Source organism: Pinus tabuliformis, chromosome X (assembly GCF_031772625.1).
Source record: "Pinus tabuliformis cultivar Carrire ecotype Pingquan chromosome X, CPIR1, whole genome shotgun sequence".
NCBI lineage: Eukaryota > Viridiplantae > Streptophyta > Pinopsida > Pinales > Pinaceae > Pinus > Pinus tabuliformis.
This window is the reverse complement of record NC_142308.1, coordinates 181,907,553-181,975,719: the sequence shown is the minus strand read 5'-3', so window position 1 is coordinate 181,975,719 and position 68,167 is coordinate 181,907,553. Positions and strand designations below refer to the sequence as shown.

General features: G+C 35.6%; 1 protein-coding gene across 1 annotated transcript; it reads right to left on the bottom strand.

Moving 5' to 3' along the window:
• Nucleotides 1-14,861: 14,861 nt before the first annotated feature.
• On the bottom strand, nucleotides 14,862-27,209 carry LOC149139046 (formin-like protein 8). The gene is made up of 5 exons (XM_089450567.1): nucleotides 27,158-27,209; nucleotides 15,967-16,202; nucleotides 15,660-15,857; nucleotides 15,287-15,394; nucleotides 14,862-15,179 (listed from the first exon to the last, which is right to left on the bottom strand). The coding sequence occupies exons 1-5, from the start codon at nucleotides 27,207-27,209 to the stop codon at nucleotides 14,862-14,864; spliced, it is 912 nt and encodes a 303-aa protein (XP_089306693.1).
• Between the last annotated feature and the right edge of the window lie 40,958 nt (nucleotides 27,210-68,167).

Sequence of the window (68,167 nt, the reverse complement as noted above, 5' to 3'; positions counted from 1 at the left end):
AAGCGCCATCGTCCATTATCCCCAGTTTCAAGTCGTTCCACACGAAATCAACAGTCTTCTAAAGAGATTCTTAATAGTGTAAAGAATAGCCACCCAAGTTATACACAATAAAAATTCAAAGGAAGAACCCTGAAATTGATGTGAAATCACGACAATCAGGATCTTCGAAATCTTCAAGACAGGTAGCCAAGCAAATTGGATCAGAAATAGAAAGTCGATCACCTTGTATTCAGATAAGAGCTAAAGGAGGTTATCTTATGTAAATAGATATAATGAGTGAACGTAGCAGAGATGTGGTGGCAGATCACAAACATTAGTGTTTACACCAGATTAAGGTTTTGGTTCAAAACAGTGTGGGTTGATATCCAAGCAGCAGTGAGGAGGTTAGGCTGTGGGATGATGATGAGATCAGCGAAGCGCTTCATTTGGAAAAAAAGGGGGCTAAGCATCATTTGAAACTGAGAGCAAACTCAAAACAGAGCAGCATCAAGATACTAGGAGCAGCAGCGTATGGAGGGAGGCTGAGGTCGATTCATATACCACTATAACGGAAGCATCAACTGCGCCAAATTCTAAAACGCATATGACAGAGGGCATAGATTTTAAAACATATATAACACTGCTTGGTGCAGGCTTCAGGTAACTAGGTAGAATATAGGCAGGAAACTGACACTAGGAGTTACACAAAAGCTAATTTCGGGAGCTGGATAGGATACCATGTCATGCCAGGCAATAACTCCACCAAATCAATTCATTTATTTCATTTAGGTTTGTGTTTATTATATACATGAGGAAGAGACTATTCATTTCATCTCCCGGTGATTAGTCATATTCTCCATTATTTATTTACATCAATTTCAGTTATTCACCCAATCCTGATGATAAGGTGTCAATAGTGGGGTATCACAAGATGGGTGAATATCTATATCGATTTTAGCTTTTCATGAGTAATGGTCTGTTACTTTATTTTTTTTTAAATTGTGGATTTTAGTATTTTGATTGGTATTATATTTTTTTAACGGCTTAAATTTTTTGTTAAGAGAAAAATTGTTTAATATTTTTTTTGGAGGTAATTATTTATGAATGATGAAGATTTTCTAGTAATTGGGAATAACTCTCAAAATGAAATGTTATGTGTCAGAAGTTCAAAAGTTAAAATTCAATTATTCACTTGTATCTATTGAAAATGTGGTATGTTTAGGCCCCCTAAGGGTTATATGGCGAGCATGAGGCCAACCTCCTCTAATCACTAAAAAACAAAACAAAAAAAAACTATTTATAAATGAGGTTAGAAAACCTATTTATTAAATGAGTAATTTACAATATTGTTGACACCTAATCATCAGGATTGGGTGAATATAATGTAAATAAATAATAAGTAATATGAACAGTCATCGGGAGATGATGTGAGCAGTCTCTCCCTCATGTATATAATGAAGACCACCTGAAGGAATATGATATACAAATCAATGTTTCTTTGAGGAGATGCTGCCTAGCTTGACATGGTATCAGAGCCAGCTCCCAAAATAGTTGTAACTCCCTTCTGCCTACTGCGCTCTCTGTCCACTGCCCTTGTGTACTCTGTCTACCATAATTAATTCTAAAGCCTCTGACCTAACAGCCTCAGATCTGAAAACCTTCTGAATCACTGCATGCCTTGAGGGGTGGCTTTCCATCCTTAATGTCCCTCACCGCTTCGTCCAGCTTACTGTCACCGAGGTATTCGCTAAAGGAATTCTTGATATTTCCCTGTGTGAAACAAATCTCAGTCTTTCAAAGTTGAGGCTTGAGCGTTTTTTGAAACCTTAGCTACGCTATGGTAGTAGCCATGGTTTCACTTATGTGGGTGGAGAGCTTAGCCTCATTGCCTTCGAACTCAGAGTCCAACTACAGCCAAGTCTGCTTCAGCGATTCTGGTCACCGGCATAGAAATTGGAACGACGAACGCTATGCATCTGAAGGAATGAGGAACTATCTGGTGGTTATGTGATATGGTTGAATGTTTTTTTTAATAAATTAAAAAAAAAATTGCATTTGCGCTGCTATCCAAGTGTGAAGTCTGATGAACATTGCCTAAATATTCAACGTTGTCTTGGTGTTGTATGTTGAAAGCTACATATATATTGAACACTGCCCCACATTGTGTATGTATTGAAGTTTTTAGCATTATATTCAAGCTGGTCTCATTACAATATATTAACGCTGCTTATACACTGCCTGATTTGGTACGCTGACAAGATTTCTTCTAGTTTGAACTCTTGATACGCTGCTGGTATCTTGAACTGTTTTAGTATGCTACCTATATAATGACTATTTTGGTACGTTGACAAGATTTCTTCTAGTTTTGGTACGCTGCCTGATTTTGTGCATGTTTTAAAATCGCAGCTGTGTGTTAAATTTTTTTGAAAGGCTGCATTGGTTGATCAATGTAAAAAAAAAAGAAAAAGAAACCCATATATATTTTGAGTAGTGCGTATTACCAAAAAAAAAAGAAGGCTGATATATATCTCTAGGGTATTGACATTTGCTGTCAATTTGAGTTTGTTGTCCAGTCATATCAGAACTATATCTTTTCCCATTAAGAGTAAAAGTTTTGCAGCAGAAGTTTTTTTGTTACAGTAAGCATTCAATCATATCCATTGCGGGAATAGTTCTCACTGGCAAAGAGAACTATCCTGAGTGGTCCCGAATGATAAAACACATGGTCATTTTCAATGAATTATGGAAAGGAGTGTGTGTTGGAGACAAAGACAAAGATCCTGAACAACCTACCTTAGACAAAGAGCTTGTCATTTGGGAAAACAAGAACATCAAAGCTTATGCATTAACCACAACATCTGTAAATGGATAGGTGAGTCGCCATATTTCGCCATTTTCAGTAGTGTCTGAAGCCTTCTAAAAGCTGAATGAAATCTATGACTCACATTCTGCACTTGAAGTTGTTCAACTCATGATTAAACTCTTCACTCTTGAACTGCAAAATAATGATCCTCTTGCTCTTGCATCTGAAGTAAAGTCTATAATGCATGATATCAAATCCACTAAGGTTGAATTGTATATTCCTCTTATCACTCTTCTCAAGGCACTTTATCCTACTTACTCCAATTATCTTGAGTCATTGCAAGCAAATGGAAATTTCAAAGATATCACCTTTGACTCTCTTGTGAAAACGTTTGTTGAAAGAGAGAAAGCTTTTGGAAAGAAGACAGCCCCTGAATCTTCTAAAGAGGCTATGTGCCTTGCTCATAAAGAAAAGCATCTTGCTCAAGATTCTTCAAGAGGAAGAGGTGGTCAAAGAGGAAGAGGGAGATATTTCAGAGGTAGCGGGTAGACATTCTCAAGGAGAAAAGGCAGATCTACATTGCATATGCTACAAAAGAAATGGATCACATGATGCCTCTACATGCAAGTTACCATGGGACAAAATTGATTAGCAAAGAAACCAACAGAAAGGTAAAACTGATGATACAGACAAAGGTAAAGCACCTTAATCTACTCACTATGTTGTGGCACAATGTAATATTGGAGTAAATGAAGATTTATTTAATGCCTTACTTGCTTATGGGAAAAATGATTGGTTGCTTGATTCAGGAGCAACCTACCACATGACTCATATAAAAGATTTTTTTGAAGAATTCACTGACAATGTTGATGGAGCAGTATACTTTGCAGACCAAACAGAAATCAAGCCATCAGTTCTTGGCACAATCAGGCTTAAACTTCCTTGTCTTCCAGACTTTCTTCTGTATCATGTTCTATATCTCCCACAGCTCAAGCGAAACTTACTGTCCTTGCTCCACATCCACCAGCAAGGTCACTCCATTCATATGATTGATGGCAAGATTGAGGTAAGAAAAACATCTGACCACTCACTTTTCATGAAGGGAATACAAGAAGAAAGGCTTCTCAGGCTGCAAGGTACCTCTGCTCGTGCACAACATTTCTCATACAATTCTCATCGTGAAGAAGGTACACTTCCATCAAGTTTATTATGGCATGCTAGACTTGGACATTTGAACTATGACAGCCTCCACTTGTTGAAGAAAAATGGTGTTGCTGGTTTGCCTACAATTCCTAGGAAGCTTAAGCAATGTGATGCTTGCATTCTAGGAAAGCATAGAAAACAGTCTTTTCATGATTCACATTCAAGAGCACATAGAAAACTTGAACTCATTCATTCAGGTTTATGTGGTCCAATGCATGTTCCTTCTACAAATGGAAACAAATATATGATGAAATTTAATGATGACTAAACCAGAATGTGTTGGGTTTATTTATTGAGGAACAAATATGATGCTTTTCAAACATTCAAGAACTTTCATAAATGGATTGAAAATGATGCACAATCTCATATTGGTTCTATTCGAATTGATAATGGAAAAGAATACACGTCTAATGAATTTGAAAACTATCTTCGCCAACATGGGATCAAACATCAAACAACTGTGCCTTATAATCCCCAACAGAATGGTGTAGCTGAAAGAATGAATAGAACAATCTTAAATATGGTATGATCCATGGTCTTCTTCAAAAATGTAAAGATAATGTTTTGGGCTGATGCCGTTCTACGTGCTGCATATATAAAGAATAGATGTCCATCTAATGCTATTAGAAAAAAGACTCCATATGAAATGTGGTATGGACATGTTCCTTCGGTAAAGCATCTCACGGTCTTTGGTTCCACCTATTATGCCTTGATACCAAAGGTACATAGAAAAAAACTTGGTTCTAGAAGTCGTAAACGTATTTTCCAAGGGTATTCAAACACCTCCAAAGCATATCGTCTCTATGATGAAGTAAATAAAAGGTTTGTTGTATCTAGAGATGTATTTTTTCTTGAATCATCCAAAACTGACAATGTTGTTGAGCGGCAACTTGATCGCTTGGATAGATTTGCAAAAGTAAAATAATTTCAAGAATTTGATAATTAGATTCCACATCTTGAAGGGGGGATTCCTATACTAGATCAAAATGTGGAATATTCTTCTGAACAACACTCTCCCCTGCATGAAACTCCAACAACGGATGATGCTTTAAGTGATGTGATTAATAGAATTGGGAGACTCAACCTTGATTCAGTCCCATCTCAATCAGCGGAGCAGCCTAGACTATCTGAGAAAGGTCCCCCAAAGTGGCTGACAAAGACACTTGAAAATGTTCATCCTGATGAGGTTGGAAAGACAGGAACTAGAAATGCAAACTGGCAAAATGGAGGTGATGTAGATGACTCTAATTCACCTGTTGATATGGATGTTTCTTATGATTGTGAGTTAAACTTGTCTATAGATTTTGAACCAACTTCCTTCAAAGAAGCTGCTTCTCACGATGAATGGAAAGAAGCGATGCAAAAGGAGTATGATGCCCTCATAAAGAATGGCACTTGGAAGCTGGTTGATCCCGCATTAGTAACCAAACCAATTGGCTGCAAGTGGGTATACAAGAACAAGTGTAAAGTTGATGGCTCACTTGACAAGCACAAAGCTAGGCTTGTGGCAAAAGGTTTTGCATGAAAGGAAGGGGTTTATTATGAGGAGACTTTTTCCCCCACAACAAAATGGGCTACCATCCAGACACTCTTTGCCCTAGCAGCTCAGAACGGTTGGAAGGTCCATCAAATGGATGTAAAAACTACTTTCTTGAATGGAGATCTAAAAGAGAATGTTTTTATGTCCCAGCCTTAAGGAATTGTTGTGAAAGGACATGAACATAAAGTATGCAAACTTCTGAAGTCCTTGTATGGCCTCAAACAAGCACTGCAAGCCTGGTATGAAAAACTAACTGAGCATCTTCTGAAACTCAATTTCAAACATTATGTTCTTGATGATGCAACTTTATTTGTCAAGAAAGTTGGCAAAAAAGTTGTATATCTTGTGGTATATGTATATGATCTTTCGATGACAAGGAACAATGAAAGCTACATTGCATCCATAAAGAAGGAATTGGGGAAAAGTTTTGAAATGACTGATTTGGGCTTTGTTCATTACTATCCTGGTATTGAAGTAACCCAACATCTGAAGTCCATATTTCTTTCTCAAAAGAAATACATTAGAGATCTGTTGAACATGTTTACCATGACAGAATGCAATCCTCTTACTACCTCAATGGAACAAAACTTAAAGCTCACATCTATTGAAGGAAAAGAATTTGAGGATGCAACAAAGTATAGACAGCTTGTAGGAAGTCTCAACTACCTAACTACTACCAGACTAGACATTTCATTTGCTGTTGGAATCCTCTCCAGGTTTATGCAAAAGTATTGTGAGGGACATTGGTCTGCTGCAAAAAGAGTTCTAAGGTACTTGAAGGGAAGTCAACACTTTGGAATCAAGTATACACAGGTGGACGACTTTAACTTGATTGGATACTCTGATTCAGACTTCGATGGAGAAAAAGACACTGGGGTATCTACTTCAGGATATGCTATGAGTCTTGGATAAGGAGCTGTCTCCTGAAGATCATGCAAACAATCAGTTCCAGCAGATTCCACAACAAAAGCAGAATACGTGGCAGCAGCTGAAGCAACAAAAGAAATTGTGTGGCTCAGGAAAATTCTTGAAGATTTGCAAGTAAAACAAGTAGAATCAACTCCACTCAGGATTGAAAATACCTCTACAATAATGTTGGCCAAGAACCCAAAGTTCCATGATCGAATGAAGCACATCAATACCAAATATCATCTAATTCGACATCATGTTGAGGCCAAAACTATTCATCTCCGTCATTGTCCCACTAATGAGCAAATTGTTGACATCTTCACCAAAGCACTTGGAAGAGAAAAACTTTAACGATTCAGAATGATGCTTGGACTCACCAACATCCCTTCAGATTAAGGGGGGAATGTTGACAGCTAATCATCAGGATTGGGTGAATATAATGTAGAAAGATAATAAGTAATATGAACAGTCATCAGGAGATGAAGTGAACAGTCTCTCCCTCATGTATATAATAAAGACCACCTAAGGGAATATGATATATGAATCAATTTTCCTTTGAAGAGTTACTGCCTGGCCTGACAAATATTATAATATTTATATATTAAAAAATATATATATAATAATTAATATAATGAATAAAGAAAATTATAAAAAAAAGGTATAAAATGTGAGTGGAGATGGGTAGATTAATAAAACAATGTGTGAGAAAAACAATAATAATAAAAAGTTGTATAAAAAAAAATAGTAAGAAAAAATTAATAAAATTTTCCATTAAAAATAACTTTATTGAATTGTTTCTTCAAATTGTAGATAAAGAAACTTGAGGGAAATGTAATAAGAGTTATCTTTACTTTCTTGATTTTGGTTAAGATTTAAATTCTTTAATATTATTTTGTAACTTTGTAAATATATTTAAAAATTAGAATAGGGGAGGGAGAAAGAAGAATATCTCTCTAAGAAATTATAGTGTACTAATGTGTATTTTTACAAATAATTTTTTATCATTCAAAAACACACTTAATTTGTAAAAATATTTTGATGAGCTAACAAATTTTTCATTTACTATTAAGTGAAATATAATACAAAAATGCAAAGGCATTTGTAATAGGCAATCCTTGTAGAAAAAAATCACCATGGTGATAACATGCAAGGTTAATCCCTTACAAATACTTTATCTTGGAATTTGATTGCATTGATATCTAGAACTATTGGAAAGATGTTTTTTTCGAAAATATTCTTATATTGAATTTGATTATAATATAAATAATCTCTGAACTATTTTGATGAGTTAATAAATTTTTCATTTACTATTAAGTGAAATTTAATATAAAAATGCAAAGGCATTTGTAATAGGTAAGTGAAATTTAATATAAAAATGCAAAGGCATTTGTAATAGGTAATCCTTAGTAGAGAAGAAAAAATCGCCATCACGTTTATGGTGATAAATTGAAGGTTAATCCGTGATAAATTGAAGGTTAATCCCTTACAAATACTATGGCCTGGAATTTGATTGCATTGATAACTAGAACTATTGGAAAGATGGTTTGTTCGAAAATATTCTGATATTGAATTTGATTATAACTTAATTATATTAATAGCTGGACAAATATATAATAAGAAGTTTGAAAACCATCTATTTCACATAAAAATAAAATTGAAATATCTAAATATTAAAAAAAAATATAAATAAATATTTAAAACAAAAAATTAAAATTAAAATAAAATATATTAATTATAAAACTATTAAGATAAATTAATTATAAAAATCTGATACTAAAAATAGAAATTTCATATTGTAAATGGAATGGAGTTTAAATAGAGTTTTTTTTTTTTTTAATCTTAAAGAAAACTATTAATACAACTATTAGCTATACGGATATTACTTTAACATAAATGGTATTAGTTATACCAAATTATTATAAAATTTTTGTATTCAAGATTTTGTGATCTATAATGAAGATTTTGGCCAACGCGTTTTGAACCAATAAGTGTGGTTCATCATGAGGACCAGATGAAGAGGTAGACCATGGCAAAGACAGGTTCATCATGAGGACCAGATGAAGATGTAGACCATGGCAAAGACTTAAATAGAGAGCAACGTAGAGAAACCAACAAGTGTGGTTCATGATGAGGACCAGATGAAGAGGCAGACCATGGCAAAGACTTAAATAGAGAGCAATGTAGAGAAACCAACAAGTGTGGTTCATCTCAAGGACCAGATAAAGAGGCAGACCATGGCAATGACTTAAATAGAGAGCAATGTAGAGAAACCAACAAGTGTGGTTCATCATGAGGACCACATGAAGAGGCCATGGCAAACACTTAAATAGAGAGCAATGTACAAAAACCGACAAGTTTGGTTCATCATGAGGACTAGATGAAGAGGCAAACCATGACAAAGACTTAAATAGAGAGCAATGTAGAGACATAACTTCAAGTAACGGTTATAGTTGAACAATAATATTTAAATTATGATATTGATTTATTAATATATTAAAAACAAATATTGTTCAGTAATGGCTATATTAAACGACTAGTTTTTGAAAAAAATATTTAAATAATGATATTATTTCATTAATTTATTAAAAATATTAATAGGTAATGCCTATATTAAACAACAACTAGTTTTTGAAAAATAATATTTAAATTAATTTATCAAAACCAAATATTACTAGTTTTCAAAAAATAATATTTAAATAACGATATCAGTTTATTAATTTATTAAAATTATTAATATGTAATGGCTATATTGAACAACTAGTTTCTGAAAAATAATATTTAAATTAATTTATTAAAATCAAATAATACTAGTTTTTGAAAAAATATATTTAAATTGTGATATTAATTTATTACTTTATTAAAAACAAATATTAATAAGTAACTGCTATATTAAACAATTAGTTTTTGAGAAATAATATTTAAAATAATTTATTAAAAAAAATTCAACTTTAAAGGAGGGGAGTCAAAAATCTAATCTAGACAAGGTCATTTGATAAAAAATTAATGGAAATAAAATAAACTAAAATTAAAAATAATTAATCGAAGAATAAATAAAGTAAAACAATAATATACACAAGTCATATATATATATATATGTGTGTGTGTGTGTATCTATATATGTATCTATATATATATATATATATATATATATATATATATATATATATATATATATCCAAAAAGTAATCAATAAATAGAACGGGGTCAAAAATAAAATATGGGGCTCAAGCCCATTAAACAAATAACAAAAATACTAAAAAGAGTTAAGAACGAATAGGATGATAAAATAAATAAAAACACGAAGGATCAAGAAAGTAAACTCTAATAAAGAATAAATCAACAGAAAATACTATAAAAAGGACGCCAATACCTACATAGATAAACAAACAAACAAAATAAATCCAAAAAAGAAGCCTAGAAAATTAGGAGGACAGAATAGGGACCAACTTCTGCTAATATTGCAACCATTAGCTCTATTCAAATTATTGGGTCTTTTTTCAATTTCTAGGGCCTCCCTCAATTTAGAGTTTATTTTCTTGATCCTTCGTGTTTTTATGTATTTTATCATCCTACTCATTCTTAACTCTTTTTAATATTTTTGTTATTTGTTTAGCAGGCCTGAGCCCCATATTTTATTGTTGGCCCTATTTTATTTATTGATTACTTTTCTTTGGATATATATATATTTGACTTATGTATATTTTTGTTTTATTTTATTTATTCTTCCATTAATTATTTTTAATTTAGTTTATTTTATTTCCATTAATTATCTATGAAATGATCTTTTATAGATTAGGGTCTTGACTCGTTAATTTTTTACTCCCCTGCTTTAAAGTTTTTTTTATAATAAATTAATTTGTTGTATATTTGTTTTTAATAAAGTAGTAAACTAATATGATAATTTAAATATTTTTTTCAAAAGCTAGTAATATTTGGTTTTAATAAATTAATTTAAATATTATTTTTCAAAAAATAGCCGTTTAATATAGTCGTTACATATTAATATTTTTGGTAAATTAATAAACTAATATCATTATTTAAATATTAATTTTCGAAAACTAGTAATATTTGGTTTTAAAAATTAATTTAAATATTATTTTTCAAATAGTATAACCGTTGCCTATTAATATTTTTAATAAATTAATGAAATAATATGATTATTTAAATATTTTTTTCAAAAACTGGTCGTTACTGAATAATATTTGTTTTTAATATATTAATAAATTAATATCATAATTTAAATATTATTGTTCAAATATAGCCATTACTTGAAATTATTTCTCTACATTGCTCTCTATTTAAGCCTTTGCCATGGTCTGCCTCTTCATTTGTCCTGATGAACCACATTTGTTGGTTTAAAATGCATGTCCAAAAAAATATCTTATGTGATTTCTACCGAAAAACTTTGCTTAATTCACTATAAAATTATTAAAGATTTAATAAAAATATATGAATGTTTTTTGTTTCATTCTATGCATTCACTACTACATATAAGGGGGTTTTAAGACAATATTTAATACAATTTCTAAGTAAATTGTCCTAACTCGAGACAAAAAGTAAATTGGAAATTGTCTTAAATATTGTCTTTAAGCGGGCGTCTCAAATTATTGTCTTAAAAAATTGTCTCTATAAAGAAAATATACAACGCAAGTATTATTGTCTCTTAAGAGACGATTAATTTTTTTTTCTAAGAGATAGTAATACTTGTGTTCTATATTTTCTTTATAGAGACAATTTTTTAAGACAATAATTTGAGACGCCCGCTTAAAGACAATATTTAGGACAATTTCCAATTTCCTTTTTGTCTCAAGTTAAGAGAATTTACTTTCAATAGACAATAGCTATGATTAAAGATATGTTATCTTTATAGAGACAATATGTCTTAAATCCCAATTATTGTCCTTATAGAGACAATATGTCTTTAATCCTAGTTATTATCTCTCTAGAGACCATAAAAAAATCTCTTTAGAAACAAAATGTAGAATATGAATCTTTTTGTTTCTTCAATGATTAATTCATGTTAGGGCATGATGGAATCGAACCACCAACATCCTTACAAAGTAGTTTCTCTTCCATTGAGCTATAACCCTTTAAAGAAATGTGTTGAATGAATTCAACTCAAAGAAAACTATTTGGGTTGAATAAATCCATTCAAATACAAGATCAAAACTACATCCTAGTCCTTTTTAAGAATCAAACATCAACAAATCTGGTGGAAGAGTCTAAAACGAAAATGTCATCAAAGGTGATTACTCTTCTTCTAAGTGGTGAAGATCACCGCCTTCAAAATTTAATGTTCTAAGGTTTCTCACATTTGATAGTCAAATGTATGGTAGATAGATATCAGGTCTCAAATTCAGCGCAAACCAATGACTTAATTTTTGCAGGTTGGTGTTTTAGACATGTCAAACCTTATCCAAATTGTATGAACTGACATGGATACGCAATATCTAAGCTTGACCATCAAGTTTCCATTGTTATTTTTGTTCTAAAGTTTTTAAAATGAATTTTCCAATACCTATGCATATTTCAGACAGGTACAGATACAGGTACAGGAGGCAGGGGGAGTGGGTTGTCTTAAACCCTAAGTGAAACTGTGATCTTAATTATGCTCAAGGGTTAGGCATATCCACAAAAGAACAAGTATGAAGCACTGGCCTTGTATCAAGGTTTGCTTATCTTTGAAGTAAATATTTTCTTATCACATGTTTTTTTCTTTGTCTTGGTAAATGATTCAGCAATTGCTTTCTTTAGGCCTCGCAAGGGGCTAAGATAGAAGTGCCCCTTATCACCGTTGATCTTCCTCACTATGGTTGAAGGTTTGAGTAGGACTTTATTGGAGGAAAAGAGAACAAACTCATTCAACAGTATTAAGATTAGAGGTTACTTATATTTATCATGAAAATACATATTTCCAGCTCCCTCTAATTGATCAACGGTCCTCAGTCTACCATGCAAAAAAAGTCAAGAGAAAGAATCATACAAGCTTTTAAGAATACAAAGATCAAAATATTTACACTGAAATGAAGAAAAAATCCAGATTGCCAACTCCCTCTAGTTGATCAACTAACACCAATCTACTATGCAAAAAAGGTCAGGTGAAAGAATCATACAAGCCTTTAAGGGAAGCACTAAAGAGGGGAATTGTGGAAATTGAAGCTACTTGCGCAGTAATAATCAATGGCTAGTGAAAAATGCATATACGTTTGTTTGGATGAAGATTTAAAAATGTGCACAAAAATTGAATTACACACCATTATTTCATGTGAGGCCATATATAATTCAAAAACCATTGTAGCTTTCAATGAAGGTGATTTGCTACTATGGAAAGAATGGGTGTCATTCCAACTCTTACCACTTACTTTGCACTCATACCTGGGCTCCACAAGGAACACATCTGTGTTGACTGCAATGATGAACATGCCTCTGAGCTATTTAACAAAGTAGGGAAACCATGGAGGAGTTTTTAGAATTAGTGACTCTAGCAACCATGATCTCCCAAGGAATGGAGGTTACCAAGGAAATTGATGTAATGAAAACTCTGCCAGAAGGGACATAATGCATGTAGAATGCTCCAAAACATAGGGATGGACAATGGAAGTAAGCCCATAAGAACGATACAGATTACTGCAATCAAGTATAACACTAAGTAACCTGAACAAGTCATATAATTATTTGAATTTTATTATTATAATGAATCCATTTAAATTATTATTGAAATCTAAGAAGATCACTAATACTATCATATGTCTATGACATGGATGGAATGATGAATCTATCGATAGAGGACAAATGGTGAGAATTTACCTTAGTTGCAAAATTGGGAAGAGAATCTTGAAGGCCTAAACTCTTCTTGATAGCATCACATGGGAAGGGTTTAATATCCTGAGGGACCCAGTTTACAAATAAGGGAATTGAAGTGTTGTGGAGGATTGTGAAATTGGGACATGATTGATATTACTAGAAAAGTACACTGAGACAATGTTATTCTAAGGGGACATGAATATAATAACATAACCCTGAAGATGATGCATGCATTAATGCTTCAAGTGTACTAGGAGGAACTAGTTCCCATTCACAAGATGGCCATATACCAAGCATGCAACATAGTAACGATGGTAAAGCCAAAATAGAAAAGTGGTAAGTAAGTTGCAACAATAGTTCATACAAACTCTTGGGAAGACGGGATACAATCATTCAACCATCGAGGTAGTCATTTCATGAAAAAATTGAGGTTGGGTATGCTGGAGAACCAAAAGATGGCCTGGCTGGAGAACCTTGAACCACTGCAGCCGAAGCCAAGACTGTGTCAGAGCTAAGGGATGTTGGGTTGGTTATTGTTATGCTTGTTCCTATTCCCAATTATCCCATTCTAATCTATACTTCTTTGAATATTTACACACCTTGATTCCAATTCTAAATTGAGGAAGAGTGGCTATCACAAAAATGTGTAAACCATAAATAATGGTTATTGGAAAATGCTGAGAGCCAAGGAAAATTTAGTTACTGTTGGAAATACCTAGTTCCCAGCAATGCAAATACCTTGGCCAGTCCACAATAAAGCATTGGAGATAAGGGGGATAGCCCAAGGACCCAATTAATTGTGTTGGAGGGCCCAATATTACATTTCAATGATTTCGTTGGAACAAACAATATTTATAAGTGTATAGGAAAACAAGGAATGAATGAATCTGTTAATTTAAGAAGTTAGAAAATGTAGAGACAAGTTGCCTAGTAGATAAGATAAAGGATTGTATTACTTTACAATGGGGTGGGATGGTATCAACAACAACCAAATTTGGTAGATGAACACTCCAAACGCTCACAGGACAAAACAAATATCTTTAGGTTTCCCTCGGATTGAAGGAGCTTCAAAACAGATATTTGATAAATCCCAAGGCACATCTCTCTGTTATACCTCAGGATCATAACTTCAAGGTAGAATTATATCTTTTTCCTATCCTCACAATCTCAAAAAATGACAAGAATGCACATCTAAAATCAAGAATATGTCTATATCAAAGATGTTGCTAGTTCAAAAAATGGATCTCAAATGTTATCTTGGATCAGGCTTCGACTGGAAAGGACCCCTAGGAAACGATTCCCATACCAATGGCATCCATAGATGGGTAATGTAAAATGAATATCACTCACCCAACACCATTTCTAGATATTCCACTAGTTCTCGAATCGCAAACATAGATGCTTAGGGTGATTTTTCTTATCATGCACAAAAGAAGGTTATTTTATGATTGGATTCCTTCATGTCATTCACATTGAAACCAATATATCAAGTGATCTAATGAATGATAAATTTGATCTCAGAAGTTGATTTTTTCTAGCCTTTTCTTCTACATTAAAGTTAACACTCGAGAAAACTAGAAAGCCTGTACTTACTCGATACAAATATACTCAACATAGAAACCATTAAGTACTTGAAGATTTGTCATCAGGACTATCAACATTTCTATCAAAATAAGTGGGGAAAAGAGAACGTGATAAGTTATGATCTGAAGTTGAGGAGGTTCCTTTCTGAGAGGAGACTGGAGGATTCCTCTTTTGCATTCTGCGATCTTCTTTACAAACTTGATCCAACATGTTTGTGAAGTCCCTTACAATCACAAAAATATGAAAGGGATGTGCTTCCTCCTTTGCTACATCACCATGAAAATACTTGGTGATTTCCTTCACATGAGAGAAGACTCTTGCTTCTTCGCCTTGTATCTGACTGATCTCCTCTTCAGCCTGCTGCAGAAATGATCCCATAGACTGGTGAAAGATACCTTCTAGCACATACTTGCATTTTCATCCCTTTTCTGGTGAGTAAACTCCATTTGCAAAAATGACTTCACCTTTGCAAGCCTTCTAGCAAGTTTTGACACAGAACTAACCAAAGCATGTGAGTCTATTGCAGCTATCGTTTTTACATTGCATAAATCAATGCTCAAGTTTTCAATAACCTGCAAACCAAGTGTTCTATATTAGTCTTCTATATCCTTAGAACTCTCATTCTCACCGCCAATTCTAGAATAAGCTTGACCATCTACCACACTGGAAGTAATTCTAGAGACGGACTAAGGACCAACATATGCGACATATGTTCTAAAATAGTCTTATCTATCCTCAGAACTCTCATTTTCACTGCTTATATGACAAGTTTGACCACCTACAACATTGGGAGTAGTAGTAGAGCTAGATTGTTGAGAAGAGACCTTCTACTCTTACATTCTCTTGAACAACGAAATGTAATAAGGTTGTCTTTCCATCTATGCCTTTTACATCATCTAATTTGAGAAGGGTGTCAAGCTTAAAAGATTGAGCTCCCCCATGATAGGTACCAACATTCATGTGATTACCTATTTTCAGAACAACTTCTAGCAATTTTAGGAACATATGGCTGCTCTTTAGTTCTTTACATGATACCTGTAATAGGAAATGAAGATTATCATTGTTCTTGTGTTCTTAAAATTTATATCTAGAAAGATGCTTTTATACATCTATCAAGGCCAGTTAAACAGTGAAGCAAATTTACCTCCAATATCTCGTATGATTCTCTAATATAACTAACTTCCTCTCTGAATTTTTCCCTGTACCAAATTGCATCAAATCGTTTAAAGGCAAGGGGAATATTCAACAATGCCTTAACAAATTGCTCTGCTAGACCAAGCTCATAAATGTCACCATTATAATCTTTCAATTTAGTTTCTTCCTCTTCGGTTGGTGCCATATTTATAAGTGTCTCCAGAAGCTGAGGACTTAAGCCTTCACCTGTACTCCACACGCGGGAACAATGTCAACAATTAAAAACAGGTCACTAACCCGTACCAGAATAACTACAAAGACTTCGTGCTTAGTGGCATTACACCTAATAGATAAATTCACTCCAAGTAACTTTCTTTGTTTAGATAGGAAAAACTACTTAGAATCACCATGCAATGAGAAATGTACAATGTTGAATGGAAATATGACAAGAGAAACAAAGAGAAGAACTGATAAGACAACAATATCAGAAAAAAGTAGTTGGAATGTAAAATTCCAGGCATACACTTATTATGTCAGTTGTACGATAACAATTATATATTTAAAACTTACTCTAGGTAGAGAAAAAAAATAAGAATAAATAATAATCCCACAACTTAGATAGTAAACACAAGTGAAAAAACCTAAGACGCTTAAAAACCAACTCTGGAGCACTGGTAGGAAAAGCATACAACAACAAAAATTTGAGATGAGATAAACAACTATATGGATGCCAATATCACTAGCAAGCAGCGTCATAAATAAATGTAAAATACTAATAGCATTATGAGTATTAAAATTACTAGCAGCGTTGTCTTCATCGGCAGTACAAGATCTGACTGTAGGCAGAAATTAATCTTCATACATAAGACATAAGAATATGAATAACTATCTCCCACTCATTACAATGTACTAGAAGATCTATGGAATATAAAAGACAAAGGTCCCAAGGGAAGGGAGGACGAGTCGAGGGAGTAACATATTAGTACATGCTACTACAGGAAATTACATCTGTCAAGGGAACAAATTCATTTGGATTAATGTTGATCATGCTTTATAGTGTCTCATTAGAAGGACATATATGTTGTAGTGGGCCACTTCCACCAACCTCGCACAATGCATGGATATTCATGAAAGATATGTTAATTGTCTAACACTCGATTTGATTTAATATTCCCAGTAATATTTAAAGTATATACTCAGTAAATTAATTTTCTGCATTGCTGAATAAAAAATACAATGATATTTTAACAATTAAAAGTTGCAGCAAAAACACAAGTGAAAAAAATCAATCACATGCACAACAGAAACTTTACTCTCCAGATATTTCCTTCATTAATTTTCTTGGGTCAATTAAGGGCTCCTTCAACACAGAATATGGACCAAGCAAAAATACAGAATCCTATACAACAAAATGGAACCTGGAAATCTCAGCCTCCTGGAAATTTTCAGTCCCTAGAAAAATTAGCTTCTCTAACCTGCAATTTGGCCTCCTTGTTATAGACATATTTGGGCACTGCAATCCCAATCACATATGTCCATAAACCAAGGGATTTAAAACCTTTAAAAGTGTTGTTTCATACCTTAAAGGATCAAGGTTAGCTGATTACATCATTTCCCAGAAGTTCTCCCTGAAAAACTACTCAGAACTGGTCAAAACTGGACCAAAGAGACTGCTCCATTCTGAGGGTGTGATGCATCTCACCTATTACACACGGGGGGTGTGATGCATACTGAAAATCCCTTCTGTAGGTTGCAATGACCTAGAGCAGACAAATGGCAGAGGCAATTTGCTAGGTGGAAACTCAAAGAATCTTCTAGAAACTTCTCATATGACACTTGCCTCTCTGAATTCACCCAAGGATGAGTAAGAGATCATGAAATCTCCAAGTGGAACCAAGAACTATTGGTGAAACGACACTAATCAAAATCCTAAAAGCTGACTCACTCTCCTGCAAACATCTATATATGGATCCCTCATCCTAGAGATCCAGAGGCTGGAATTTTGTAATTTGTAAGGAAGTGATGTTGGTTTCTCTTTGAAGACATTGTATTGTTGGGTGATCTTGCTTTGTATGAGTTGAAGATGGCTTTCATGTTGGGAGGATGATGCTGGATTAGACAGCTTGGTTGTAATCCTCTCTTCTACTACTTTTATTAATAAAGCTATTTGAGTTTTCCTCAATATATTTGTATATCTCTGAATCTTGTATTTGTATATGCATTTGTATGGTTAATATACATCTGATCCTATATTGTTTATGGTTATAGATCTCTGTGCTTTGATGGTATTTTGCTGCCTTGACTCTACAGGTGTTCTTTGAAGCAGGACAAGTGAGAAAGGAGTGGCGAAAGCTCTATCAAGGGAGGGAGGAAACAAACAAGGAGACTAGTGAAAGACTGAGGTTGGTATTCTCTACTTCTCTCTCATCTATGTCTCATAAAAGAAAACACAAGTAACTTTAGTTTGTTTTTTTCTAAGATAGCTACCTGTCTTAGTGGGACTAGCAGCTCTGAATGGACACTAGTTTTCCCGATAACAAAATGGCGACTCCACTGGGGAGCGAATAGTTTTTTTGTTTTGTTACTATTGTTTGCTTTATAAACTATAGACAGAGCCTGAAGTTAAGCCAGCTAGCGTTCTAACTGCTTTTGCTATGCAACTGCAAAGTAGATCAATGCTGCTTCAGTCAATCTCCAGGTTAGTTTTATGAACTGAACATCTGACTTGCAAACATCATAAGTGCCCTAGTGGTAGCTCAAATAACCTCATTAGATTAGCCTCTATACTTTGTGTTTACTGTCTATCATTAGCTCAGCATAAATCCCTGAACTTAGCTACAAACTATGAGTAAAAACCAAGCTCAGTCTCATCCCTGGACCATCGCATTGTCTCTCATTGGCAATCTGGATGCATCGCACCTCCTGTGTGTTGCAGGTGAGATGCATCCATGTTTCCTTGTGTTGTAGGTGCGATGATTGAGTAAGACTGTTTCCGCCTCAAGATGTTGGTTTTTCCTTCATTGTCTTCAGCTTTATTTAGTATTTTTGCTATCTATGATCAGTATATCACTGTTGAAACCATCTTCATTTACATTATTCAGCCTCCATTGATAAATAATTGTGAATGTTTTTTTATGTATTTTTCACCATTTACAGTTCTCCTTTGCAAATACTAGCTTAATCGAATTGTCGTCTTTTGATTTGAAAGTGTCACAAGTGTCGTTTTCAGTCAAGAAAAAGAGTGTTGTAAAGTCTTCCTCTTTTAGATAGTCGATTACACTTTTGCCATTGTATTTTATTTGAATTAATAGTATTTCAAGTGTTGAAAGAAGTTTTAAATTCGAAATCGCAAAGTGTTGTCTCAGTCTTCCTTTCGTTTTTTGAAGAAAAAATTGTTAATATTGTCGCTTTGAAAGAAGATAGTTCAGATCTGTACTTAGTTTTCTTTTTGTCATTCTCACATTAAGGAAACTGAAGAACAAATACATGCATGTGCATTTGCATTTAGACTACATGCGGTAATTGATTTAGGAAAAGTGCATCTAGTGTGTGCTCTCTGCTCTATGTTGAAAGAATTTTATTTCTCTTTCCTTAGTAGCTAGGATTTTCATTGCTAAAAGAAAGTAAATGATTATTTATCATCTTAGATTGCACATTTAGGAATTGTATATCTACATCACATGGTGAAACTTAAACGAAAACTTCTTAAGAAAGATCAACTATAAAATAAACGTTAATGAACATAAAAACACTTTGGAACCTAACGCACAACATCTAGAAGTCTAGGCTAGAGATGTATTCTGGCATCGTAAAGCCTGGTAAATATCATTTTCATTTTAGGTTGGGTGATTCCTCCTCTTTGATATGACAAGTTCCAGTACGGACTTGTGCTCCCACATAATGTTGAGTATATATTAGGAGACCACAATAGGCTATATCCTTTTTCCTTAGGAAGCCGTGTCTGCCACCCTATCGATCGCAATGTAGTGAACACAACATTCAGGAAGATTGACTACCGTGTCGTAAAAAGTATTCTGCAGTTTTGTGATTGGTTTGGTAATCCTTCTGTCTGGATTTCTAGAGAAGTCACTTTCATTCCTTTTTAGACTCCTTAAATGAAAAGGTCCATCTGAGCACTTGTCTCTTCAGGCTCATTAAAAATCAAAGGCGACTAGAGTCATCTTTAGCTTTTTCTCGACTCTTAAAAATTGAAAAAGCAAGTTGTGTCAAAGCGTCATAAAATTTATTTTAATCGGAATAACGTCATTGTTCCCTTGCTGGTCTTAGGTTGAGAAAATGGAGTCTACCAATCAAGGATTTCCCCTTGGGGGAAATCCTAGTCCCTTCTCCTCTTGGGGAGATGTTGGTGCTCCACACATGGCTACATTGTCCCTTCCAGGACTCACAATTGGCCTTCTAGTATGGCTTTTCTCGACCTCTGTCATTCAAAACACTACAATTCCTCAGCAATAAAATCAGCAACTAGATGATACTAAAGTCACTCCCCCACCTTCTACTTCATTTGTTTCTCCCTCTCCTTCTTCCTCTTCGCTTGGTGAAACTAGTAACGCTAAAAACCAAGTAACTGAGAAGAAGAAGAAAGGGAAGGAGAAGAAGAAGAAGAGGCCAACGACGAAAGGGGGCAACCATGCATCTTCTGGAAAAAATCCACACACTGCACCATCGAAACCTAAATCTCCATGTGTCATTTGCAAGGGAGACCACTATCATCGATATTGTCCCTGCATCCCATGGATCCTGAGAGACTGGTCTCCCCACTTGCACAATCTGGTGTCTTTAACCACTGACGATCATGTTGAGAGCACACCGTCAACTAGTGAAAATGAAGTAAATGGATAGAAAGGAAGATCTATATTTCCTTGTAGGCTGTGTGAAGGAAATCATGCCCTCCAGCATTGTCCCTTCTTGGGTGAACTTAAAAGAGTCTTGGATAAACGTCCTGCTTCACCGCAGCAACTTCCTCCTGGATACAAGAAACTCTTGCCAAATCCATCGCTAGTTGAAAATCTGGCTGACACACCTCTGTTGTCAGTCGAAGCACCTATCATTAAAGATAAACCCTCTGAGTCCACACCGGACCAAAGTCAATGGGTCGAGATGGCAGTCGACCCAATCTTGTCTTCAGAAGGTCCACCTTCAGATGATATAGTCACCAAAGAGAATGAGAACGACACCATTCAAATTCTTTTTGTTAACACAGAATCCGATGAAAATGGGGGCAATCTACCTGTTCCTTTATCGTAGGAAGGAATTTCTTCAGAGATTTATCCGGTCGTTTATTTAGTCCCTCCTCCAAGCAGTCTGGTCATTTCCTTCGATTGTAATCTACTAGGGAGACCCCGCCTACCATCCCATCTACCATTCCGAATCATAGTATAAGCTTATAGAATGATCATGGTTGGTAGTGTCATAGATGAAGGGGCTTCTGTGAGTATCCTTTCCTCAACTGCTTGGAAAGCACTTGGTTCGCCATTGCTTCTACCTAAGATTCGAAATCTATCAGGCTTCAACAAAGGAACCAGTCGACCGTTAGGGATCCTTCCAAATTTGCCTATAACTATGAGAAGGAAAACCATTCATCTAAACGTGATGGTAGTCCAAGGGCCTCTAGATTACAATCTACACCTTGGGCGTGACTACATTTACAACATGGGAGCTATTGTTTCCTCACTCTTTTGAGTGATGTGTTTTTCGCATGAAGGCAGAGTGGTCCACCTAATTGACTAGCTTTCATTCCTTGGTTCAAACATAGCTACTAGTCAAATGCCATCCCTAACTGGTCTTCTTACACAAGGAATGTCTCTTCAACCTCCAGTCCATCCACCTGATGAGCTCGAGTGATTCGATGATTGTGACTAAACACAGGGGGCATGTGCCCTGGTCTGCTTCGGCAAGAAAACCCCATATATAAGGTAGGTTTCCACGTAGGATTTATGACTAGTCTGACGCCCTTGTCCATTTAGGAAAATGGGATAAGACTGGAAAAGGGTCCCACCGTGATTGCCTACTTCTCTTTATACCTGGGGGCATGCAAACCTTTTTGCGTGCAAGTGAAAAGTGACCTTTTATTTTCTCAGTTTGTAGGCTCACAACCCTTTAACCTCGTAGGTGGTCATTCCTAACTTGCATACAAAAGGCTCCGGAGCAAAGTTTTGCATAGGGAAAGCTCCCTAAAAAGTGAACCAACTAATGAGAGACATCCTTATTATACAACTGGCACGAGAAGTTTTAAGCGAAGTTCAAGCTCGTTAAAAAATAAACCTAGCGATGAACACATGTTCCACCAGATCTCAATCTCATTAAAAAATGAACCTACCTTCGGTAAATAACCATTGAAATCACATAATTATCAGCTTTTGAAACTTGGTCGTGTTCTTACCATCACCTCCACTCTTTTTTAGCCGATCATATGCCTCCATTTGATTGTTTACCCCCTTTGAGGAACATCTATGACGAGTGATTCTATTAGCCACCTCCATTACACTGCCGTTATTGAAAAGTTCCAAACCTTACCTGGAACCAGTTTCTATCCAAAAACATCACTCATTCCTAAAAAACGAGTCTCCTTTAATCTCTTTTCATCTCACTCGTAAAATATGAAAATATTGCCGAGCAATTGGCCTCTCCAGCTCGTTAAAGTCATTGGAAGTGCCATCCATCTATATTTTAATCTTTTTGGACTTGAGGGATCATTACACAAAAAGATCGAGTGTTTGTCTTATTCAGCTCGTTAAAACTATCGAAAAGTCATCCCTTTCATATTATTTTATACTTTTTTGGACCTAAGGGATTATATTACGAAAAAGGACTACTGAAGTTTCCTTTCTATCTCCTTTTAGACTCTCTAAAATTGAAAAGGACCAAGTTATAATTGTCGTTAAACTTGTTAAAACAATAGCGACAAACTTGTCCATGTAGACAAGAGCGAGTTTCACTGTCACTAGGCTCGTTAAAACATAGCGGTAGGTTTGCTTGAAGGGAAAATTATAGAAAAAGCATATGTTATCCTCTTCAAGCTTGAAAAAAATAAAGAGGTATTGCTCAGCAATGACTGGGGAAAAAGGGAAGAAAACTTGAATAGCTTCATTGGTAGCAGGTCGCTCTTGAACATGACACTTTTCCTCCATCACCATGATTGAGTCGGGTTGGGTTATTCCATTCACCGGTCACATCACCATTGGTCCTCCATACCATCCATTCCAGTGTCGCTCATATGTTCAAGAGAAGTTGGTCAGAGAATTCACCAACCCAGCTAACGCCTCATCTACTGCAGTACCTTCAATCTCCATTTTTCATGACCGCCACCCTAAACCTTATATCATCAGATCGTTTTCACCTCCACAAAATCATTTTCTTCGTTCCATGTCGTAGATGTGGGATTCATTAAGGCCCTCCTATGATGGGTCACTTCTTGTCGACATCAGCTCATTATCCAAGAAGTTGACTTAGGAACAACCCTTTTAGTACTTTGAAGCTTGCATGCCTCAATGGCAAGTTTCTCACTTCCGGCGACAGGTTTACATCAATGGCCTTTGACCAAAAGATTTTGCGTGGTGTTCGACATCAACTCATGTATTCACACCACGTGAATTGTACTGTAGTACCTTGAGGGTCATTATCATTATCGGTGCTTCCTCTTGTGCCTGTTAATAGCTTACATCATTGGCTGGTAATCAGGCGATGTCTTTCCTTGTTCGACATCAAAACATCTTCTCACATGGATCGACTTGTACCTCGGGTGAAGATTGAACGATTTTGAAGACCCCGGATATAGTTTCATCCATCCAGGCTACGATATATTCAGGAAAATAAAGACATCAAATGTACATCAGAGCTGCACAGGTAATCATCCAAACTAAGGGATGATGGCTCTACCAGAATCATCAGTCTGCCACACAGACGATTATCTGTCTTATGTACATGAAAATGAATTTATAAAGTTGTGCATGGGAATGCCCGCCTCAGCTAGATCATGAAAATATTATGAAGATAATGTATTGTATTGTATCTTATTACAGGTCACCTTCCAGTTTGAAAATCCTCGGATCCTCATGATAAAGCATTTCACCCGACATTAGAAGATTTATGACCTCATGCTTTAGGGGGCAACTGTTATAGACATATTTGGGCACTTCAACCCCAATCACATATGTCTGTAAACCAAGGGCTCTCAAATCCCTAAAAGTGTTGTTTCATACCCTAAAGGATCAAGGTCAGCTGATTACATCATTTCCCAGAAGTTTTCCCTGAAAAACTACTCAGAACTGTCAAAACTAGACCATACAGACTACTCCATGCTGAGGGTGCGATGCATCTCACCTATTACACATGGGAGGTGTGATGCATACTGAAAATCCCTTCTGTAGGGTGTGATGAGCGAGAGCAGACAAATGGCAGAAGAAGTTTGCTAGGTGGAAACTCAAAGAATCTTCTAGAAAGTGCTCATATGACACTTGCCTCTCTGAATTCGCCCAGGGATGAGTAAGAGATCATGAAATCTCAAAGTGGAACCAAGAAATATCAGTGAAATGACACTAATCAAAATCCCAGAAGCTGACTCACTCTCCTGCAAACATCTATATATGGATCCCTTATCCTAGAGATCCAGAGGCTGGAATTTTGTAATTTGTACGAAAGTGCTGTTGGTTTCTCTTTAAAGACATTGTATTGTTGGGTGATCTTGCTTTGTATGAGGTGAAGAGGGCTTTCATGTTGGGAGGATGATGCTAGATCAGATAGCTTGGTTGTAATCCTCTCTTCTACTACTTCTATCAATAAAGCTATTTGAGTTTTCCTCCATATATTTGTATATCTCTGAATCTTGTATTTGTATATGCATTTGTATGGTTAATATACATCTGATCCTATATTGTTTATGGTTATAGATCTCTATGCTTTGATGGTATTTTGCTGCCTTGAATCTACAGGTGTTCTTTGAAGCGGGACAAGTGAGAAAGGAGTGGTGAAAGCTCTATCAAGGGAGGGAGGAAACAAGCAAGGAGACTAGCGAAAGACTAAGGTTGGTACTCTCTGATTCTCTCTCATCTATCTCTCCTAAAGGAAAACACAAGTAACTTTAGTTTGTTTGTTTCTAAGACAGCTACTCGTCTTAGTGGGACTAGCAGCTCTGACTGGACACTAGTTTTCCCAATAACACTCCTCTCTCCTGGCCCCAGCCTGTGCACTAAAATAATATCTTGCCACCAATTTTAGGATATGTGGAAGTTACCCACCATAGTAGTACTACCAATCAATTGGACTTAATATGCCCTTGTCCCACATAGACTCAAGATCTCCACCCAAACCCTCTAATCCCACAAAATGAGCAAACTTTGAATGAACCTAAATCCCAATATCAAGATGTACAAATAGCTTTCTAAAAAATTTCTTGAATCGTTGTGAGAATTTAGGGTCTTTGTCTATGTTAGAAAATATAACTATGTTCGGTCTTCATTAATGTACTTGAGTGATGTACTTGTCAAAAGAATAAAGAAAATGATATTTATTATTGTAACATTGACTTATTAAAGCATGGGCTTCATGCTTGGGTCATATTTATATTAGTCGAAGTCCCAATTGTGGACTCCTAGGATTAATATTGAGTTTATAGAGTCATTGTACATTCAAAGAGACCCTTCTTGGGCTTTTGAATCATGTAAAAAGGTTTTGTATCAACTCAAATATGAATTATATACCCTCGACATCAAGTCGGCCTAGGGACCCTAATTTGCCCTAGAAGATGCCTTTAGGAGGTCGAAGTCATTTGGAACATAGACTCTCAAGCAAGTTTGATATCTCAAGAAGAGCTGGAGAAGTGCGAAATTTTTTGCTAGGAGGTCGCAAGAAGTGCGAGTTTCAAGAAGTGTATAGAGAGGAAGAAAACCAAGATTTTGGTGCCTCTCTCTCTTTGTTTCATGGTCTGGATTGAGGGATCGATGTCTCCTAAGATTTCACTATCTACTTATGTCGTTTTCTTGAAACTATATAACAATTATGTTTTATGTCTTCTCAAGTGATATGTATTAGGCTAATGGGTTTTTTGGGCTTATCACACACCATACATTTCAGTTTAGCTAGTGCTTATGCCGCTGCAACTACATCCCAGTTTTTTGTACAATATGTAATACATCTTCATTATATTAATTGTCAAAGGAATATTTTTATCAAAGAAAAATAGGTCCTTTTTTGGATGATGTTAACTTTCACATGTCATTAAAATTGATTGACAAAAATATATGTATATACAAATAGAATGTATTTCTATAAATAAAATATCTAGGAAAATTGTGTAAACGCTGCAACATTGAGTATGGATTACTATTTATTGTGAAATGAAGTGAAATTCAAGTTCTGACCGAATTCAAAAGTTCTTATATTAAAGATTTGTTTGGACAATTCAATCATCCTTTTCTATCCTAAAATCTATATTGTTCTAGACCCATCATCTCTTCAGATCTACATTATATGCTCAACATGGTTTTGGTGTTGGGTTTGCATCTAGAATACTTCTTGTGTTTCTATTTCCTAATTACAATTGGGTGTTTCTCAGTTTCTACATGTGTAGTGATAACAGTTGCTTTCGTAGTCCCATTGTATATTCAGATTGGATTCACTTTTAGGTCCAACTTTGTGGTCACTTGTTGGATATATAATATTAGATCTAAGTCTCTTGTGACCCTATATATACATCATTCGAAAACACAAGGCTATTTCCATTGCTGATTTATATATCCCTGTAAATGTGATTTGACATTGTCAATCTGAATTTTAAATTTGGCCTCATAAATGTGAATTTGAATTAAAAAACCCTTGATGATAGTGGTGGATGGCCAAGGAAGGAATCTAGGTACATCATAATACCATGGAACTAAAGTAATGTACGGTCATCTCATCTTCCATCAGGAAAGTAGTGGTGAATAGTAAAAGGAATCTTCAACTCTCTGAGTTCTTTCATTGTAATCTTCAATCACCAAAGAAAATGGAAAATTATGTCAAACTCTATTCAAGTAACTACTGCATTGGAAAATTAACAAAACAAGTCCTACCAAATGCTCCTAAATGCGCATTTCAAAAATGAGTTCCAATATATAATGATTAGAAATTCATTCAAAATGGAAAAATAAAAGGAATAAAATAGAGGACCATAAAAAACAAATATACCTCCAATGGATTAGTCTCACCTTCAAGTTCAACCATGACAGGTGCATTCATGGTGCCACAGGCAAATGTCATGTTAATGACCAAAATTTTTAATTCTTGAAATAAGATGTAACATGGGCTTTCTGGAAATACATTACTATAAATTAAGGATTAAACACGACTAGTATTGATTCTACAGTTCCATGCTTTACCAGAAACAACAAACAGAGAAAGAAATAATGCAAGTTTCTGGTAATAAGAAACATGAATCCATGTCCCCTCACCCAAAACATATATTATAAATATTAAATTGATTCGTAACATATTAATGTAAAGTCGGGAAGATATTAACCATCCTAAATACCTTATTGACACACACCTGATTTGTAATGATCGAGTACCTTCTATTCTAGCACGCTCATACTTTGTCACGAACTTTGAGGGTTTTCAAGGTTTATCGCTTGGTTTTTCTTGTTCTACAGGTTCTTTATCATCCCCTCCAAGTGTATCAACAAGAAATTCTTTGTGTTCCTCTTCCTCTGCCCCTACCTCTTCCTGCAGAAAAATGAAATTAAAAAAGCCCGAGAACCCACGACATTTTGGGCACAAATTAACCCCATTGATTTCCGTTTTGACCATAAATTATGAAAATACAAAAGGAAAATGGTTCACAACATACCTCAATATCAGGTTGGGGAGGCTCCTCTTCATATCTGCATGCATTTCAAAACCAAAAATTTATCAAACAAGGGATGTAACGAATCAGTCTCACAATGTTAGTCACATAAACATCCTCGGGAACCTTTCACTTTTCTATGTCGTAAAACCTCTAAATTAGCACGCACCAAAAACACCCAAAAAACTTTGAAACCCAAAAAGATTGTCTATTATATAAAGCTTGAGAAACCCTCAAAACTCAGTAAAACCCTCTCTTGCAAAAGAGTTTAATAACCCATTAAAACCATCTCTTATAAATGTCTAAGAAATCCTGGCTAACCCTTATCTCAAGGAATTGCTTGGTACAAAACTTCTCTTAAGAAAAATATATATCCCTTGAAACCCTTGTGCATGAAGTGGAATCTTACCTGACATCTCCTCCATCAAAATCATTGAAGTCCTCGTCTACCATGGGCTCCAAGCACCCTTACATCAATGGGTTTCAAGGTCCAACCTCGACCTCCTCACCTCTACTTCTTCCCTCATGCATGGATCTATGCACTGACCTCTTTCTCACGTCCTGCTCTGAAAATCCATTACATCACTCAAACATTCATGGGATATTGAGTCCGCTTCAGATCGAGTCGCCTTGGGAAGAAAGAAATAAGAATTTTCCCTCTAGTCTTCAATGTTTCTGGCTAGGGTCTTCCAGAAATGGGCCACCCTTGAACTAGTTCAATTACCAGCTACTCTAACTATAGAGTGAAGCAGCTACGTTAGAGGCTTAGGTGGGACAGAGAGCTACCAGGAAGTGACTTGGACATATATTTTTGCATCGCAGACCCTCAAAAACCAAACTGTCAGATCCAGAAATTATAATCTTTATTTTCAAAGACCTTCTCGGGTGGATGAGAGAGATGGATAGCAAGATTGGAGTGACAAGCTAGATTGGTGGAGTGAGAGAGTTCAGTATTCCCTTTGCTCAAGGGATTAGCAATGACCACAACAAACTAAAAACGCCACAACTCACTATGTACTAAGTATTTAGATTGACCTTTATTTTATTGGTATTGGCCACAGAATTTTGAGTTTAAATTGTTATGGCCCTCATCAGGGTTAACATTAGTGAAGAAATAATTTTTGTGGCATGGTTCCCTTAAAGGAAAAGTTCAGAGAAAAATTGAGGTTTTACCAAGCCGTGAGAGTAACTGAAGAGTTATGAAATAATTTATTTGATATGGATTACTTGAAAGGAGAACAAGGTCATAGTTCTGAGAGAACTTAATTTTACATTAAGATGTAGAACAAGGTCATATTTAGGAGTGATTTCAAACTCTAAGAAGGGTTGAGCTATGGTGTTCTCTAACTAATTCATTCTCTAGTATATTATTTTAAGCATTAAATGAGGGGTAAGTTTAGTTGCTTTGGTGCCAAAGATTAAAAGAGATTGTTGGGTTTTTAATTTCAAAAAATTGATTCGTGAAGTAGATAATATTCAAAATTAAGGAATGATTTTTTATTTTTCTTATTGAGGTTCAATTCTTTCAAATGACATGTTGAACTCATATAGAATATATTATTGTAATGGCTTTTAGATTTTTGTTATTGTATGGTACTCTTACCTACAATCTAGAGGGTAGGGTGCTTGATTACATGGAGAAAAAAACATTGGAAATTGGGGTCTAGGGTATGTTCAAGTCATAGTCATATCCTTATAAAATTAGAAAGGTAGAAGAGCGAAGGGAAAAAAGTTGTGTAGCTTCAACAATATACTGAAAACACCAAGTATTTTCACAACTTCAAAAATCATGGAAAAAGTATTAACTCGATTTGGGAAATTTATGATCAAGATGGGGAGATAATTAACAGTTCTCTAGGTTTAGATACTTTGGGAGTCACTTACTTCTATTTTGTTTATAAGAATCCAACTATGGTGAATATTATGAAAGTTCTAAAGCTTACATATGATTTCTCTAGTTTCGTAACTGAAGAAGATAATAATTTAATAATGGAAAGAGATGAGAGTTGTTATGGCTTCATTTGAAAAAGCTACAAGTAGTGGCCAAACAATTGGATAATAAAATTGTTTCTTGGCTTTATGATATGTTGGAAGAGGAAATGTTTTATGTAGTACGAAAGTTTTAACCTATAGAAAAGTTTCAAAAGCAATAAATTTGTTGTTCCCTAATTTGATCCCTAAGAACGATAAGCTGTCTTCATTTGATGAGTTCAAGCCTAGCTCATTATGTAAATGCATGAAAAAAATAATATTTAAGATTCTTGTTGTTAGATATAAAAATATTTTTACACCAAAGGTGTTCTTTAAGGGGAAGGTCCTTGGGAATCATTCATTGTCTATCTGCATCCTCTATATCTTCCCATTGCATTACCATAACATTTTAGTCATTTGTCCACACCCTTTAGGAGCCTGCCATACGTTCCCACCTACACTACCATAATGTACCTTGTAGCAAGAAAGGGAATTTCCAAGGCAACGAAAGCCATGGAAGGTCAAGTTACAGAGAAAATGATGAATATCAGTGCCATGTTAATAAAATCCACAAATAGCGTAAGGGATGAGAAATATAGAAAGTTCCTTTGTTTCTTATGAAAGGTAAGCACATTGAATGTTTTCTAATATATGCTCTCCTATCGGGTCTCCATTTGTAATGGAGGACGTTTTTTCAGGAGCAACTGAAGTATTTTTATGGTGAGTTGGCTTGATGGAAGATACATCCCCTACTGTGAGATAGAAATGGGTTGTAGCACTCTATTCGACAATGGTGACAATGAACAAGTCCTTAGTAGGGTGTGCCTTAGGAAACAATGAGGGGAGACAACCATGGGGGTTGGTCCATTGAATAAAGCTAATGGTGCAACCAATAAAGTAGCATAACACTATCACAACAATATTTCCTTTTATTTTAGAAAATAAGTGAAGGAGATTGAGGAAAGGGCTTATGAAAATTGAAGAAGAACTTCCAGCAATCAAGTGGATGAAGAAATCCTCTTTTAGGTATATGACTGTGACTCTTCTACAAGGAGGGATTCCAAATTCCTCAAGCTTGTAAAGTTTTGTGATTTATGAAGATATTTTTGGTCATGACTAGAGCTCTAGGACAGTTAGCATAATGAAGTTTTCTTTACTAGACTAGGACAAATGAAGAAGAGTAATATAGTTGTATCAATGTGATTTCGCACTCAAAAGTGGGGTTGGAAAACATAATAGGTGAGAACAAAAGTGACATCATAGAGGAGGAGATGGTGGGAAAGGTAGTGGCATACCATAAACCACGAGATTAAGAAACCAAGTATCACATCGTAAACAATGTTGTCTCCAACTTGACTTAAGATGAACAAGAAGAGTTATTGTATGATTTTTTATGATATTAATTATGTTATGAAAATTAGAGTCATCAAAGGTATTTTAAGATATTAATTTTTTGTATGATATTTACAAAGTTATTTATAGTAAGCTTTTGAGTATGCCTTACAACTATTACAATTGTTTCTACTTGGTATGCTCTATTGGATCTTCCGTCCATTATCAAAGGCATATGAAAACATGCAATGTGACCTAGGGAGTCCAAAGACCGATCCAAAGAAGTCCATAATAGCATAATTATGTCTCCATCCCAGAAAATATAATCTACCAAATAGTAACACATCATCGACAAAAATCATATGAGTAACCCTGAATTGTATAGTAATAAAGATACACGTCAGTGACCTGTCTATATGTGCCTGCAAGAGCAAGTTGTTAAGTCCCTCAATAACAAGAATGAAAAGAAGGGGTGATAAGGTGCATCCTTGTCGGAGACCCCGATAGGCAAAAATAAATTTAGTAGGAAGTTCATTAACCAATACGACAAAGTTTACAGTAGATACACATGCCATGATCCATTTTGAAACTTGAAATGAAATGCCAATTTTGTGTAGGACCAGCTAAAGAAAGGTCCAATCTACACAATCAAAAGATTTTTGTAGGTCTAGCTTCATAATAATCACCTCGAGCTTCTTATATTTGATAGTATGTATAGTCTCCTGTGCAATATCAACCACATCTTGAATTTGTCTTTGACGAAGAAACTTGAATTGTTCCTAGGCGATACCAACCAACATTGTAGGTTTCAACCTATTAGAAATGATTTTGGAAATCATTTTGTATAAGGTGTTGCAAAGAGAGATAGGCATGTAATCAACAAAAGTTGATGCATGTGAAACCTTAGGAATCAATGTAATGAAAGTGGAATTAATATGACTAGGGATATAACCAATCTTTCAATATTATTTTGTAGCTGCCAATATATCAATGCCCATAATATCTTGGAAGTGTAAAAATAATTCAATGGGCCAACCATCAAGCCCAGGTCTTTTATCATGAGCAAAGGATTTCATCGTAGCCTGTAATTCTTCCATTGTAATGGGTTGAAATATAATAGTATTTGTGATGGCATCGAACATAGTCAAATATGAATCAACAACCCCCATCTGTTGCACAATATCCACCTCCACTCTAGCCCAATATTGATTGCAAAAATATCTTAATGCCTCATCCTAGATGTCATGAAGAATAGATAAGAAATTACCATTAATATCCTAAATTTCCCAGATGGAGTTCTCCCTGCAGTGCTTCCTAATACCTCTAATTTCAGTAGGTGTTGATAAATACCTTCAAATAGCATTTTCTTAAACCTCCCTCCCAATACATATTTCTAATAAAAAATCCTTATTTTTATTGGATATCCTTTTAATGCCCCTCAATACCTATAAACCCTATGGTACACTATACCTCCCCACAATACCTATAATACATTGACTTTATTCTTTTCAATTTTGAAATTCCCTTTATGAATGAACATGGTAAGATATTGGTCAACAAGGAAAAGTCCCTTTGTCCACTCCATTATTGTAAATATTAGATTCTACATTAGGTTCATGAAATTTCATTCAACCCAAAGCTTCCTCTGTAACAAAGTATTCTCCAATAATTAATTCCTACAAGCTAAAACTATATCAAACTTTAGGTTTCTAGCACCCATTCAATAATGATAACTTCTTAAAGGTGTGCCCAAAATCAATTCAACATGGAATTATCACTATTTACATCATGGAAATATGGGTAAACTCCCCACCCAAGATAAATGGTTTCTAGAATATGATTTTGCTACACATTTCCCTCATCCCATTTCACAAGTAGGGACACTTGCATCTTCAAATAAGGAGGAAATAACATGGATTTCAAGAGAGGAAGAAATTGGAGGATATAATAGTGTTATGGTGCTAGCATGGATCCACATTAACTTTGAATATATAGATGCCATTTTTCATCTCCATGTTTAACAAGGAAGGAATTATAGATCAACGTCTATAAGTTACTTGTTGCATTGGTAAAATATATGGCCCATATCATCTACAAATATGCTCTTTAGTGTAACCTAACACACATCCATATGTTTTGTGATCACTATCGTAACCCTAGATACTTATAGGTTAGTGATCAAGTATGACTATATCCTTAGAAACAACACTTTCATTGTGTTAAACATCATAAGATTCATCCACTCCCATGGGGCCTTCACCTAATGAATTGTGACATAGAAACTGCATTATGGAATATTAAATAATGGCTTTAATTTCACTAGGTATTGTTAAGTACCTCCAAAAATATTTTTTCCAAACCCCCCTCCCAATATATATTTCGAATAAATAAAGCCCTTATTTTTACTAGATATCCTTTAAATTACCCTCAATACCTATAAACCATTTGGTAACCTACAACTCCCCATAATACCTATAATAAATTGACTTTATTATTTACAATTTTAAAAGTCCCTTTATCAATTAAGATGGTAAGATATTCGTAAACAAGGTGAAGCCCCTCTACCACTCCTTTATTGAAAATATTATATTCTACAGTAGACTGGTGAAAATTTGTTATGAAACCAACTCAAGAAAAGATAGAAAAGATAGATCAACGCCTTAGAATTCAGCCTCTTCGAGGGGGCAACCTCCTTTACATTACATAAATGAACAATTCTTGGATGATACAAATGACAAAACCTCCTTTCTATATATAGGAGTCTAAGGAGTCACAATATAATCCAGCCGACCTAACAATAATAATATAAAGCCACAAAAATAACAATAGAGGGATTCTATGGGGCACAGAAATAACAATATGGGGGTAATAGGGGCACAACAATATAAATAAGGGGTATAACTACAATAGTAATGGGGTAATCACTAGTATTATAGGGACCCAACATGCCCCTCTCCTTCAAAAAAGTGTTGTCCTCAACGCTTGAGTAGTTCTGGATACTTCTGCATAAAATTCTCATCCTCCCATGTGGAATCTTCAGCGGATAAGTTCTTCCACTTGATAAGATACTCTGAAATTGATCGATTTCGTAGCTGTCGAGTTCTTGTTTCTGTGACTGCTTCCGGTTCCAATATAATTTTTCCTTCCTCGTCAAGTTCTGGCAATATTGTTTGAATTGGGAGCTTGTCACCTATAACCTTCTTTAAACATGAAACATGGAAAACTGGGTGCAATCGAGAAGCTGCAGGAAGCTCCAATTTGTATGCCATAGTACCAATCTTTTGCAACACCTTGTACGGACCATAATACTTTGGTGATAATTTATTATCCTTCTTAGCTTGCTTTAGGGACATTTGCTTATATGGTTGTAGCCGTAGGAATACCCAATCACCTACATCAAAACTTCTTTCACTGCGATGTTGATCTGCCTGTTGTTTCATTCTATTTTGTGCCAACACGAGGTTATCCTTTAAGAGTTGGAGGACTTGTTGTTGATGTTCGATGTGATGTTCCACTGCCTGAACCTTAGAATTTTCTCTTAAATATGATGTGATGGATGGTGGTTGATACCCATAAAGTGCCATAAATGGGGTCATTTTTGTTGCTGTATGGAAGGAAGTGTTATACCACCATTCAGCCAGAGGCAACCATTTGACCCATTGTGTCTGTTTATCAGATACAAAGCAACGAAGATATCCTTCCAAACATTTGTTTACTATCTCAGTTTGCCCATCAGATTGAGGATGATAAGATGAGCTATGAGCTAACTGAGTACCAAGACAAGAAAATAATTCTGTCCAAAAATTTCCAGTGAAAATGGGATCTCTGTCACTTACAATAATCTTTGGGTTTCCATGTAGCTTTTGAACTGTTTCCATAAATGCAGTAGAAACTGTACTGGCTTTAAATGGATGTGATAATGCACAAAAGTGTGCATACTTGGTAAGTCTGTCAACTACCACCATGATGACACTCTTTCCCTCAGACTTGGGTAAACCTGTGATAAAATCCATTGAAACCTCCTCCCAACGTTGGCTTGGAATGGATAAAGGTTGTAATAGACCCGGTGTCTTAATTGTTTCAACTTTATTTTGTTGGCAAACCAAACATTCCGCCACAAACTTTTGAATATCTGATTTAAGGCCATCCCAAAAAAATTCCTTCTTAACCCTGTGGTAAGTTTTTAAAAATCCTGAGTGCCCTCCTAAGGGAGAAGTGTGCAATTCCATAAGAATCTTTTGTTTTAGCTGGGAATTCTTACAGAGGTATAAGCGATCTTTGTACCATAACGAATCATTTTTCCAGCTAAATGTATCAGAAGTACTGGAATCTTGTTGTAGCTTTCGAATAAGTGCCCACACTTCTTCGTCATTCTTCCATTCCTCCCTTGCTTCGTTTATCCAATCTGGTTGGATAATAGAAATGGCACACAACAATGCTTCCACATCCTCATCCTTTCTTGAGAGTGCATCTGCCACCACATTTTGCTTCCCTTTTTTGTAGATGATTTCAAAGTCATAACCCAACATCTTTGTGACCCACTTTTGTTGCTCTTCAGAGGATAATCTTTGTTCTAAAAAGTATTTAAGGCTATCATGATCCGTTTTTACCTTGAAGTGTCTTCCCATTAGGTAGGGTCGCCATTTCTTAAGTGCATGGAGTATTGCCAACATTTCCTTCTCATAAATAGCTTTGCTTAAAAACTTTCCCTTGATTGGACGACTTTCAAAAGCAATGGGTCTTTCATCTTGCATTAGAACAGCACCAATTCCATTTCCTGAAGCATCACATTCCACAATAAAGGTTTTTGTGAAGTCCGGTGTAGCTAAGACCGGTGCTTGGCACATTGCCTCTTTAAGATGTTCAAAGGCCTTTGTTGCTTCCGGAGTCCATGAAAATGAATCTTTCTTCAATAATGTTGTTAGAGGTGCTGCTATTCTCCCATAATTCTTAACAAACTTGCGATAATACCCTGTCAACCCAAGAAATCCTCGCAGATGCTTTATGGATGTGGGGATTTTCCATTCCTTAATGGCTTTAATTTTGCTAGGGTCTACCTTAACTCCTTCATGAGATACAATATGACCCAAATATTCCACCTCCTGGACTCCAAAGAAACATTTGGATCTTTTTGCATATAATTGTTTCTCCTCCAATAGTTGTAGCACCCTGTCAACATGTTCAACATGATCCTTCCAAGACTTGCTGTAGATTAGTATATCATCAAAAAATACTAACACAAATTTTCTAAGGAATGGTTTGAAAATTGAATTCATCAAACCTTGAAATGTTGAAGGTGCATTGGTAAGGCCAAAAGGCATGACCAAAAATTCATAATGACCCTCATGAGTTCTAAATGCTGTTTTTGGAATGTCTTCAATCTTCATTCTGATTTGATGATATCCCGAACGAAGATCCAACTTGGTGAAGTAAATTGATCCATGCAATTCATCCAGTAATTCATCAATGACAGGAATGGGGAACTTATCTTTAATAGTGAGCTTGTTGAGCTCCCTATAATCTGGACACATGCGCCATGATCCATCCTTCTTGTGCACCAATACTACTGGAGCTGAGAAAGAACTTTGACTCGGTTGAATTATACCAGCCTCTAGCATTTCTGCAACCATACGTTCAATTTCACTTTTTTGGACATAGGGATATCTGTACGGCCTGATGTTTGGAGGAACACTTCCTGGAATCAGATGAATAGCATGATCATGATCACGCATAGGTGGGAGACCTTTGGGAGTCTCAAATACCTTGGAATGATTGTCCAAGACTTTTTGGAGATCTGGAGAAATAGATGATTCCAATGTGGAAACATCTAGCGAACATAATTGTGCAATTACACCTCTTTGCTCCTTTTTTAGAAGCTTTGTCATACCATTAGAGCTGATTATCTTTCCTGGTTTCCCTGCAATACCCCTTAATTCAACTTCCTTTCCTTCCAAGAAAATTTGATGAAAAGTTCTTGAAAATTAAAAGCTATTGTACCCAAGGATTGTAGCCATTGGACTCCTAGTACAACATCAGCACCTCCCATTGGAATGGAAAGCATTGGGCTAGTCAATACATATTCTCCCATGGATAGCTTGATATTATGGCACTTTCCAGAGCAATTTATTGTTCCTCCATTTGCAATCATCACTTGACACTCTGGTGCTGGATATAGGAAGCAATTCAATTCTTTTGCTACCCTACAATGAATAAAATTGTGGGTGCTTCCTGAATCAATCAACACTATTACCTTTTTCTTCTTGATTTGTCCTTCTATCTTGATGGTTTGAGGAGTGGTAATTCCCGCCAATGCATTACAAGATATGGTCGGATTTATTTGTTCTTCATCTAGGCTTTGTTCCTGGAATATATCCTCTTCTTTTGACCTTTCTTGCTCCTTTTCTTCTTCCTCTTCACAATCTATGTAGAATAATTTCTTCTCAGCACACTTATGACCTTTTGTGTATTTGCTATCACAATTGTAACAAAGCCCTTTTGCTCTTTTTTCTTCCAATTGTTGTGGTGTCAACCTTGTAGGTTGTGGAAGACTATGGGCAACAACACTTCCGTCTTTATAGTTGTGAGTGGTATGCTTCCTAGTTGCCATAATTTTGCTTTCCATTTTTCTTGCTAACCTGAATGCCTTCTCTAATGAATCAGGTTCCCAAAGGCGCACATCATGTTGGATATTATCCTTTAAAGACCCTATGAACACATCAATCCTATGCTCCTCTGGAATATCTTTTACCCTTATGTTCAATTTTTGGAACTCCTCAATGTGCTCCATTATTGAACCCTTTTGTTTGAGACTTATCAATTGGCTAAAAAAAGTGTTGCTTTTTGTATCCTCATAATGTGCTATCAATTCTTCCGTAAAAATTGCCCAAGTGATAAATTGTTTACGAGAACAAAGCCATTGATACCATACAAACTGATTTGGTTCCAAATATAAAGTTGCCATACGTACCTTTTGTGTGTTTTGCACATTATTGAGATCGAAGAATTGCTCCATCTGTAATATCCATGTGGCGGGATCCTTGCCATCAAACTTCCTCATATCGATTTTTGGAACATGGTGAGTCTTCGATCCAACATTAGAGTCTATGGAATCATGATTAACATTTCTTTTGTTCTCATCATGAGTTTCCTTTACTACCTTTTCACCATTAGTGACCCTTTCTTGTAGCAACTTCTTCAATTCTTCCATGTCTGTCTTCAAATCTATCTTCAAATTTACCATCGAATCCTCCACCTTAGTTTCCATGCCCTTTATCTTAGATTCCACGCCATTTATCTTAGATTCCATGCCATTTATCTTAGATTCCACGCCACTTATCTTAGCTTCTGTTAGCTTTTGTGAGCGTGACATTTGTTGCACTTGTTCTTGTAATTTTGATATATCATGTAGCATTTCTTCCTCTTCTTCATGAGTCATGCTAGAGCTTTCAGGTTCCTTACTAGGTGTTTGCATTTTCTTTCCTCGGGGCATCAGTTACCGATAATAATGCTTTACTATGCCCTTTGAATTCCGTTAAACCAAGCTTACATAAAAATTTAAAAAAAAACTACACACCTTTTTTCACTTTATAGAAGCCTGATATTGAATCTGATGTATCTCTGTAATTTCGGATCATCCAGTTCTGAAATTGCTACCTGTAGTAGCCTTCTGCGTCCTCTTTCCAATGCCACAAGTCTGAGCCAAATTGGATTCTCCAAGGAAGAGTTATGTGAAATCTCCCACATGACTTGCTTTTAGACTGGTTCAGTAGAGCGAACTTGTACGACGTGCCACGAGTCACTGTTTCAACCTTTGAATCTGAAACACACATAAAAGAAACTACAGTCCATCCTCTTTCTGTACCTTTTTACGAAATTTCAATCCGATCCTCAGAGAGAGAGTTATGACGATTTTCCCCAGGTCACCTGTTTTGAATGTAATTCAGGAGTCTGCAAAAAGGCCAACTTCCTCAGATCATATCTCCGACAATATCATGCAAAAAGCTCTGAAATTCGGACCCAAGGTTCAGCGCCAATTCTTCTCAAATGGGTTTTTTTTGCGACTTCTGAAACGTCACAGAAAAAAAGTTATAGCGAAAATACCACGATGACCTGTTTGGAGCAGCGAAACCCTAGAATCCAAAGCTCTGATACCAAATGTTATGAAACCAGCTCAAGAAAAGATAGAAAAGATAGATCAACGCCTTAGAATTCAGCCTCTTCGAGGGGGCAACCTCCTTTACATTACATAAATGAACAATTCTTGGATGATACAAATGACAAAACCTCCTTTCTATATATAGGAGTCTAAGGAGTCACAATATAATCCAGCCGACCTAACAATAATAATATAAAGCCACAAAAATAACAATAGGGGGATTCTATGGGGCACAGAAATAACAATATGGGGGTAATAGGGGCACAACAATATAAATAAGGGGTATAACTACAATAGTAATGGGGTAATCACTAGTATTATAGGGACCCAACAAAATTACTTCAAATTAGAGCTTCCTCTACAATAGGGTACTCTCCAATAATTAATGCCTACAAGATCAACTTATATCAACCTTCCCGTCTAGAAAAATATAATCCTATATCTCATTCAAATGGATAAATTTTTAGATTTCTAGCTCTCATTTGATTATGATACCTTCTTAAAGGTGTGACCTAGATCAAATGGCATTATCACTATTTAGATAATGGAAATCAAGGGTAAAATCCCCACACAAGATAATAGGTTTCTAGAAGATGAATTTGCTACTCATTTCTGTCATTTCATTTCAAAAGTGGGGACACATGCATCTTTAAATAATGAGGAAATAATATGAATTTCAAGAGAGGAAGTCATTGGAGGATATAGTATTTTTATGGCACTAGCACAGATCCTATTAACTCTAAATATATAGATTTCCCACACCGTTCCATCATTATATCACATGAAACCTGCCACTTAAGGGATCCACCATGGACTTGTCACACCCTTGGAGGTTGAAACCACTTAATATGGTACTTGATTAACCTCCTTCTTAAACTTGGAGACACTTGGACATTCTACATCCCATTATGAAAAGGCATGCCATTGCGAAGCGTCAACATCATTCCATGATTTGTAAGTTCATTTACTAAATTGCATTAATGATTTGTTGTGCTACAAGGTGAGGAGACACATTGGATCTTATACAGGATTATAGGTGAGTCTTCATCTTGGGGTTTGGTCTCCCTATAAGGGGTCCAAGCCCTCTAGAGGGTCATATTGACATTGTAGGTTGAGCGTAGAGAGGCATGGGCTTCCATTATAGCATAGAGCATATAGGCACATCATGGGATCCTTCAAAACCACTCAATGCTCGCTCATTTTCCATTTAGATCATGATGATGATGTATCTGGACCACCTTGCCTAGCTGGCTACACACTTGGAAGTTGTTATAGGGCCCATATGAGGATGTGCCTCACCATGGGAGACAAAGGGAGGGCTTGCATCATTGTTCCAACCCTTACAGATGGGATAAAATCTTGTTCGATCCACTTCGATACCCATGAGGATGTTTTTGTGCCCCTAGAGCCAATTGGGAGAACTAGAGGTGATTTTCTTGGAGATCAAGGGGCCACCACCTTCATCACTATTTCTTGAGCCCTTCAGTCCATTTTGGCACATGTTGGACTTCGCTAGGCCTTCCAACAACCTTCCTAGCAATTGTATTATCATTTTGACCCTCCTGATAGGTTTATTTTTCATGTTATGGAGCTATTTGGTGGGCATGTCACCAATTAGAGTGTTATTTTTCACATTAGAGACACTTTAAGTGATTTGTTAGGCTAGTTAGACCCATTGAACTACTAGAGGCTCATATAAATAAAAGTGAGGCATGATTTGTAACTCGTCATCACTTGGATTTGGATCAGTGTTTCTTCTACAATTTCACTATAGCTATTGAAGGATGAATTGGAGATTCTTTAATGAATTTAAATGTTTGGGTTAATACTATTCTATTTTGAGCTTCTCTCTTACAAATTTGATGGATGGATATACTTTTTCTTCCATGTACGTTTCTCTTTTATGTGAAAGTTTCATTATATAATGTATGGAATACTACATCATGATGCTTCTTGTGCTCTAAATTATGCATAAATCTTGAATCACTTTGGCAGTCTTGATTTATTGAATGCTTTATTCATTCGAAAAGAAAAATTCAATGTTCCTAGGGGTTATCTTTGAAAATATAACCCTAAAACTCCATTATTTGACAAGTCAAAGTATAAATCCTTGTTGTAGTTGGGAAGTTGCTTCATTAGGGCATTCAAAGATGAAATTAGGCTCCTTGATAGAAAAAAACCCTAACTCAATCTCATTCTTGAATCCATTCTCTCAATAAACTAGGAACTAGTCCTATATCCTTGGTGATCACATCAACTTAATGAAATATCATTCTTTCACCTCTTTTTTCCTCTTTTATTCGTCCCCTAACGATTAGGAGATTTTATAGGGCTTGGTGTGAAATTTAGGGAAGAGAAATTTTAGGATTTCATCCGGAAAAATTTCTTCATTTATGTCTTCTCTCGACATTCTCCAATTTTGAATGAATTCTGACAGTGGAATTTCAAATCAATTGATTCCCTAGCTATTGCACCAAGAGGGAACCCTTGGAGCTCCTTTAACTTAGGAATTTCTTGAATGTTTGCACTTTGTAATTCATAATTCAAAATATTTTCTCTTAACTATATGTGATCATTAGATGAGAATTTACCACAATATATCTCTCAACCCTTAGTCTCTTATAGTATTTCTATCAAGGGTTTTTTCATGAAACGTCACTCTATATTCTCCCAAAGCTGACACTTTAATTGAATCTTTCCATTGAATGAGGCACACTTGCCCGACTTTGAACACTATTATAAACACATCAATCATAGATGAGGGATTTTGGAAGTTTTTATCTTAGGCATTCATCTTTTTTAATATTCCTAAACCCGAGATCATTGTTCCCTCAAGCCTTTCTTGGAGAGACCTTCTTTTTCTTCTAAAAACAACAACCTATTATCTGAGCCTCTCCTTTGAATGGGCTTTCGATATCATATTGTGCATCATTATTGATCTCATCATTAGAGTGATTTCCCTATACCGGGACCCCTCCTATTTGTGAAATTTCATAAAGAGTAGGGGGCATTGACTAAGGTGACAGTGTGTCCTCGTCCCATTGTTTCCACTTGATCTAGTAGTAGTCCCTTTAGAACCCCTCCTACAACCCCTTCTAAATTAAGCGTTAACATTTTTCAAGAACTAGTATAAAGAAGATAGATCACTTGACAAGAATAAAGGTGGGCTTGTGGTAAAAGGTTTTTCATAGAAATAAGGGGTCGATTATGAGGAGAATTCCCCACCCCCCCCCCTTGAATAGAAAAATTGGCTACAATCCAGACCGTCTTTGCCTTGGCAGCTCAGAATAGTTGGAAAGTCCATCAAATGGATCTAAAAACTACTTTCTTTGATGGAGATTTCAAAGATAATGTTTCATGCCCCAACCAGAAGGATTGGTTGTGAAGCGTTAGGAACACAAAGTATCCAAACTTGTAAAATCCTTGTATGGCATGAAGTAAGCATTGCGAGCCTGGTATGAGAAGTTGACTAAGCATTTTCTGAAACTCAATTTCAAACATTATGATCTTGATGATGCAACTTTGTTAAGTTGGAAAAATAGTTGTGTATATTTTGGTGTATATAGATGATCTTTTGATGATAGGGAGTAATGAGAACTACATTGCATCCATAAAGAAAGAACTGAGGAAAGGTTTTGAAATGACATGTTTGAGTTATGTGCACTACTATCTTGGTATTAAAGTAACCCAACATCTAAAGTTTATATTCCTCCCTTAGAAGAGGTACATTGGAGATCTGTTGAATTGGTTTGGCATGGATGAGTGAGATCCTTTAACTACTCCAATGGAACATCATGTAAACCTCACATCCATTGAAGGAAAAGAATTTGAGGATGCTTCAAACTATAGACAGATTGTAGGAAGTCTCAACTACCTGACTACTACCGGACTAGACATTTAATTTTCTATTGGAATCCTCTCCAAGTTTATGCAAAAGCTTTGTGAGGGTCATTAGTCTACCTAAAAAGGAGTTCTAAAGTACTTGAAGGGAACTCAAGACTTTGGACTCAAGTATACACAAGTTGGTGACTTCAACTAGATTCGATACTCTGATTTAGACTTTGATAGAGATAAAGAAACCGAAGTATCTACTTAGGTTATGCGATGAGCCTTGGATCAGGATTTGTCTCCTTGAAGTCACACAAATAATCAATTCTAGCAGATTCCACAATTGAGGTAGAATATGTGGCAACATCTAAATCAACCAAGGAAATTGTGTGGCTCAAGAAAATTGTAGAAGATTTGTAGGAGAAACTAGTACATTCAACTCCTCTTTTGATTGACAACAATTCTGTAATAAAGATGGCCAAGAACCTTAATTTCCATGATCGAATGAAGCACATCAATACAAAATACCATCTCATTAGACATCATGTTGATGTTGAAATAATCCATCTATGACATTTTTCCACAAATGAGCAAATCACAGACATCTTCACCAAAGCACTTGGAATGGAAAAGCATGAAAGATTCATAATGATGCTTGGACACACCAACATCCCTTCAAATAAGGGGGGGAATGTTGAAACCGAATCTTTAGGATTAGGAAAACTTATGTAAATAGAAAAAAATAAAGGAAGTTAGAAGACAAAGAGATGTTAGGAGATGAAACCCAATAATCTCTCTCTCCTTGTATATATTCATATTCTCTCTTAATGAAAAAAAAAAATTGATTCAAATTTACAAACCTGCCTTGACAGGAAAGACACTTAAAATAATCATATTAGGAAAAAGGTAGTAGTTAGCATATGATGGAAAGATAACAAGCACAATCCTTAGAAATTTGTTTTCCTTTTCATGGCATGCAAGGCATCAAAGGGCTCACACAAGATAATTCAACAAGTCTAGTGTGAAGACAAGGGTGATGCGTAGCACATTGGATGAACATTTGAGGTTAATGTTACCCACCACTTTGTGGGTGATATCCCCAGGAGAAAATTTTCTCCATGATGAGCCTCAACTGGCCACTAGCAGCCCCTTAGTGCCTCCTACTAGCTCATTGTGCCATTTCTCTGCCACTTGAGTTAGCCATGTGGTCCCTCACCCAATTTTATTGATCATATGTGTGAAGGTGCGCCTCTTGAATATAAAGGTTTACCTTGTCATTTGGTAATTGAGTATTGGGTTTACTTATCATGGATACTTCTTTACATGGATTGATGGGGCGATTTTGTGGAAAGAGTGGGCTTAGTTTGTGCTATTTCCCCCTTAATCTCTTATGGTTGTTACCCTTGGATGTTAGTCCCATGGGATCTCCTTTATTGACCATTTGGCTCTAGGGTGGTACTACTTGGGAAACCTGGACTTTGGGTGCATGGTCCCGCTACTTTGTCCTCACATATTACTCCCTTTCCACTCATTATACCACCATTCATATTTTCTCCCACCTGGGTCCATATTCCCATTCTAGGTCCACATAAGGCTAGCCTCCCTATCCCCTTGCCCCCACCTTAAATTAGGCCTAGAATGATGCCCCGAAGGTTGAAGCAATTAAAAGAAAAAGTGAGAAGCATAAATGGCCACATTTAATAGGAAATTGTACCACAAAATGCAAAATATGGCCGAGAGAAAAATAATTAGCGCGTGGGAAAGAGCCATTACATGAGCTCTAACCCAATCATTGGTCATCACTCTGGTCACATATGCCTAGATGAGCCTCCTTTATCATTCAAGAACCCATGATTGTCCCAACCCCTAGAGGGAAATAAACCACCCTACCTAAAAGGGGGTAATCATTGTGTTGACAATGCTCGACCTGCCAACATGTTAAGTGAATCTCCTCGGTAAGAAGTCCCAATTAGACCTTAGACTGTTTGGTGTAGGAGTCCCAACAATGGATAGTAAGGATAATGCCTTAACCGTGATGTGTCACAGAGGAAAGTAGAATAACTTTATCAGTAGCAAGGTTGTGATTGATGGAGTGAGTCAAGGAAGGTGTATGAGAGGTTCCAACACTTCGAAGGGGGAAGGAGGTGAAGGTGAGTTCTAGGTTGAAAGATATCAGTCCCAACTTGGCTAGGAAGACACAACACAAAGGACATGCACAGCTTCTGATGGAGTAGTCCACTTGGATGCGATAGTCACATCATAAAAGGTAATATAACACGTACAACATTCACGAATCAATCTGAGATGAGTCTGACAATTGTTATGTCAAGGTTCAAGTGAAAGATTTGTCTAATGTCTGGCAGAACAATCAACATGGATGGTGACAACAGCAACAACATATGCAACACATTAACATCACAATTCAAATAATTACATGTGAATCAATTCATACACAAGTATGTAAGTGAAACAACATATATCATAAAAGCAACTGCAGTAGTCCACCTACAATAACAACATATCCATGAAAATGTGCTGGCTCTTATTATATAAAAAAGTGTAAGTCACAAGCATACAATACATCCACGTAAACCTGCTAGCCCCAACAGTGGAATGTTACACCCACATCCACCTGCTCCTCCAAAGAGATGTATTAACTCCATGCAGTGGAGAATCCAAGGTGTGTTACAATAATGCCCAAGCCTTCTTCAAGATACTCCTAGTAGAACCTTGGCTGACAAAAAGCCTGTATAATGAGTTATGAGGGACTACTTATAGAAAAGAGTGGGTTGACCGTTGACATTCCCCTTTGTGACCATTCAACTACCCTCATGACTCTTCACCTACTCTATGACGATTACATCCACTCTTGACACTTCACTTACACTTGACATGACTCAACATTACAATACACATGTGCCCATATGAACAATGGCTTGGACAAGCCAATGTAGACATCATTTGGACTTAGACAACTATAGAAGTCCATCTTCTCGACATCCTCATGCTAATCAATAGTGACATATTGATGCCAATATTGGTAGTCCTTGAAAGTGTCCGTGTGTTCTGTTATGACATCCATCTGAAACTTGAAACTTGCTTCCATAACATTTGGGTACATTGCTCAGGCTCCTCTGTCCAACTCATGTGTGAGCATGTGCATCATTGTCTTCAATGTGGCCAGACCAACAATGTACTTGCGCATGATGTCTGCACTGATAGGTAGGTCTGGGGTGGTGGCGGTGTGCATCAACTCTTAGAGGTACGATTCAAGCTCCTGTCAAACCCACTTCTTGGTCTTCGCCTGGATGAGAGCCCCAAGTGATGTGATTGCATGAGTGTGCACTATAACCTACAAGATTTTGAATAATCATGCATGGGAAGCCTGTATGATACTGATGAGTTGTGGTAGATCTTCATAGTTCTGGATCTGACTCTAGATACGTGCTTGTAGCTTGACAGCATCGGCCTTCATCATCTTTGGCAAGTGAAGTGGGGCTCCCTTGTACTTAATCATCCATGCTTGCATGTTCTCAACAACAATATGTATGTTCTTCAAGATGTGTTCTTTTCTCACACATCACTGCTGCCATCCATGGAGATGAGAGACTGCTTGATGCATGGTACCAAACTTGGGGTACAATGCTAGCATAACCATGTCCAAGGACAATACTTCATGTAGTATTGCCTTCTTCAGTTCAACTCGAGTAGACATTTTCACCAAGACTCCTCCTTGCCTGGCCACTTGTAGTTCCTTCACAATTCGCTCATTCTCAGCTATGAGAAAACGAACACTTGAGTTAGTGGCTTCGGAATACACTACAGTTGTATTGGCCAACGCAACTGGATGCTTGTGCACATCAGTCATGACCACCTGCTCTTCAAATTATGTAGGGGATGTTTGGTCCTCCGGATTCGGTACTCCTGAGACTGCACAACTTTGTGATGAGATTCATTAAAGGATATGTTGTCCATCTCCACTTCTAGTTGACCACCAAGGATCTCAGTGCCTCCTTGGTCATTCGAGACTTTCTCATCATTGGGATGTAATGAATTGGGTGAGTTGATCTATTTTTGGTGAGGCATGAGGTTGGTATCCTATTCCAACTCCTGCTGCTCCATGTTTACATCCAACTATTCAAGCACCTGTTCTATCTCATGAGAAAAGTCCTGCCCTTGCAATGGTTCACCCTATTCACCTGATGCCAGCTGTTGAGATGAATCAACTACTTGTACAGGCACTGCTTTGTCTGTATGCACATGATGCACCCTCTGCTAAATCTATTGCTGTTGCGCTTCGTGCTGCTATTGGCGCAACTCTTGTTCTTTCCAGAGTTGCCCACTCAGCTCATGCAACTCCTTCTCTGCTTCTTCCATTCTCTTCTTATCCCCTTGCCTTTCTGAGATTCACTTGTCGCGCTGTTGCCTCTTCGCCTAAATAGCCATAGCTTCTTGTTCTACAAGTGGATATGCTTGAAACTTACAACTTTTCTCTCCCTCCATGCAGTCAACAATCTTCCTCTTCCCTTTGTCATGCACATGTATGATTGGATTCGTTGCCTCTACTGCTAATACTACTGTTGCTACTATTGGTGCTCTCTGTGATGTTGCCTCATGCCACTTTTCTAAGCAGTCTATGGCAATGCCAACCTGTTCATTGGGTCTGGAGGAATTGTAACAGTATCTCCATGAGTCCTCCTCAGCCCAATGACATGCCCCATGGATCCAGTCGAACTGAACTCTCGTGCAGTGATCCTTCACAATGAAATGTGGGTCATACGGGTTGAAGCTTCAAAGGTCAAAAGCATACTTTCTCATCTGTTCTGCTTCGACATCATCTTTCTTGATACTTTGGATCTCATATAACCCAATCCGTAATGGAAGAGTGGGCCAAGGTGCCTTCTTCTTTTGTTACATTCTAGCTATCAATCATGTCGAGATGTGGTACACTACTTCCTACATGACAAGCACATCCAAGGCAAACTAAGGCAGAACATGCAAAGACTTCTCTGCACAGAACACTTGGATAAACTTATTGGATGGTGAGGCATACCAATTTGCAATGCCTAGAAATGCCTTCATCGCTTCCTCTAACATGCAGGGTGGATCTTATTTGAATATCAACCTGTACACTGGGGTGAAGAAATGGTCAAAGAGTCATATGATCACACCTCTGAAGCTGGATTCGAACAACAGCATGAAATACGTGTTCACAATAGTCTTTGTCGCTAACCATGCCCAATCCAAGCCCAAGAAACTCATGTTGGGCACAGACCACATCTAGAATGTAAGCAGACACATAAATCACTACATGCATACCATCAAGTGACTGTCGAGCCTTTGTGACTTGTTCCTTCAGCTGGTGTGCTAGTATGTTAGAGTAATTGCATGGTATTCCTTCTCTAGCCAGTCAGTCCAACGCAATCACCCAACTCTAAAGGAAGGTATGAATGCTTTCTTGTCCACTTAGTTGACATTTGAATATGACCAATTATTAGTACACCTTCCTCAACATCTTTTTCTTGTAGATCTGGTTGGGTGTCATCCTAAAGCGAGCTGGATCCTTTACCCAATCCTTCAGAATGTCTTTGGAGTGAGCTCTGTTGTTGGGCAAGCTGAATGGAGGAGTCATGACAATCATGGGCTTGGTCATCTAATACATCTCATCGTAATCTCATTCCTAGAAGGTTACAAGCTTCGTCTCACTGACATTGCTCATGGTCATCGTCTTGGGGTTAGTGTGAGAAACGATCCAGTGAATCATGTTCGCACATGGGAACGTGGGGTATCTGGATGCAATCTGGTACAAGTTGGACTTATGAATGTTCACGTACACCTATAGGTCTTCAAGGTCTTCCCCAAAAGTACTTGCAAATGTTTCATTCACCTCTTGCCACTTTAGTTTGATATCCATGTCTAGATACAACGTCGTATCTTCATAGATCGACATATTAGAGGACACCTACTCAACTGTTGCGCCAGCTACAATACCATCACTGTCTTGAGATCTTGTCCTCTTGGAAGCCATTGAGACATATGAACACCTAAAAGATATGGAAACAAATAGTATGCATGGCAAGAAATATGTCAGTGAAAAGAAAGCAAATCCGGGGAAGGACACAACATATACTTGGGGAACTAATGAGTGAGATTGCACAAATTTCATTGGGAGGCTGGGTGACTGGCTACCAGAACTGCACAAAATGTAGTATGGGCTATCTAGAAGGCTCGACTAGCTACTGGATCTATGAAATGCAGAATCCAGTCAGACAGTTGGCTACTGGGATTGCACAATGCACAATTCCAGCTGGGAAGGACTATTGGTGCAGGGAAAAATTTGCACAAATTTTTGGATCAAGCAGCCACTGTCCTCTAGAAATGCGCAAAACAGTCCTGGAGGATAGTGCTGGTCAAGAATGTGCAAATATGGAGAGGAAGGTGAGCCTTCCTTCCCCATATTATGCAATGCAACCTTGGTGAAGGCAGACCCCGGGCCAAGGTCGGCCCAACTCGCCGACGGGAAACTGAAAGCAATTAAGACAATGAAATGCATGGAAACACTAAGTGATAGCAAAAATGATTCACAATTCATGCAAAAAGTGAATGAAAGAATCAACAGACAGATCGGCATGCATGTGGGTGAGGCAGTTTGCTAGTTGGGCGAACATCCATGCAAAATAGTTTTACACACACAACAGCAATGAGATAGCAATGAAAGCTAAAACAAAGCTAGAACAAGCTAGAATATATGTAAACAACAACAGGCATTCAAAGAAATCAAGAAAACAACACTCACACAAGTGAAGACACAAAAAGCGACAAAAATGTTGTAAAAGACAAGTTGAGGCCACTTACCCTTGAATAGTTGAACCGGATGTGTCGAAGAGTCCTGGATGTGCTGTGGGATGTCAGAGATCTAAGATTGATGTGAATGAATGAGCTCTAATGCATCGAATAAATAAGTTTGGTCTCATGACGCACATGCCACAAATCTAGGAAAAGGCGACACTTGGAGAGAAACTTCTAAAACAACTTTGCATGTAACCCTCGGCTGCTAAAAATAGCTCCCTAAATCAAGGGATGCCTTTTTCATGTTTTCCCTTGCTATTTTGAGAAGATCAAGTCATGCATGCATGCAAGTCAAGTTTCCTTAGTCTTGGGTGGAACTGGTCAACCAGATTGTTCATGCATGTGAGTGCTCAACTCCTCGGTAAAAATACACGTTCCTGGCTTGGAGCTGGGTTGATTTCCGAGGAGGTTTGCACAATTTCTAGGAAGAGTAGCTGACTGTTGCCCAGATTTTCACAAATCCTTGGCTGAACAACCTGTTGCTGGAAAAATTTGCATAAATCCTACTAGGAGGGTTCGTTGGCAAGATTGTTCAATCTTGGAGCCCAGCAGGCTATCAGAGAGGATTACGCAATCCCTAGAGGGAAGGCTAGTTTCCCTCTGGAAATGCACAATTTTGAAGGGGAAGTTTCTCAGCCTGCAGCTGGACCGATTCTGGGTAAGCAGCCTGTGCGGGGAATGGATCAACTATGATCAACAGGCTTCCTTTGTGTGAGGAAAACACTAAAGCTTGAGTACTTGATGAAGCAAGACAAAGTGCCATGTAAGGTTGGTAGGGAGGCTCCAAAATAGGCTACGGAAAATTTTTGGACAGTGGTTATAGCTGCTACAAGAAACTGCTATATCTTACACATCATTCTCTTGTCCTCTGAGCCCCAATCAATTAATTAAAGAAAAGTCATGAAAGGAAAAAGGTATTTGAATAAGGGTGGAAAGATAAATGTTGGGGCACCTCATGTACCACGATTTCTCCCTCCTATACATTACACACCCAGGTGTGGGATTCCCCTTATTTAGCTACCCATATGCCCCATTATGTGGCCCAATATTGCTCCTCTCATTCCTTATTCCATTCCACTTATTTGTCACTTGCCACCCCCATTAGATGGATGTACCTTAGACATACTATCCCCTTTAAGGGATGGAACAACCTAATAAGGTACATGGCTAACCCTCTTTGGAGCTTGGAGACACTGGCACATGCGAAAGCCCACTACGGAAGGGCATGCCATTATGAAGTTCACAAACTGTTATCGATGCTTTGTAAGATTTTTCCCTCATTATTTTAATGACTGGTTGTATTGGAAGCCTAGGGGATGCATTGGATCTTATGTAGGATTATAGGTGGTTTCCATTTGGGTTTAGTTTCCCTATATGGGATCCTAACCCCTAGAATTCTATAATGGCATATGTACGGTGTTCATAGAGAGCCATGGGCCTCCACAACAACAGAAAACACTCTGTGGATCCCCATGTATTCTCAGAGATTACTAGCGATCCACTTTTGGGATGATGATGATATGCTTGGTACATTATGCCGAACAGGCCCCCACAAAAGCCCCACAATCTTGAAAGGTGTCCCAGGACTTGTACAATGTCATGGAAGCATTCATTCCACCACTTGGATTCTTGCACAGGATCTTCGATTCATATGGGGACCCATGGGGTCATATATATGCCCTCATACCCAATGGGAGCACCACAGGTCTACTGCCTGGAGAACAAGGGGCCGCCCCCTTGTGCATCATATTCTAAGGAATTTATTCCTCAATATGGCACTTCAGGATATTACTGAGCCTTTATACTTTCCTACAACATGCACATATCATTATTTGGCCCCTTGTGAAGCTTGTTCTTTCACTTATGAGCTAGTTTGGTGGGCTTGTCACGAACAAGGGTTTTATTTGCACATTATTTTATCATTAGGGGTTAATGTAGGCCCATAGGCTAATTCTAGCTCCTTAGGAGGCTATATATTGATGTTAGCTACATTCATTTGTATCATCACTTGACTTGGAATCTCTCTAATCATAGAGAATTTTCTCACTTTTTCCTTGGTGGATATTTGTGGAGATGGATGAATTTTGATGTATGGATTTGGGTTATCTCTCTTGTCTTGGAGCTTTATCAAGCAAACAATTTTTTTTTTGGATATTCTCTATAACTTTGTAAGTAAATTTTTATGTTATTAATTTTTTTTTTGCATAATGCTAAAATTAGGGCTAGTTGTTGCATTATCAAAATGTGGAATTGAGCATGTTTTAGCTAATTTAATGTATGGGCCAATTTTATATGAATGAAATGTCGTACATATTTATTTGTCTCAAAAATACTGAATCATTTTCTTTAGAGTATAAATGCTTGAAGGTCACTTCTCTTTTATTTCTCTCAACATTGGACAAAGTTGACTTATGGGCCTCCTTGATCAAGAAACCAAGTTCTTGCTCATCAATATGTTGAATCCATATCCCCAAGTGAGCTAGGAACATTTCCCTAAAAAATGGTGATCATTCCAACCCTGTTTTAACAATTTTCTCCCTTTTCCCCAAGTCTAGCCCCATTGGATCACCTAGGGCATCTATTTACTAGGAATTTACCCAAGGAAAAATTCAATCTCCTATGGACTAGTGTCTTGGTCGATAGCCTCCCTCTCCTCACAATTTGAGGCAAATCTAATGGTGGAATCTTTGGGAATCTTGACCCCTATATTTAGGATTGAATTTTGCTTAGGCATCCCCAAGGCTACAACTCAATAAGATCAATTCAAACTTTTGAAGAAAGTATTCTTTTTTGGTTCTTTCCCCTCACCTTCTCCATGATAGTAACATAATTGGTTTCGACATTCCATCCCCGAACCTGGGTCGGGTCGACTTGGCCCTATGTGGTCACACTCCTAAATAAATACTATTTGTCAAGGACCATTTTGGAATCCAAGTTTCCCAAGCATTATAGGGATTGAGAAGCTTGTTCATAAGCCTATACTTTCTCCCTCAACCCTCTAATCATAACCCCTTTATCCCTAGTAGACCAATTCCCTTGCTTAAAGAGCAAGCTAGCTCAATTCTTCACTCTATCCTTGGGAAAGGGTTTTCGGGTTCACTTCTCACTTATCCATTGACATATACTTTACAATTCAATCCCTACATTACCGAGACTTCTCCCATCACTGAAAGTCTGTAAAGAGAAGGTAGACATAGCTATAATGACAATGGGCTAAGCCTCCATATTTTTCCTTAACCTAGAAGTCACCCTCTTAGGAACCCCTTTAGGTCCCTTGCTGGTTTGAGTGGTAATAGGTAACATGAAAGCATGTAGAGAGGAACCCATTAGAATGAGTTGAATCAGCTAGAGTGGACATGGTGGTACAACGCATGAGTCAGGTGAGTGCAAAGGAGCACAAAAAACTACTGAGATAGGTTGGGCCAAACTATCATTTGGGAAAAGTATGTAATACATAACATTGACCCAATTGAAATGGAAGGATGCAACCTTCTTCAACTAGGAATGATTTCTTCTAAATGCGACAAGAGAGTTGGCTAAGGCAACAAGCATTTGACCAAGCACCATTTGGATTATAGGTGCTAACATGATATGAAGAGTTGGTGAAGGAGTTGAAGGGGAAATGCATATGTTTATATGGTTTTGGATAGTGTGCGATCACCCACTGTCTAACATGATTGCGTGGGTCATTGCACAAGTAATGACACAATTTTCTTACATGACAAAGTGTAGGGAGATAAGTTATTGTTAGTCATAGGAAAATATAAGCATGTAAACACAAGATAAATAAAAGCACAAGCTTTTACTTGAATCGAAAATTTCCATTCATTAATTATTCTCTCACATACATACACCGAGCTATGACTATTCTCTCTTCTTTCTTCACATTACAATGGCCCAACCACAGGTATATAAACACAAAATTTTTTAAATATGGAATCATGCAAACTCTAACTCTCCTTTCCTCATGCAAACTAAGACTTCACGCTTTAACTAAACTTTTCTAACTTTCCTTTAACTTAACTCAACATTTTTCTTTTACTTGACTCAACTTTCTAGACAAAGAATTAACCTTCTAACTATGGCTCACTTGACTTCTAATATTAGACTCAAATTGCTTTCCTTAACTTAAATCTACTCTTCATGCATTGCATGCATATGAGAGTAACTACTATTTATAAAACTCCCCCTTAATTACAACCATATGACTCAAACTTAACTTAATCGTGACTCAACTATGCATGCTATATTGCAATAAAAAATTGACTCAAACAACTTTTTACAATGCAATTTTTTCTTTTTCATTTCTTCCATATTCTATACCTTTGAAACTACTTCATTTTCAATTGCGATTTCTTGATGTAAGCTTCATATTTCTTCACTTCTTGCTATTGCAATTTTTCTTTGACTTCTTTTATATTTGTTATAAAAAACAATTTAGGCTTTCAGAGCCTATCTTCTATAGATTCCTCTTGAAAGATTCATTCACTCATGGACTACTACCACAACTCTTCATCTTCAAACAATGAACCTTTCCATGCTTCTTCCGCTTCATATTCTTGATCTTCTTTTTGCCATATTTCTTGATAGTAGAATTTGATCTCTTCTTGACTCCATTGTTGAAATATTGTTTCAATGCTTTCTTCTTTATCTTCAAAAACATCCATACCCATTCCTACATCTTTTTCTTCATTTTATCTTTAAGCTATAACTATAACTCGATTGTTGTCCTATCTACTTGAACACTCAAAATTGATGTTAAAAGCATCTTCATTATGCTCTGCAGTGAGAGCCTTCTTTTCTTCTTCTTTCTTTTGTTCCTCTTCAACTGCATTGAGGCTATCTTCGAACGTTATGATGTTAGTGTATATTCTCATCAAAAACACATGAATCACTTTATCCTCTTCCTAATAATCAATTGTTGCTAGATCACACACTCGTTCATGAGAAATTCCAACTATTTCTTCATAAGTTATTGCTACAGTGATAGCTTCAACCTTCGATTCTTCATAAAACATGGAACTTTCCATACTTCCACAATCAGTCCTTATTTCGAAAAATGGACCACAAATTTGATCAACATAATTTCCATCCACTTTGTTGTGAGATATCTCAGCATGCATGTGCTCATTAACAATTTCAACTTCACTAGATTCATCATTTGTTGCTCGATTCATGAGAGATGCACTTTCAGCTCTACAAACCATTACTTCTTATGAAAATTTGTATTTGTTATTTTGAAAATTAAATTCCTCAAACTCTGATGCAAATAAGTCATCATCAACTACACTTATATGAACTAGATCAAAAATGTTATTTACATTTTTATTGGAAGCTTTACCATCATTAAAAAGGTTTATTGTTGGATTCACCAATTCAAAACTCACTTTACAGTCTCCATCCACATGTGTCTCATCACAGTGAGATTCACCATCATCTTCACAATCCATGTTACAGTGGGGTTCTCGAGCATCTATATTCTCTTGTCCTACTTCACATGTAGAGGCTTCAAATTCTCACTCTGCAATATTTTCTGTGTCTTCTTCTTCCATATGCATGTCTGTTTGATGGGTTTCACTTTTATATTCTTTATGACCGCCATCCACATTTGAGTGGGATTCTGCAAGATTTGTTTTCCTCTTAGAGTCTTGCTCATTTACTCTCAAGCATGAAATTTACTTTCTATTGTTTCTTCAACATACTGTAACCCGATTTGTTGCTTTATTTCACTTTCCTTTATACCAAATTCTACTTCTAGGGTCTTCCATGCTTCCTATGAAGATGTAGTTTTTTCTACTGTGCATAAGGACATCTCATCCAATGCATGTTTTATATGATCCAATACTAAGGTATCATGTACTTCATCATATGGGTTATTATACTGATACTCAATCAACTCTCTACATCGAATAAAAGTTTTCATTTTTATAGTTCCCAAAAATTAAAATTTTTACAAATAAATTTTGGAAGTGTTACTAGATATATGCTAAGACATTCATCCTAAAAATGTTATATCTCATATACTTGTCTTCTATATACTTCGACTATGGTGAGAACCTCTACGATCTCTTCAAAATACTTTGTCTCTTCCTTTCAATTTCTTTTCTTGGTTTGCTTTAGTCTTGCTTTGTGACCCATGAATGTCGTCTGTGTTTTGTGTTTTTCATATTTCCTTATTGTGTCAATCTTCTAGAAATGAATGTCACATACACTTGATTATCTTTAAAACTAAACATTTTAACCTTCATTTTAACGGTGGCTCCCAACAACTACTAGAAACTTTGCTAAGCTCTTCTACGCAAAATCTTATGGAGGCTCATGGCTATAAGTTATGATGGAGAGTCATTATTTGGTTAGTGGCAGTGGCTCTTTCCTCTTTATCTAGTGGTGGCTCTATAGGCTACTCACTCTAATATTTTAGTAGTTGGATTTACAAACTCTCAAGAGAGCTCTAGTTTCTACTTATGGATCGATGGATGCAAACTTCGATTTGTGGGATACTCACAATAGCCAAGGCTCTTAGTGGAAGTAGATCATGACCTTCTTCACTCCATTGGTTATTTGAAACCTCGCTAAACCTTGCTCTGATACCACTTGTTATTTAGAGGCAGAGATAAGCATGCAAACATAACACAAATAAGTACATAAGCTTCTGCTTGAATAAATAAGTTCTATTCATTAATTATTCTCTCATATATATCCACCGAGTTGCCACTATTCTCTATTTTTATTTCACATTACAATGACCCAACCATTAGTATATAAGCATTAAAATTTCCAAATATGGAATCATGCAAACTCTAACTTTCTTTTCCTCATGAAAACTATGACTTGACGCTTTAACTAAAGTATTCTAACTTCACTTAAACATAAAGGAACATTTTTCTTTTCCTTAGCTTTTCTTGACAAGGCATTAACTTTTTAACCCTCACCTTGACTCACTTGACTTCTAATATTATACTTAACTTTCTTTCCTTCACTTAACTTAACTCTTCATACATTACATGCATACGAGAGTACTTACTATTTCTATTAAGTAAAACATTTTTGATCTATGACAAAGTTACGATCAATGGCAGTAAATCAAATAGGAAATTTGGGGATAGGTTTGTATGAATTATGTGCTCTTATAATTTTTAAATTGCTATACGAGACTAGAGTTCACTTGGTTGTAAGACATTTGAATATTTGACAAATTTTAGGCTAGTTGGGTTGTTGATTCTATAAGATTACTTTCATTCATATCATTTGTATATTGGTTATGTTAAGGCATAATTGTATGGAATGATTATCTACATACTTCAATAAGTGTTAAACTTATGAATTTTAATAATTGTGAAATATAAAAAGTGAGGTGTAGTGTGGAATCATGTAGTTTTAGATTGAGAAAATCGATGAGATGAAATGAGTCATGATGCACCACAACCCTATAATGATGGGCCATCTTGGTGCGCTAAGTCGGCCTCTGATGTGGGTGACTATAGGGGCATGACAATGGATTTTTAGGTTAAATTAAAGTTTATGCTAGAGGTACTCTTTCAACCTCATTAATAATTTATTTCCCTATTTTGAAATGATATCAATTACTAATATTACTTATTTAGAGGATGTCCTTCAATTCTTGGAGGAGGAGTTAGTTTTTAATTTCTTGCAAATTTATATCAAAGTTTTAGTTGAAGTAATTTAAATTTTTTCATATATTTAAAAAAAAAATTAGCTCATGGATTGTAACTCAATTGACAATCACCTTGTTATGAAGTATTATGTAAAAGCATTAGATTCAAAGTTCAAATCCCCATGAGTTAGGGAAACCAAAAAATAATATATATATATATATATATATATATATATATATATATATATAGATATATATTATCTATTTGTTTATTATATTTTTAGAATGTAGTATATATATATATTGTAATTGTTTAGAAATCAAGTTATCTTTTATTTATTACTTTTATGTAATTTTTAATATAATTTTCAAATAAATATACATTAAATTAAATATTTAAAAATTATTCAAAAATATTCTAACTTTTCAAAATGTTATATTTTAATTTTATAATTAATTAAAACATTAAGATAATTAGCAAATTCTAATTTTATATTTAATTTAAAGGGATTAATGAAAAATAAAAATATAATATAAATAAATAAATTGATATGATTAAATTTCATGTGGTTTGAATATCTATTTTCAAAATTAAAAATATAATTCTCCCCTATCCTGATGGAATCTCTGTGGAAACTTCCCGCATACAATAACAGACAAGTTGTTTCTAATAGTATCAAAAAAGATCAAAGCGACATAAGAGGAATTGATGTCGAGTTGTTTCTAATTGTATCAACAAAGATCAAAGGGACATAAGAGGACTTGATGTCCTCGAAATCTTGCCAAGAAAAGTTGTCTCATTCTTCATAGTCGGCTACCCCACAAAACAAAGAGCCAAACAAACGTTTGTATTTATATAAGATAACGTGAATTGTAAGTGAAATAAAACCTCGATATAGAAGCGAGACAGTAGAAGCTTGCAAGTTGGTGAACTTAGGGCGCATTGTCAGAGTCAATTTGCAGAAGTTAGATAATATTGTCTTAAATTGATATGGTTTTGCCTTAATTGTTAATTGTCTGAACTGAGTTTCCTCTTAATTTCCATTTTCTTAAGTGGCCATTGTCTTAAATATAAAGTTTTGTCTTAAAATATTTTGTCTCAACTATTTCTGTCTTAAATATAAAGTTTTATCTTAAAATATTTTTGTGTCCAATTGTTTTTGTTTTAAATATCTTAAAATATTTTTTTCCCCAACTGTATTTGTCTTAAATATAAAGTTGTCTTAAAATATTTTTGTCTTAAAGTGTTTTTGTCTTAAATATAAAGTTTTGTCTTAAATTGTTTTTATCTCAAATATAAAATTTTGTCTTAAATATTTTTGTCTTTTTGTCTTAAATGTAAAATTTTGTGTTAAAATATTTTTGTGTCAAACTGTTTTTGTCTTAAGTTTTATATTTAAAACAATTCAATTAATATTAAATTTTAATGTAAAATAATTAAAATAAAAAGTAACTTTTAAAATATATTAAAAATGCTCTTTATGGACTTAAATAGAAGATTTTTTTTTTTAAATCTCAAAAAAACCTACCAATACTTAGTACATAACCTAACTTGTATTAATTACCACAAATCACTAAAAATTATTAAAGGTTTAACAAAAAGTATGTAGATACTTTTGTTTCCTTCTATGCATTGATGTCAAGCCAAAACCCTAAACATCAAACGATGTTCACGGGGAAGAAATAAACCTTATCAAAAAATAGGATTTAAATGTTTATGTTTCCTTCTTTGTATTGATGTCATACCAAAACCCTAACATTGAAACGGTGTTTACACGTAAAAAATAAAACCCTGTATTAAAACTCGAATATTAAAAGATGCTTTGAGAGACTATAAAAACGTTACATGACAGGTTAAGAAATACTTTATTATAAATATGCCATTGTGATGAAAGCTGTAAGTAAAATCTGTGCTATTGAGTCAAATAGAGGCAGAAAAATACCCCGAAGATCAAAAGTTACCCTTACCACCGTTGTAAGATCGTGTATTATGTTGACGGCCACCTATGGATTTCCCCTGGGTTGCCATTCCCCGGGCTTGGAGAAGAAATCAGCTTGCGCTGATTGTTTTTTTCTCCCTGCACATCATCTCCATGGCCGTGATTAGATTTGAAGACATGGACGTTTATTGCTCGAGATACAGGGCTGATCATCCACATGTCAGCGACACCAGGGCTATTACTGGAGAGCCCCTTGTTCGGTTACCAAGGAATTTACGGTAGGACTGGGTTTGGAAGGTGTTACTTCGCCATTCACCACTAAATTAAAATCACCCTTGGCTCTGCCGGCCAATTCTGCAGGTGAGACGGGCGTCTCGATCTCTTTCGAAAACCTAGTTTATGGCTAGACGATACCGTGTTCCCATTGGTGGCAGTCTTTACTGACGACGGGGTTCTCTCTTCATGACTCTGCACCGCGTCCTCCGCAGGACAGTCGCCGGTGTGTAAGGCGGAGCCATCGTCGACAAGGGCATTGGTAATGGGATCAACGTCTGAAGGATAGATCATAGTCAGGAGAGCCGTTGTAGGGCTCTTCATCATAAAGCTCTGCGTTACAAGACAAACGATATGATATCAGATCGAAGTTTTGTTAACACAAATGCTATGATATCTAATGGATTCGTAAGAAAAGAGAATCATTCAGTATAGGAAAGTGAGAACACTGATGCAGGTTGGAAGACTTCCACGGGGAAATATGAAATATGCAAAAAGAATGCAAATACTTCTGAGAGGAATAGGAAGAGTCAGCTGTTCATTTTCTGCGTTCTTCCTCGGCCGACCGGTAAGGGAGGAGAGGGAACCGTATAGGCAGACCTACTCTGTCCCCATTACCGAGGCGGATGTGAATGGTAAAAAGGGGTTGGAAATATGTTGAAAAAAAAAATTAATAAATCTGGTAGTAGTGTTTGAATATGTTTTAAATAGTGGAAATAGATTCAGTATTATCAAAAATTTGTGAAAGAACTAAAATCTTTAAATTTAATAACTATAACTCAAAGTTTAAAAAAAACTCAATCAAAATTTCTATGATTTTCTAATAAAACAACATTCAACATTCTGGTTAGACCGGCGGCTAAAGCGGCCTGAGGGTTACGTTAATAAAATACGTGAAATTTCAGTTGATTGGAGCCCTCAAAATCAGACTTCGGACCTGTCCAAAATCGTTAAAGGGGAAACAAAACATTAAAGCCGGCTAGAACTTCATTAACTTCATGAAGCCTTGAAATCATTGATAACGGGAAGACCTTTCAAATTCCTAAAATAGGCCCGGCCAGAAAGCCCCTGCTGTCTTTTGGGTGGGGCCGCAGCCCTTGACTTGAGGGACCCTTGCTTGTGGCTATTTCTATCATACTTACCGAGTTCGGCCGTACCGGCAAAAACAATTTGGAAATTCGCTGATTCGGTTCGGTACGGCGAATAATTTGTCAGTTTCCAATTCGGTACGGGTCAGCCGTGAATGGTTCAGGTCAAAGCTTTCTATCAATTATGTCCAACTTCGACTGTGCTGCTCCTGCTGTGTACAACGATGAAGCTCGGGCTCTGTGTAATCATGGATGGGAACGTTGACAAATCGCTGTTAAATAAAATTATGATAAATAAAATTATGAAGTAAATCGAGCTTTTCAATTACCCTTGGAAATTTGAGAATTGAAATTTCATAAAAGTAATGCACCGATCTTTAATCCTATTTTTTTTAGCTTTTATATGGATACTTTTTTATATGAGAGGATTAACCAGAAAACTGGAAAAAAAAATAAACAATAATTTTTATAAAAAAAATAAAAACAATAATTCTTATATTATAAAAAAAAACAATTTCTATTAAATTTCTCTATAAAATGCTAAATATTGTTAACAATTTAGTTAGAAAATTGATTATTTTAATCTTAGGTTGGTTTTGGTATTTCATTATATATTATTTACAAATTGTTTTAGGACATAATATGGTATAATCCAAAACAAATGGCTGATATTAAAATGTAAAATTTTTATTGAATAATTAATTTTATTAAAAATGAATCAATATTTCCATTGACATTAAATAATATAAATAGCTCCTATACATAGAGGCATCATGTGACTCAATTGTTTTAAATGAGAGGTGAGTTAGTAATTTCTATATAATTGCAATTGAAAAAAAATATAACTTCTATCTTAACAAAAATTATGAAATAATAAATTGGTTGCAAATTGGTACCTCTTTTATAAAAAAACAAAAAAACTAATTTCTATATTTGAAAAAATTATAAATGGAGAAATTTCAGTGTTAAATGGATAACTAGTTAGTAATTTCTATATAATGGCAAATTGCCAAAAAAAAGGATAACTTCTATCTACCAAAAAAGACCCTTTAAGAGTTGTATCAATGTTTGTAGATGACATGTACATTTTCAAATAGATTTATTTAGTGATTTAGAGATAAATTTCATGGTATTTAGAGATCACTTAAATCATAATTTTAATATCCAATATCTCAATTTTTACATTGAACTCTAGTTTTGTGTGTTGTGACTCATATTATTAGATTTTACTTTTACATGTTTTTTAGTATGGAGAAATAATTAATTTGATGCATTTTGATCTTCACTATTTCCAAGCAGTTTTAGAGAGAAAGGGTCTATAACATTATAAATAGGAGAAATTAACGTTGAAAGTAAATAAACATAAATATATTTGGTAGAGAAAGATTAAATGAATTTTCATATAATGATTGTTTATTTAAATTAAAAAATAAAAAATAAAAAAAATTAGATATACGTAAGATATATAATGTCGAATTTTTTCCATATTGAATTTTATGGGGTCGAATTTTTTCCGTATCGAATAATTCGAATTCGAATTTGGTAACTATGATTTCTATTTCCAACCCTATAACAAAGTAAATGCGGTCTGACATGCAAGTCCTATTTGACTCGCATGTCAGAGCGCATTTACTTTGTTATAGGGTTGGAAATAGAAATAGCCCCTGCTTGTGAGGGCAGACAGGGCCTTTCAGACTATAACGTATAAGTATCGGTCAAAATCATTCTACGCAATGAGCTCATAAGATTTTCTGCTTTACTCTTCAAGTCCATGTCGTAAATCAAATCAATGAAAAAAGTTGTAACGTCGATAATGATACTGAATTGACAAGTGAAATGGATGGGTCATTTTTTTCCACCCCATAATGCAATTCTTCAATAGTCTACTTTGACGCACGCTATTCGAGGGATGGAATTTCATCCGAGCCAGCTCTGAGCTTAAATGAGTATAGTATTTTTCTATTAATAGGCAGGGTAGTATATGTTACTCCTGGCATAATATATTTTGTTAAATTTGAGAAGTGACCGTATGTATTTAGTTAAATCTGAGGGGTTGCATATGCTGCCCTGCTTATTAATATACTGATAATTCCATATATATTGGTTACTACAGGTTTCACAAACTTATTACCGTAAGAAAAACTCATTAGCGTAAGAATTGAAGGTTTGTGTAATAGCCTAATTAGAATGGCTTTTTGCCTTCAAAAACTTAAACCTATTGAGTTATAAGAACTTTACTTTAACACTTTTTTATCTGGAAAATCTTAAAACTCAACTAAACTTATTGAATATATAATAGATTTATCAAAAATTATTTATAATATAATTGCACTAACAACATTAACATTAATTTTCTAATTCATTAAGTCATTATCAAGATAAAATATAATTTATAGTTTATAAAAAATAATTTATAAAAATCAAAATTAATATAATCGATGCTCTTGTTAAAAAAATTAGATAATTATATAACTCAATCTATATGTATAACAACATTGACACTAACTTCAGTAATTTATCAATTCATTATCAAAATCAAAATTAATGTACCAAAATCAAAATTAATGAAAAGAATATAATCAATTCATTTTATAGCAAATGGTAGGATATCTTATAAGTTATCGCCAATGTATATTAGCATTATCTTGACTAATTAGATTTATTTTATTTTATTTTAGTAATTTATTAACTCATTTTATATATAACGCATTTTATCTTAATTGCGTATAATGTAATTTTATAGAAATAAATATAATTGGAAATTAGTTTTTTAATAGATTTATTAGGTATAATTAACAATATTTATAATTTCTGTCTCTTATGTAAAATAGATTAAATAAATATATAATTAAATATATAAATGGACTGAAATTAAACTATTCGAATTTTTTTAATGATGTAATTTATAATTTGAATGTGAAACATAACATTAAACACATATATATAATATATTTCATTTAATACTATACTCATTAAATGCAGCTTCATACTATACTCATTTAATACTATACTTATAGAGCCAGCTCTGCGCTGTAGGGAGGAATGTCAATGTTGAATGTGTTTGAACGCCCATACATTTAAGCGTTGTCTTTGCTTTTGAATGTCTTTGCATTATTATGTATGCGCTGTCCATTTACATTTAATATATGCATTGTATTACATTTAACACTTAAATGCAGCTCCATACTATTGAAAGGAACGAGTTCTTGTGATATTTCAAGGGGTTCAAGCCATATAATTATCCACTAGACATACTTATTGTTGGGTCGAGTTTTTCCTATGAGTAGAAAGGAATCGAGTTGCCTCCATTTGATGACTGAACGAAGTAACATCTGTTGAGACAAATTTTTGTCAATAGAAATCGAGTTTTGGGCTCAAGAAGACATGTTTCCTACTAATAGCTGAGGTCATTGGTCATTTCCAATTGTTCGGCTTGCATTTCCTCCATAGAAAGCCGCATTCTAGTTTTTGCCCCTCTCAATTTCATGTGACTTGGACGTGGGACTGGTGAAGAAGGAAACTTAGCAGCATACCATTGTTGGGGAGACGTATTACTTGGCTGAAGGTTCTCGTCACCTCAGCTTGTACGTGAATGTCAATTAAACCTTGGTGAGTCCATGTGTTGTTGTCCACCTTTGTGCGTAGAAAGATAATGTGGGGACTATGAATTGTTAGCTGTTTGCCTAATGGTTACTAGGAGGGTCCACACTATTCTTCCTTTTACTGCTGCACGTGCTTAGTGAAACTTTATACGGCACCTGGACATATTTAATCCCTTCTAGAAGGTGTATCAACTGTTGGTGTAATTCTTTAATTGGAGCTGGAACGAGCTGGGTATGTGTGCATCTTTCAGAACTGAGTACACATGGGAGCTGAGTTAATTCCTCCTCTTAGCTGGAAAATATCTTCAAAGAAGTTACTGCTGAAATTAATTTCATGAAAGTCTTATATTCTGGGCAGTGCCCACTATGAAGATTGTAATCTTGAGCCTCATTAACGACACTGCAGTACCAGGTTCCATCTATCTTTATTTTTCTGTATAAACTTATGTCCAATCGAAATAAATGACTGTTCATTTTCAAAAAAAAATAAAAATCAGCAGATGAGATGAGTTTTGGGCATGAGTGATTCTGAACATCATTGTGTAAATTCTGAACATGTATTTCAGTGAAGAGTGAAGAAGTTTGTGGTTGCTACACTTGTTATTAGTATTATTTATGCTTGCTGGGTCTAAAGTTGAGCCAACAACAAGGAATGCACCTACAACATTTGATACACAAACTATTTGATAAAATACTATAGTGGACCAAATCATACAAACTCAGGACTCTTTGTGGTTTTCTCTTAGTTATTCCGGTTGGGTTTCTTACAGCGGACAATTGTTTTCTTTGAAGAAAGTGGCAAGATCAGAGAATATTGAATTGTACCCTAGTCAAAGTATTTATATATGAGCATTCAAGTCTTGTCCATGACATGGTGTTATAATTGTTGAAATTTTGATAGCCATCATTTATGCTTTGAAAGTGAAGGAGTATTTGAAGGATCCAAGCAAGTTTGCAGTTGTTGTTGCCCTAGTTGTGCCATTGTATTTAAAACTCATTATAGTTTATGTCTACATATATATGGATTGATTCCTTGATTCATTTGCTGCACATTTATAAAGGATATTGCTGTGTACTGTGATTGGCTATTACTTTTCTACATTGAGTAGTAGTTGTGATCATTTTTTAAGGTGTAAATCAAACATTGAAGAAAAAATGGACAGAATCAGTGAAGTATTAGAGTTCCTTAAACCTCTGATATTGTCTACTAATCATGATACATTAAAATTCATCAAAGTTTCTGTCACAGACATTCAGGTCTGTCTACAAAATGCACAAGAGAAAATTTATTTTTTGCAGCTCGAATCTTAGCTACAGCAAGAAGAATTAAAACAGAGGAGTCATTTTGAACATGTTTCTATTCAGAACATTGAGACTGCAACCCATTAGAAGCAAGTCAATAATGTTACAGTTGGTTCAGATTTAGTACCCAATAAAGCAGTAGTTGTACATGTCGATGCAGAAACTCAGTCTGCACTTCCCAAGCCCATCATCAGACCTTGGGAACAACTTCTCCACAACAATCACAGGACCAATCTTGGATATGAGAAGGACTTGTCCTTTCATATTCCGAACTACTCAAAGCCCATTCAGTTTCAGAGTGTTGGATTCCTTCATGATAGTTCACATCCAGCTGTTCCAGATTCTACCCCTCTTCCACAGCAACAACAACAAAAATAGATTGTGAAATGCCAACACTATGACCGAGTTGGCCATTTGAAAGATCACTGTTTTGATCTTCATCCATGTAAGCACTGCCATAAAACCACCCATTCTTCACACAAATGCTTCAGAAACAAACGTCCTGCAAGAACAAAGATTCATCTTGGATGAATCACTTCTTGGCAATGGGCATCAACAGCCAAGAGTATTGAACAGTCTTGTAGTTGATTTTTCTCCATCATCTCACCTTGTATCTGACAGGGGGGGAAATGATGGTCATCTACAAGCTTCAAAGCCACATCAATCGAGCCTAAGCCACAACTTGTCACACCAGATTCAGAGTTGTAAGCAGAGAAAAAGATGCCCCTGAGCGTGCCATCAGTTGGTAATCTGGGACACTTCCTCTAGCAGAAGACTTCAGCTCCTTGCCAGTTTTAGAAGAACTCCAGGAACAAAATTGAGAACACTTCCTCTAGTATAAGAGTTCCAGGAATTGCATTAAGCATTCTAGAGTTGTTGGTCATCCTTAAACCATCACACATTGAGACTTCCCTTTTCAGGTTGAAGTTCTCCCTTTATGTGGGGTGAGACCTCCCTTTCATGGTTGAAGGTTTCCCTCTTCAAAACAATAGGAGCACTTCCTCTAGTAGAAGACTTCAGCTTTTTGCTAGTTTTGGAAGAGTTCCGAGAACTGCACTAAGCATTCCAGTGTTGGTGGTCATCCTTAAACCACCGCCATCTATACCAACATTTCAAAGAGCAAATTCAACATAGTGATGCCATGTATTTTTGCACATTTTGTATTACAACTCTCTTCTTGGACTCATACATAACCCTTCGGATTAAGGGGGGGAATGTTGGACACCTAATCCTCAATGGGTTAGTTTGGAAGCCGAATAGAAAAAAGGAGTCCAAGAGACCTTGGGATGTGAAACCCAACGGTCAAACCATGTACTATAAATGTATATTTCTTGCTAATAAAAATGTATTCTCATATTTTATCTTTCAAATTGTCTTGCTGCCCATGTGTGTTTAACAAAGACCCATGACAATTAGATATTTTTTTAAAATAATTTTTAATTTTGATAAATTGATTTTAAATCTTTATCAAATTAGTCTAATCAAGTATATCCACTAATTAGAAATTAGAAATTCAATTTTTAGAAATTCAAAAAATAATTTTAAATTTTTAAATATTTAATTTGACAAAAAATTTGGTAAAATTTTGAAATACTTTCTACAATTTTACAAATTAATGAAGAGTTAATTTTTTTTTTAATATAATCTATCTTTTGCACTATAATAAATAATAATAAAAAATAAATAATAAAATGAGTCATATTAATAATAAAAAAGTATTAGAATTATTAAAAGTAAATTTAAGAGACTGATATAATAAAAATTTCCTCATACAATGAATTACTTTTCATATATTGAATTTTGTATTTAATTGATCAATATAAATTTTAGATTAATAAAATATATACTGTAGCGAAATAAAATGAGAGCTCTAAATATTATATAATTTAGAAGCCCTCCTTAATAGTCATTAGAATCCCATAAATGTTAACCAAACATTTAATATATCAATGTTAAACTTTGATTGAAATGGATGTAGATTTATCTAGATGGATTTGTTGTGTTTTTTTATGTGAATAGTACATTTCACAACTTCAAAAAAGAAAAATCTTCGGATGAAAGGGTAGTGCACAACACTAAAACAAATAAACGTAAAAGCAATATAGATAATTCATGATAAAAAAATTCTCCTTACAAAATGACTTATTATTTTATTCGAAGTCTATATATAAAATTATTCATAAAACGAGTGATGCACAAAATATATATTAGTACGCAATATTTACACGGTAAATCCTTGACAATTTGTCAAAGAAACATATTTGAAAAATGAAAATAGGATTCTATTATGAGAGAAATATTACAGCGAGGTCACCTCTCAGAATCAACATATGGAGTAGGTATTGTTACAATAGTTTTCAAAAATAAAATTACTGGATATAATCATATTTTTTCAATAAGCAACGTTTAATTTCCATGCA

What these genes read in the sequence shown, in the direction of transcription:
- LOC149139046 (XM_089450567.1), bottom strand. Translation starts at nt 27,209, where the DNA reads ATGACATTTGCCTGTGGCACCATGAATGCACCTGTCATGGTTGAACTT. An exon ending in AATCATACGAGATATTGGAG is followed by an intron (nt 15,858 to 15,966) that starts GTAAATTTGCTT and finishes TTCCTATTACAG; the next exon opens with GTATCATGTAAAGAACTAAA. An exon ending in ATTTCGTTGTTCAAGAGAAT is followed by an intron (nt 15,395 to 15,659) that starts GTAAGAGTAGAA and finishes CTTGGTTTGCAG; the next exon opens with GTTATTGAAAACTTGAGCAT.